General features: G+C 33.9%; 4 protein-coding genes across 5 annotated transcripts; all 4 read right to left on the bottom strand.

The window, feature by feature from the left end:
• Positions 1–6,022: 6,022 nt before the first annotated feature.
• On the bottom strand, positions 6,023–13,955 carry LOC149943414 (cytochrome P450 2J5-like). Its single transcript, XM_090174479.1, has 7 exons — positions 13,268–13,955; positions 12,094–12,218; positions 9,853–10,258; positions 7,367–7,473; positions 6,747–7,002; positions 6,482–6,671; positions 6,023–6,413 (listed from the first exon to the last, which is right to left on the bottom strand). The coding sequence occupies exons 1-7, from the start codon at positions 13,513–13,515 to the stop codon at positions 6,237–6,239; spliced, it is 1,509 nt and encodes a 502-aa protein (XP_090030605.1). The 5' UTR covers positions 13,516–13,955; the 3' UTR covers positions 6,023–6,236.
• Positions 13,956–15,401: 1,446 nt separating this feature from the next.
• LOC149943413 (cytochrome P450 2J6-like) lies at positions 15,402–25,915 on the bottom strand. Of its 2 annotated transcripts, XM_090174478.1 has the most exons (8): positions 25,598–25,684; positions 25,409–25,523; positions 24,600–24,724; positions 23,516–23,921; positions 18,656–18,762; positions 16,177–16,432; positions 15,911–16,101; positions 15,402–15,627 (listed from the first exon to the last, which is right to left on the bottom strand). In XM_090174478.1, the coding sequence occupies exons 3-8, from the start codon at positions 24,616–24,618 to the stop codon at positions 15,452–15,454; spliced, it is 1,155 nt and encodes a 384-aa protein (XP_090030604.1). In that variant the 5' UTR covers positions 24,619–24,724; positions 25,409–25,523; positions 25,598–25,684; the 3' UTR covers positions 15,402–15,451. The 2 variants fall into 2 exon arrangements, with proteins under 2 accessions (XP_090030604.1, XP_090030603.1); XM_090174477.1 differs by lacking the exon at positions 25,409–25,523 and having other exon boundaries at positions 25,598–25,915.
• Positions 25,916–30,108: 4,193 nt separating this feature from the next.
• Positions 30,109–36,594, bottom strand: LOC149943412 (cytochrome P450 2J5-like). Its single transcript, XM_090175007.1, has 7 exons — positions 36,313–36,594; positions 35,532–35,656; positions 34,382–34,787; positions 32,630–32,736; positions 31,158–31,413; positions 30,896–31,086; positions 30,109–30,827 (listed from the first exon to the last, which is right to left on the bottom strand). Exons 1-7 carry the CDS (start codon positions 36,558–36,560, stop codon positions 30,655–30,657), a joined length of 1,506 nt encoding a protein of 501 aa, XP_090031133.1. The 5' UTR covers positions 36,561–36,594; the 3' UTR covers positions 30,109–30,654.
• A 3,469-nt stretch (positions 36,595–40,063) lies between these two features.
• Positions 40,064–59,613, bottom strand: LOC149943411 (cytochrome P450 18a1-like). Its single transcript, XM_090174916.1, has 6 exons — positions 59,224–59,613; positions 47,816–47,940; positions 44,820–45,228; positions 44,161–44,267; positions 42,675–42,930; positions 40,064–41,818 (listed from the first exon to the last, which is right to left on the bottom strand). Exons 1-6 carry the CDS (start codon positions 59,448–59,450, stop codon positions 41,455–41,457), a joined length of 1,488 nt encoding a protein of 495 aa, XP_090031042.1. The 5' UTR covers positions 59,451–59,613; the 3' UTR covers positions 40,064–41,454.
• Between the last annotated feature and the right edge of the window lie 1,335 nt (positions 59,614–60,948).

Raw genomic sequence — 60,948 nt, 5'->3', positions numbered from 1 at the left:
TACATAAGCTTAGGAGGTGGGCGAAGTTTGCTCTAGCACTTCTAGTATTAATATGTACAATATTAATCATTAAGGCAATGTTTGGATAAACAACTGCAATTATAACATATAAAGATAAATTAAATTTTTATAACAGCGTCCTTAGCAAAGTCATATTTAAAAGTTTCGTTTAAAATTGTGATGGTGTTAACAAATACCCATTTGTATTTTTCGGGGAGTTTGAACCTGGCAAATTGCCTAAGTTTATAGCGGGCCAGTTGTTGATTAGACGTAAAATCATGTTCTACGAATATGTTCGTGCCTTTCAACATTGTATTTTTTGTGAGGATTGCCATTTTGGTGTCGTAATTTTCAGCTTTATATACTATCGATCTACTTTTTTCAGGGCGGAATGGGCCTTTACGGTAAACTAAGGATTGATTTAATGGAACGTTAACTTGTAATTTCTGAGTAAAAAGATCATGTACTTTTTTAACCAACCCTGGCCTGTCTTCCGTATCACTATCAGTAATACCTCTTATAACTAAATTATTGCGTTTTAACAAAACCTCTAAATTATCTATCTTCATCCTATTTTCCTCACTGCGATGTTTCGCTCGATCATCAACCAACACAATGTCTTGCTCAACATTTGTGACTATCTTCTAAAGTACCAATATCTTTCACAGCATCTTGTATGTCAAGGATCGACTTTTCCATATTTGACTGTCTAGCTTCTATGAGGGATACGGAATTTTTTGTGTCATTGAGACTAGTGGTAACTTGGTCTAATTTCTTGGAGATAAGTTTAAGTTCGTTTAATACGTCTGCCGTAATATTATCTTTCTCTTCATTGGGGTTTGAATTAGAGCGAGTTTTAGTCATACCTCTAATGTCGTTACGCTGGCGGAGCTCACAGTAGGCTTATAAAAAATAACAAAAGAGCAAGAAAAAACGATACAGTTACAAACCTATTTGAAGAAAAAAACAGAGTTAGTTGACATTAGCAGTGCGCTTCCCGTGAGCCTCGCCAGCGAAATGATCCAAGGACAGTAGATACAGGGACGAGAAAGTATATTGGCGGCCTCTGTTGGAATATATCACCTAAAACGACCTAAACCGTTGCCTATAATAACGTAGGCAACGCCTAAACGCAAGCGGTTCTTGACGAGGCTTAAGTGTTCAAAACAAATGGTCATTTTTTATTTACGCTCGTAGTTTTATTTTTAATTTAACATCAAATGGTAAAAACTAACTACAATAATACTGTACATGGTGAGCCACGTCTTAACAATGGCCGCGGTTTGTTTACATCTAACTCCCCGTGAATATGAAGACGTTTAAAATCTAAATTTTTTCCCTGCTTTCTCGTCCCTGTATCTACTGTCCTTGAATGATCGAACACCGAAGCGAATGCGTAGAAGTTACGTTGATAAAAAAACACACTAGGGTGATACTTTGATCTTGTAGAAGATACGGCACACTATCTCGGCGCGATAACGATGAAACCTTTTTTAATGCCCCTTTTTTTTTCCTTTTTTTTTTTACTTGGTTACGCTAATCGTTCACCACGCGACTAGCGTTGTTGACGAATGCAGGTTTTAGAGAGGAAAAAAAGCGATGGTGAACTTATGAGTTCCTACTGGCGGTTCTAGAGCATTAGTGTTCATCCAAGGTTGAACTGAGAAGACACCGATTTTTCCGCAATTGATTCACGATACACAGGCCTGGTGGACAGACATAAGGTTGAACACCATCCTATTTGAAGAAAAAATCAGAGTTAGTTGACATTAATTTTCATCGAAAGATTTGTTGAAATGAAAGTAAGAATAAAAACTAAACTAATTTGAATTTGGCAAAATTTCTAAATTACTACTATAATGAAATACGTCCTATAATCTGAAAATAAAAGTATGGGGCCCGGTTCGAAGACTTTACCTAGTGCCCGGATAACAGCGGACGCGGCCCTGGTTACCGAACTATTTACATCCGCGTGAGTGGGGGAAAGCAAAAGAAATTACAAATTACGAAAATTATAAATATTACACTTCTGTTTAAATTTATGAACTTCTGATAATAACCTTAAAAATACTTTATAGAAAATATGTGTTACAATGAGGTACGTGTTGATAAACCAATATGGCTGCCACTGTAATGTCAATCAAGTATTTATTGCGAAACATATTGGCGGGAAAATATAAATACTTATTAATTAGTTATCCTTAATCAATATAAGAAATGGCGGCCACTTAAATTTTTTCAATGTCAAATTTAATTATTGCTCATTAAAAAAACATATGTTGATAATGGTAGTCACGTACACGCCACCAGTTAAAGCGCGTGCGGGGGGAAGGCACACGAATCCACACTTCCTACCCCCCTTGCGGCGCCGATGCAGGAATTTTGCATATAACTACTTTATATTCTAATATGAATGTCAAGGTTGCAATTTTGTTATATCAGATAATTCTTGAGAAACACAACAATTAGGGACATTTATAAAAACTTGTACTTTGAAATTATTTATACCAAGAATGTATTTATTTATACCTAGGGAGAATGTCTATGTCGAGACGGTTTTTAGCCTTTCTCTGAATCCACCCGTTGGTCCCCCCAGTACGCTCCTCCACTTAAAATAAAACGAATAGTCCCGGTATTTCATTGGCTGCTTAAAATTTACGTCACCTAACGCGATGGTAATCAAATGCCGGTGACGTTTTGTCTTTCCCCCCACGCGAGAAGAGGGAAAGGCATTCAACGTGCCCGGCGATTGTTGCAACATAATCATTCTTCCTAAATATAAATAAATACATTCTTGTTTATACATAAGGTTTTTAGGTCAGCAATTCGTCGTTTCACTCTTTTAGCATTAATAATATACAGGATATACGAGGGGTCCGACATTTCAAATTTAGCGGACGGAATTTTGAATTTTAAAGTGATTTTCATTGGAACTGGTTTTCGTCCCGATTTCAGGATTTCCAAACTTGATTTTATGATTTCTAAAATATTTTTTTTTCTTGTGTGAACGGGACGTAATCGAATGTCGGACCCCTCGAGGCTATATCCTTTACAAAACATTTTGAGATATATTTTTGACAAATTTTAATCCGATAGAAAAATTTATATGGAATTTAAAGAAATGTAGGTAAATGTTCTGTACAATCTAAAAACGAATTGGCGAATGTTCAATAGAATTAATTAAAAAAATTGTAAATTTTCTAAAAATTCATAGAAATTTTATCAAATTTCTCTAGGATCTATAAAGATATTTCACGTCGTCTGCTTTCCCTAGCTTTGGCAGTGTAATGGTCGCCATTTTGAGCGGGTTTCTCAATACGAAAAAGCATTGGTGACGTAGACCCCTATACTAGTGAAATATCTCTATAGAAATTTGAATACGTTTTCTAGAGCACCTATAGAAATTTTTATGAATTTTCTATAGACTCTAAAGACATTTAAATAAAAAAGTATGCGTCTAAAACATCAACTTCGAAATAGTTCATTAAAATGAAATGAATGTTGAAATTGTTATGGGTAAAATTTAAACAATTTTTTTTTCAAATATTAAGAGCGTAAATAAAAAAATATTCTATCTCCATCCTAGTATAATATCTATTTAAGAAATTAAACGAAGATTTTTATCTTAGAACAGTTTTTCACAAAAATTTTAATCAAACCAAAAATCTGGAATGTATATTGTAGTTCGCCTTTCAAGAAACAAAACCATTCTATGCCAATTTAATTTAAATATATATTTATAATTTCTTCTGTAGTATTGCACAAACGCATTTTGGACCTGGTTGTACTAAAATAAAACTACATATTATAAAAAAAATGTAATTAATATTATTGCCAAGAAGGCACCAAATTACATTATACGCCTAGGGTCCCATAAAAGTCTTATTACGACCCTGCAAGGTACATTTTTTTCAATTCCCTGATACGGACATATAATGTTTCAAAATAGTAATAGATCCATACTCACCAGAAGAACACATTTATTTGTAGAATTGAAATATTAAAAAAAAAATTAGAGTAAAGATTGTAAACAATTGAAAACATGCGCCTTTTGATTTCCAAGTATAATGCAGCCGCCTTGAAAATCTGAAGCTTGCGGCCAATATGGTTATAATTTTTTTTATAGTTTGTACCTTGGGAGCCGTCTCACTATCGTGGTCACTGATTACGATGTCATCAAGGATATCTCATTCAATGACCACTTTTCAGGACGCATTCCAAATGGATTCGAAATCATACCTGGCCAGCCGAGTACGTTTGAATGTTGGCAGTGTTAAAGGCTCCAAAAATAATAAGGAAATTATATAGTATTCATTGCCGCCGTGTTGCGAAAGCGGGCTAGACTTCGGAAACTGGTCTATGTGTAAAATTACATATTGGCTATTGATATGATTAAAACAAGGGCAAAGAAGTAAGTTAACTTCTATTCAAGACAAGGCTTAATGTCGACTAGGTGCCGAGTCTAGCTAAACAAGTAGCGGTCGAAACTCTTCATGGTAAACCAAGCCCATTTCTTCTACCACCTTAACCTAAGTAATCAAGTAACTTTTTAGGTGGCCGGGTTACAATGCGTAGAAGGGTGGTGGAAAACCCTTCATGCCACGCGAGCCAACAGCTCCGTACACTAACAATTACCATTAACCTCAACAAGTTTTTATGGAAGGGGAAACCGAAGAGCTCGGGTAAAACCCCTTAAACCAGTGGGGAGATAACTTGCAAACTCAACGCAGAAGTACCGCAAGCTTGGATCGAACGCTCCATGGTAAACCACACCAGTTTCTTTGAGAATGATCAGGGACACCATAGTTGTCCAGAGCTTTCAGGCTTGTATACAAAATTACGTATTTGAGAGTAAGAAGATATATATCACGTGGAGATTATATTGCTACCCGCCCACAAGATCTCGCAATTCAGGGGCATAATAATAATAATTAGCTAGGCTAATACCCAAGGCACCACCTTAGGCCTATAAGTCATCAAGTGACTCTTAAAGCTATTAATTCAGGTGGCATACATCAGACGACCAAAATTTAAATTTGTTTAAGATAAATTGTCGTGACTTAAAAGCCAAGTGCGATAGTATGGCCAATAATGCCAAATACACGCATAGCACTATTCAAAATCAACTATTAACATTAGTGGAAATTTGGTTAGGAGAATGATAGTACAGGAGGTTAATGAATGGATGAACTTCGAAATATTACGGGAGTAGAGCAGTTGAGTGTTTGCCTTGGGGTAAAACGTATACTAGAAAAGGAATAGTCGTAGATGAAATTTTTTTTTTAGCTTACACAGATTTACATAAGTTCGACTCTGAAAGCATCAGCTTGGCCATAATCAACCTTTTGACGGAGAGTGGTTTTAAAAATGAAAATTGCGTTGCTCAGACTAGTCACTTATGTGTAATGAGTAAAAGGAGTGAGGGTCAAAATAGAAGAGACAGTAGATGGAAATTGCCCGTACGTCCATTGCTATGCCCATTGGTTCAATTTAGTTCTGGTTGAATATTGCTCCCATATGTTTGCGGTTATAGGGAATTATTCGGGTTGGTTCAAACCATCTACAATTTTCAAAGTTATTCAGTTATTAGAAGTGAATGTTTTGATAATTCTCAGAAAGAGCTGGTTAGGACGAAGTTCTTAAAATGCCTCAAAGCCGCGACACTAGGTGGTGCAGCTAAAAAAGGGCCTTTATTACTTTAGAAGCAGGTTCGATTCTGTTCTTCTAGCATTAGAGAACTACAAAACTTCCATAACTTGATTTTGATTGTTTCCTTAGATGAAGTATTAGGTGTTACAAATTCCTTGTCGGAATATTTAAAAAATTCGAGAGTCGTTTTCACAGAAGCTATTGCCATTTTCGTAGCTATACCGTAACTACCTTAGAAGAAGTTAGGAACTCCTAACGCTTTGACTCAATTTGGGACCAAACATATTACATTGTCTTCATGGTGAAGTAAAATTCATGTATTGTGGTAAATATCAGCCCAAAAGACAGCTGTGTTCAAATCAGAGTTAAGGCGATTTATTATCAAATATTATTGGCAAACAATTGGGTTGTAATTAAGCGTAATTCTTATATTTCACTATAGAATAAGCTATTATACAATCAATACTTAAATAAAATTAGAATTATGAAGTATAAAAATTGAGCAAAATAAGAAATGTTACGGAATTCATCAACTTAATCATTTTTGGTTATGTTACGGTAAGTTTATAGATTAGTCTTAAAACATTTTATTCTCTAAGTTTGAAAACGAATCTAGCATTTTCCAGCCTGATTGCGATTGTGGAGATGACTTGGGTGTTGAGTCCTTCTTTCGGAGGCAGTATTTGAAATTTCTGCGACACGGCGCTCATGTACAAGAAAATATTCATCCTGGCAATTCCTTCTCCGGGACAGCTCCTCTTCCCTGAAAAAGGCACAAAAGCAAAGATTTAGAAAATGGAATGAATCTTCTTTTGGCTAATAAATACGCAACCAAAGAGAAGGCGACGATATAGTCAACCATCTTGTTCAACCTTTTCCCGTCTTTGGACACGAATCTTTCGGGTCTGAAGACGTCGGGATCTCCCCAGATTTTCTTGTCAGCGTTGACGGACCAATATACCATTAGGAGAGCCGCTCCTTTTGGGGCGTCATATCCTCCAACCTTGTCGTCTTCCAGAATTCTAGAAACCAGTATATTGTATGTCAACTGGCTGATTTCCGCTTCAAATCTGTTCTCATCTTTTCAATTAACTCACAGTCTTTCTTCGTTAACGGGTATCAAGTTTTGGTGTCGGAGAACCTCCAGGAAGACGGCTTGTGTGTACGGCAGTTCCTGTCTGTCACTCCATTCCGGTAACCGGTCCTTGCCGACGATGGAAATAATCTCCTTGTGCATCTTTTCCTGGACTTCGGGGTAGAGAACCAAGTTTTGGAAAACCCATTCGAGGGCAAGCTGCATCGCTTCCGCTCCAGCCACGATCAGTAGCGTCGAGTTTGATACCAGATTTTGTTCTGTTTGGAAAATGTTGTAGTTTTTAGAAATGTACTCTCTATTTTACAGTATGAGAGTGTAGCAAAAGCTCTATTATTCAAATCGCCCGCTAGCACTCATACCGAGAAAATCGCAAAAGGCATATGGCACACGTGTTTAATATTTGTATCTAAATATTTCGGGTCCAGTATTTTATTTGTCCATGGCCGAATAGTGTTGTTGAGAACGATTTCATATTAATAGGATACTGGGGGTAGCGACTCATCTAAACGAGTCACCTCATGAGACAAAATTGCCCCTTTTATCATAAATCTTCCAAGTTCTTCACTAACATACAATCATCGCAACATAACCGGTTGTCGAATAGTTGGATTTAATACAAACTCGTGAAAGACTTGTCAGGATTTTGCATGATCTCCTGTAGGTAGAAGTCCATGAAATCTTTGTTGTAGCCCTCTTGGTATTCTGTCTCGTGTTTTTCCAATTGTTTCCTGCAAATCACGGGTGAAAATGTCTACAGTTACGAAATATTGTACCCTGTCTTGTAGAAAAGTAGGGAAGAGCTTTTAAATATCGTAAATGCAAGACTTAAACAAGTTTAACTATACAGGGTCTTTTTTTTTGCTCGGAAAAGTGTTTTTTTTTCAAAAACTATTTATAGTACCGATTTCAAATTTGGAAGGTCAATTCTCTATACCGGGGGACATCAGTTTGAGAAATTTGAGCGTTTTCGGTAATGTTTTTCACCAATTTTGAAAAATTATTTTTCGACCACTAGGTGCGAGATAAAAAATTTCTATTATAAAGTTGTAGGCCGTCATCGAAAACCCTTAAAAATTGTTCACTCGACGAAAAACAATTTATTTATCAGTGAAAATTCGAGCTTGAAAAATTTACAAGTTGGTGAAGCCAAATTACGATTGTTTGAAACGATAATTGAAAAGGGAACAAGTCTAATACACACGTAGTAGAGTTTTCACACTTGAAAAAATGTACACGTTTGGTTTTTAAATGCAGATATTTTATTCACATAAATTTTTACAAAACATTTTCAATAATATCACCATTGGCTGCAACACAGGTTTGTGCGCGGATAATTAAGTTCTCAAACACTTTCTCTACCATTTCTGGTGTGACGTCTCGGCAAGCACTGATTATTCGTCTAATGAGTTCCTCCCTAGTTTCAATGGGCGTGGCGTATACCTTTGCTTTAACGAATCCCCAGAGAAAATAATCCAGCGGTGTTAGGTCAGGTGACCTTGCTGGCCAATGCACTGGACCATTTCTCCCTATCCACCTTTCAGGAAACTCGTTGTTGAGGTGCTCAGTTACTTGCCGGGAAAAATGCGGAGGGGCGCCATCTTGCTGAAACCACAACTGACGTCTTTCAGCCAATGGAAGGTCGTCGATTGCGTCACTCAGTTCGTTCTGTAGAAAATGTAAATACCTTTGGCCGTTGAGGTTCGTCGGCAGGAAAAAGGGACCAATCAAACGGTTTCCAACAAGTCCAACCCAAACATTGACCCGTTCAAATTGAACCTGGTGATGATATTCAAAACCCCAATGTGGGTTGATGTCAGACCAAAGATGGCTGTTTTGATGATTAAAGGGCCCATCTCTAGAAAATGACGCTTCGTCGGAGAACAAAACATGGCGCAAAAATTGTCTATCTTCTTGGACAGCATTTAGTAACCAGTTGCTAAATTCATAACGTCTTTGATGGTCTCCGTCAATTAGTCCTTGGTGGAGCGTAGCTCTGTATGGGTGATAGCGATTCTTACGAAGAATTTTCCGCACACGATTTGCAGAACAACCCAAATCAGCAGCGGCGTTAGCGCAACTGTGACGAGGATATGCCACAAAGTACGCGAGTACATTGTTCTCGAAGTCTAAATCCGGTTGACCCAATCCGCGAAACCTAGGTTGCAAGTGACCAAATTGATTGAAATCGTGAATTGCTCGTCTTACTGTATTTACAGATGGTGCTCCATTTGGATGTCTTTCTGCGAAGATTTCAGTCACTCTTCTAAGGTTTTGCGCTGCTTCTCCATAGTAAATGGCAACTATCTCGGTACGCTCAGCTACTGAATAACGAGGCATTGTTCGAAATATTATCAAACACTGATAATAATCTCCCAAAGTTTTCCTTTAAATACCCAATGCATGTTTAGGATTGACCTATAGCCTCGTGTGTTTTAAATCCGGTCGTTTTTTTAACCAAAGTTTCAACTGGATTAGGTAATTCGGTTTCAATTATCGTTTCAAACAATCGTAATTTGGCTTCACCAACTTGTAAATTTTTCAAGCTCGAATTTTCACTGATAAATAAATTGTTTTTCGTCGAGTGAACAATTTTTAAGGGTTTTCGATGACGGCCTACATTTTTATAATAGAAATTTTTTATCTCGCACCTAGTGGTCGAAAAATAATTTTTCAAAATTGGTGAAAAACATTACCGAAAACGCTCAAATTTCTCAAACTGATGTCCCCCGGTATAGAGAATTGACCTTCCAAATTTGAAATCGGTACTATAAATAGTTTTTGAAAAAAAACACTTTTCCGAGCAAAAAAAAAGACCCTGTATATAAATTGATATTGAAACAATATATGAATGATAAACGGAATCAGGTTTCAATTAATACTCATTTATGTTTACGAAAATACGAACTACGAGCTTTACTCGCGATTTACAAATATTTAAGAAATACATGTATTGCGAGTTTAATAAGTAATATTATATCTATAATTTATTTATGAATATAAATATTTTATTAATCTATATTAACCGATGAAAATGTTTCGATAATTTTATAGCCATTTTATAGCTATTTATAATATCAAGAATTTCATAATTGAAGAAGGTGACTTACTCGACCTCCACTTTGAGGGCGGAGAGAGATCGAACGCCTTTTCTGATTTCCGAATTGAACAGTGAAAAGAATTTGCCGAGTAACGGATAGTAGTACTTCTTCTTATTTTCCAACATGTAACTTTGTATACTAGCCTGAAAGTTCTGGACGATGTTCGACATTTTCGAGTTCGGATCGAAGGTTGTGTTGGCCATCATTTGGAAGATGAGGTTGTTGGCCTCGTGCACCAGGACGTCTCTCAAGCGAACCGCGCTTCCTTCGTGGTCTCGCAAGGTCTTCATGAACCGGGCGACGTGGTCTTGAGCCGTGATGGCCCCGTGTGTTCGGCCCATTCCCAGTTCTCTGAAGGATTGCAACATGAAGCGACGCTGATCCTTCCAGTCGGGTCCGCTCATTTCAGCCATACCTTAAACAGTAATGGTCGACTCAATAAAAACATTTCCGACTGTCTCACCTTATGGAACAATGTAAGATTTAATCTAGGACGTGACTGTTGAACCCTAGCATTTCGTCCCTGTAGAAAAGCGCGTCCTTGTGTCAGAAGGGGTTGAAATAATTCAATCGTGACGCGTATCCGTTATGTAAACATATTTTAACAGATTCGGATATGCAATTTTTATGTCGTTATGTCCTTTATGAAATCTTTTATAAACCCAAGCTTTCTCCCCTGCTGCCAGAACTTAGAAGACTAAATCTTTCAGCTTTTGGCCATTGCAGACGATACCTTTGAAGCCAAACTCGTAAAATTTCCATATTTTTTATTTTGAGATTCCCAAAGTTTAGGTTAATTATGATTAATGACGCAATTTAAACAGTAAGAACTGTAAGTTAGAACAATGAGTAAAAACAACGATATTTAAAAGTGCACAAAAATTTGTTTATTGGAAGAATAAATTTAAAACCCGACTAGTTTCGGCTGCATTATCGCTCCGTCATCAGGGGTCTAGTCGGGTTTTAAATTTATTCTTCCAATAAACAAATTTTTGTGCACTTTTAAATATCGTTGTTTTTACTCATTGTTCTAACTTATAACTTGTGCAAGTCGCTAAATAATATTAAATATAGTAAGAACTGTTAAAAGTATTAATTGCTTTCAATAGTATGTATGTAATAAGAAACTATTTACATGCAGTTGGAAGATGATAAGTCTGTTTTATTTGTAGGTACTTTTTTTAAATGTTAAGCCAACCCTAACTTACCCAATTTAGGCACTTCAATAAATGCACTCTCATTTTCTTTCCTGCTCAACGCGCATGCTCACGAGTCACTGAATAAAATAGTCACGTGTTTATGTGCGAAATTGAACGAGCCCTTCTATATTGAAATATTAACCAACGTGTGCTTTAAAATATAACGCTTTTACAAGTATGTCCTGGCTCTCTGTATTACTACTTCTAGGCAAATCGCTGAAGAGGTTTTATTTAAACGCTCACTATGAAATATAAACAAAAATGGCGGCCGATCATAGTACAGTTTCTATAAATTTCGTAATTGAAACATTTATATTATTTTCGAGAGATGGCGCCAGCACAATTTGATAAAGTACTTGTTTCAGAACTCATTGTGCCACCAGACAGCAAGCGTGGTTTTAGCTCTCAAGTACACATTGGAACCAACTAGTTGTGCGCCTAATCACTGTATCACAAATTCTATATGGCGCTTTGACTGTAATGAGGTTCTTGAAAGGTGTTTAGATGAAAGGGGGGCTGAACAACATTAGGGGACTAAATCAGCCTTTGCTTATATATGCCACTCGCGCGGGTAATAAATAAAAAAATTAGCGCGTGATGCCTCGTGCGGCTTATACAAATTCGAAGGCAGAGTCGGTTCCCTAATTTATTGCGCAGCGCCCCCTTTTATCTAAAAACATTTCAAGAACCTCAGTTCATTGTGTAGAAAACTATATACACTTGGAATGTCAAAGTAAGACTATTGTGTTCCATATGATTATCGTAGAAACGGGCTTGGTTTACCATGAAGAGTTTCGACCGCGACTTGTTTAGCTAGACTCGGCTCCTAGTCGACATTAAGCCTTGTCTTGAATAGAAGTTAACTTACTTCTTTGCCCTTGTTTTAATCATATCAATAGCCAATAGGTGATTTTACACATAGACCAGTTTCCGACGTTTAGCCAGCTTTCGCAACACGGTGGCAATGAATACTTAGACATTCGAAGTGCTCACGCATATAATTTCCTAATTGCTCGTTGGAGCCCTTAACACTGCCAATATTGAAACGTACTCGGCTGGCCAGGTATGATTTGGAATCCATTTGGGATGCGTCCTGAAAAGTGATCGTTGAATGAGATATCCTTGATGACATCGTAATCAGTGACCACGATAGTGAGACGGCTCCCAAGGTACAAACTATAAAAAATGTTTTAAGCATATTGGACGTAAGCTTCAGTATTTCAAGATGGCGGCATTTTACTTGGAAATTCAAAAGTCACGTATTTTCAATTGTTTACAAACTTTACTCTAAAATGTATTTATTTTTAATTTCAATTCTACTAATAAATGTGTTCTTCTGGTAAGTAAGGATTTATTTGTTTTTGAAACTTTATTTGTTTGTATTAGGGAATTGAAAAAAATGTACCTTGCAGGGTCGTAATATGACTTTTGTGGGGCCCTGGGCGTAATATAATTCCTTACAGGCCTATCCTTTCTTGGGGACCGTTAACAGTAATTTTAATTTATGATTTTGTTTTACAATTTGTAGTCTCATTTTAGTACGGTTTGCGCAATACTACAGAAGAAAATATAAATATATATTTAAATCAAATTGGCTTGGAATTGTTTTGTTTTTCGAAAGGCGAACTACAATATACAAAAATTTTAAGGACAACATCTGTGAGAAACTGTTCTAAGATAAAATCCTAGGGTTTCGTTTATTTTCTTAAATAGATATTAGACTAGGATCAAGATATAATACAATTTTCATTTAACTACTTAATATTAAAAAAATATATATATATTTTCTCAACATTCATTTCATTTTATTTTTCTTGTTTTTCAATGGCGATAGGACTATTTCAAAGTTGATGTTTTAGACTCCTACAGTTTGACCTAAATTTTTATAGTCTATAGAAAATTAAATTTTATTTTATGGATTCTCTTGAACATTCACCCATTCGTTTTTAGATTCTTTAGTATACTTTTATAAATTCAATATACATTTTTCAATCTTATTAAAATTTGTGTAAAATATATCTCAAAATGCTTTGTAAGGGATATAGCCTGCGTATTATTCTTGCTAAAAAAGTGAAACGATGAATTGCTGACCTAAAAACCTTATGTATAAATAATTTCTTACTACAGCTTTTTATAAATGTCCCTAATTTCTATAGAAATTTAGGTAATTTTTCTCTAGGATTTCAATTATAATTCTATAAAATGTCGGTAGAAACCTTTCTTACCTGAAAACCTTTCCGTATTTTTCCGAGAGTTTGTGGTAGTAGAGGTGTTTAGTGTCTCCGAGGAAGGGCAGATGACCCACTATGGGCCAGCTGAAGGGTCCCGGTGGAAGGTTATACCTCAAATGTTTCAGTTGCCTCTGAATCAGCAACACGAGAAACAAGGTTGTGAGAAACACTAGAACCACTTTAATTTGAGTTTCGACGTCGCCATAGACGTACGACACCACCGATTCCATTATTCTAAACATCGTTGTTCACTACAAAACTGGACTGATTGCTTTAATGAAGATCTTCATAATGGTAACCCCTGATGGTATTTTGATTAAACCATGACTGTTGCGTTCTCAAGAATGGTCTGATAGGGCGATATTGCAATCTTGACATTCGCCGATAATATTAGATTAGGCGTTAAACTGTAGTTAATAGTTCGCAATTTTGAAGGTTGCCCCAAATACATGTGTGACGGTTTACTTGTGTCTCTTCCATGTACATTAAGTGTCGGATTGAAGACCTAGTTTGTTGAATGACAGATAAACACGTTTGGGAGAGGAGTTGAACTCAAAGCATCCGGAGAGCTAGAGAGAGTTCGCACGTGCCATTTCTAGATTAGCCGTAGTAACTTCCATTTGCTCGATAATACATATGGTGTGTGATATAAGCAGATAGTGCATATTTACAGGGTGGGTGAAATGGCTCTGACTGGATAGTTTCTCAGACCGTATACATTAGAATTACAAATTTTTCAGTGTATATGTTCATGAAGCCTTTAATAAATTTTCTTTATAAACAGTACATGAGGTCAAGCTGCAAATGAGGCTGGATTATAACTTTGTTTTCGAAAATACATGTTTCATATTGATAAAGTATGTCTGGAAATGAGCGCGGTTGGTAACGTCGGGCGTAATCATGATCGGGTTTTATGTGGTGGCACACCGTCATGTTGAAACCATTGTAGTATCAAGTTTGCCAGAGGAACGTCGTCCAATGCGTTTGGTACTTCTTTCTGCAACAACGCTAAGTAATTATGAAAAACTCGCCCTATAAGTTAAGGTGAATTGCATTTGATGGTGGTGAGCAGATCCCAATGAAGATTTACATTAGTCCACGTGTGGTTGTTCCGTCGGTTGAAAGGTACATCTCTTGAAAATGAGCACTTAGAGAAGCTTAAGAATATATAGGTTTTCGTCAGACAGGATGCGAGGCCAGTTATAAAAATCCTAACGACATTTCCTTCGTGAAGTATCAGGACTTAAGAAGGTGCAAGTACTACGAGGGTATGCATCCAAATAGACAAAATGCTAATAGAATATAAAGAGACAGAAGATATTAACCGCGAAAGCCAACTGAAAAAACGGCATTGTATATTACAATTTAAAAGTTAATTCATCTAACATTAGTAAAAAGAAGCTATGTATAGATTATGTATCAATAAAATTTACAATAGTTATAGATGGGCCCTTAAGAACAATATTTACATAAACATACATAGATAAAACAAGCTGTCTTTGACTGTCCGAGTTGAAAATTTGACAACGTTATATTCAAACACTTCAAGCATCTCTAAATCTGAATTTAAACATGCTATCGGGTTTAAAAACCTTATCTATTTTTAGAAACTGTAGTTAATGAATTCATCTAATTATGTCACTAAACCCAAATGTCCCAAATCAAATTATATTTATACAAATGAATTTCAGTCTTATTACGGCTGATTTGGTAAACGAATTCAACGTTATTAGAAATAACCAAATTTTGTTTTTAAACACGCTGAACATGTTATTTCGAATGCGTACACTAACACGTAACTATTATATTGGGCGATTTTATTTAGAAAAAATATTGATTTTTTTATAAAGAATAGACTAGAGTATTTGATTTTGTAGACGATTTCCAAAACTTTTACATAATTTGTTATACGATATTGAAAAGTAGGTTTTAAGAAACTCTAATTGAAAATTTAAATATCACAAAGATAAGAAGAAATCGTGCTAATTCGTGTTTTTTAGAGATCTCGTGAAAATGGAATTGGCTTCTAAAAATTCTATCAAGAGCTATTAGAAAATCAATCGAGTTTTCCCTTAAATAAAATTAAAATTTTCAAATCAAAATAATTATAAAAATAAGAAAGCTCCGATATTTTAAACTTAATTCTTTAATTCCTTTGTAGATTAATCTTAATAAATTTTATTCTCTAAGTTTAAAAACGAATCGAGCATTTTCCAGCCTGTCTCCCAATGATGAAATGACTTTCGTGTTGAGTCCTTCTTTCGGTGGAAGTATTTGAAATTTCTGCGACACGGCGCTCATGTACAAGAAAATATTCATCCTGGCAATTCCCTCTCCGGGACAGTTCCTCTTACCTGAAAATAGAATTGATTAGTTTTGATACATCTGTAGCAACCGTTCTTAGTTTTTCATTGCTCAAATCCCCCTCACAACTCAAAGTAAGTCTTCCAAGCAGAAATCCTTATATTATATTATCATAATATAAAATTTCACTTAAACTACACCCCTTACAACATAATCTTAACTAACCAAAACACTAGGCTTAGCAATCACGAACCACAGATACAACTCCATGACGGCACAACGAATTAAATTAGAAATCATTTACTAGGTTCAATCGCTTTTATTAATACGCACCTAAAGAGAAGGCCACGGTATAATCAACCATCTTGTTTAACCTTTTCCCGTCTTTGGACACGAATCTTTCGGGTCTGAAGACTTCGGGATCTCCCCAGATTTTCTTGTCGGCGTTGACGGACCAATAGACCATCAGGAGAGCCGCTCCTTTTGGGGCGTCATATCCACCAACCTGGTCGTCTTCCAGAATTCTAGAAACGCGTATATCGTATGTCAACTGGCTGATTTCCGCTTCAAATCTGTTCTCATCTTTTCAAATAACTCACAGCCTTTCTTCGTTAACGGCAATCGCGCTTTGGTGTCGGAGAACCTCCTGGAAGACGGCTTGGGTGTAAGGCAGCTCCTGTCTATCGCTCCATTCTGGTAACCTGTCCTTACCGACGGTGGAAATGATCTCTTTGTGCATCTTTTCCTGGACTTCGGGGTAGAGAACCAAGTTTTGGAAAACCCATTCGAGGGTAATCTGCGTCGCTTCCGCTCCAGCCGCGATCAGCAGAGTTGAATTGGCCACCAGGGATTTTTCTGTTTTGTAATTTCGTAGTTTTTAGAAATGCACTGGCCATTTGGCAATTCGCAACCGAAAACTATCGCTACGCCCCCTTTGGTTCGCCATTGAAAGCTAGAGAGGTCGCGGCTAAAGCTGACGCTATTAGTGTTTCCTCATCTTAAATCGTAAATTAATTATAATAATAAGAGAAGCCTCTATCTCGCCCAAAATCGTGAAACGTCTCGTTTTCGAACTAGGGGTATTCGGAGCGATACAGATTTGTTAAGGCGATATGTGGCCATAAAATATAGTCCTCTCGATATATTCATACCGAGGGACTTCAGGTGTACAAATCAGCCATGAAATCACTTTAAATCACGTAAATTTAGTAGTTTCAATAACTTTAATCAATTAAATATTGAAATCACTTGAAATCTGAAATCAGATGTACAAAATTTCTAACATTGGAATGATTGTTTAGCCCCTCGATTCATACGCGAGCAGTAGCGGATAAATTATTTGAAAAATGCAGACGATTCTTTTCATTTTAGCTCGTAGAATTCGCATAGGATTTTGCTGGGGATTTTAAATTTTGAGAGACTCGCCTCGTTTTGATTGAACTTTGTAATTTCTACATTATAAAGGTAATAAATATTTTGCTATAATAAATGTTAAAACTATAATTTGTTTTCATAAATATCCATACTAATGAACAATAATCGTGATTGTGAAGGCGATATCTCCGTATCATTTTCTCAATACGCTTTGTAAAACATTAAGCCTTGCCCGCCTTTCGCGTTTAAAGTGTGAAAGCAAGGATGATCTATACCTACGTAGGCTACGTTTCAGGTTTGCCAACCGACGGTTTGGAGAGCAAACTACTTTTTCGCTACAAAGACTAAATATAGCGCTCACTAGATTTGCTAGTCCTAGGCCGCGTTATTTTCTTCTTTGCTCCGTGTCGAAAACGAGATGTTTTAAAAGTTTTACCTATCCTCTTTGGTTTTACTTTGGCGGTATAGGGACTTAGAGGCTTCTTTTATTATAGGATTCTGGTAAATTTGACTTAATACTTGCATTTTAATATAATTTTTGCATCGTTTGCTTACATTTTGATAAATTTATTTAAGAAAAAACGTTCTTATGAATTTTTATTTTATCAGGCGCTAGGTAATAGCCACCTAGACTCGTTTCGGTCGTGAAAACTATAGCGTAATCTTGAACAAATAAACCCGAATAACAAGCAAATACAAGAGGGGGTAATCACTACGCGTAATCGGTGTACAGAGCCGTACCTTTGACTGTACTAATGGGATTACGCGTAATCTTTGAAGTACCTGCCTTTGGCAGTGCTAATCTAAGCGTAATCCGGTGTACAGACTTTCTAAGAGTGGTTAGCCCCTCGCAAATACCTTTTTCTTCAAATTGCATCGCACACCAGCACTCCTACCAAGAGAATCGCAAACATTTCCACCCAAAAACAAAGCGTGTGCGTAAAAACGTTTGATGACAAAGACGCTTGAAATAATTAAAAATATGCTCTTCTGCTGATACATGATCGGTGAAAAGCAGAATTCATACTTGGTTTTCAGTTTTCAAGCGGCTTTGGAAACCTTACTTTAGGCTTAACGTCGTTCTTGTCTCACCTTTACATTGTGAGGTATAGCAGGCTTATTTAAATGCTTTTATACCCTAACATGGCGGCGTATTTTCACGCGCAAAATGAATTTTAAGATCACCAATTACGCTCATTTTAAATAACGTCGTTCGTTTCTATTAAAAATGATTAATGTTTGGGTGAAACCGAGGGGTAGGTCACTCCGCGAACTCGGTGTACACTGTCGTACCTCTGACTGTGCTAATAAGAGTTCGTACTAAGCACTCGAACTCGGTGTACAAGTCATCCGAGAGTGTCTTACCCCCAGGCCCTTAGCCAGGGGGGAGGGGATCTCTTTCGCCCGACCTAGCCTTTTCTGCAACTCAACTCCGACGCCCCCTTTTGGGGCAATTCTCCCCTCCTAAAATATGGTTCGCCCGCTCTATATCGATGTCCTGGCTACGGCCCTGCTTACCCCTCGGATGAAACCTTTCCAATTTCAGACACAAGTGGTGCTGCTTTAAAAGATCGAAGCCAACCAACTAAATAAGGGTCCAGTCATCTATTTGTGTAATAGTGTTCTTGAAATGTTTTTGGGAAAAAAGGTCGCGACGCAAGAATGGGGTATGAAAAATGCGCTTTGGTAGGATTCGATACTTACTCGTGAAAGACTTGTCAGGATTTTGCATGATCTCCTGCAGGTAGAAGTCCATGAAATCTTTGTTGTAGCCCTCTTGGTATTCTTTTTCGTGTTTTTCCAATTCTTTTCTACAAATCACGCCAAAGAAAATGTGTTGTGTTTAGAAATAAGACCTGATAGTTATATCGCATTTTCAACTAACAAGGACACATTCTGAGGTGTTTTCCCCCGATTTTAAACTCGGGGATTAAGTAGACCTTTATGAACCTTGAAAGCTTCTAAATGGGAAAAGTTTCAATGGCCATTCGTTTTGCCATGCCAACCAAAAATGTTTTTCACAACTCAAGTTTAAACTTTATCTACGTAAAATAACATGGCAAAATCAGGGATTGTAATTTTAAAAAAATGAAAAATATTAAATTTTGGAAAAAAACAATTGGATAAAATTGGGTAAAATCGATAAAAATGGGTAAAATTAATAAAATTTCAGTAAGATAGTAGGGGTTTACAATCCGTGATTTTTCCATGCTATTTTACTTAGAGAATGTTAAAACTTGAGTTGTGAAAAACATTTTTTGAAACTTTTCCCTTTAGGAGCTTTCAAGGTAAATGAAGGTCTACTTAACCCTCGAGTTTGAAAAAAATCGGGGGAAACACCTCAGGATGTCTCCTTGTAAGTCATAGTATTATATGTATAATAGGTGTTTCCATAAAATAAAACAATAAAAAAATTAAAATCACTAATTCTTTTCCTCTGCGTCATGAGTTTAAGCTTTTTCAAATTTTATCACGTGCTCTCTACCTTCAATATCTATTAGCGACCGAAAACTATCGTTACGCCCCCTTTGGTTCGCCATTGAAACGTATATAGGTAGCGGCTAAAGCAGACGCTATTAGTTTTTCCTCATCGTTATTCGTAAATTGGATTTTACAAATAATGATATATTAATATAATTTTTACATCGTTTGCTTATATTTTGATAAGTTTATTCAAGTTCAAGTTCAAATTTATTAAGTTTTTCAAATTAATTACATATGTGCTGTAGGGCTAAGTCATTGTTTGACTTGTAAGAGAAAAAGTTCTTATGGCATTTTAATTTGACTGTAGCAGACGCTAGATCATAGGCGCTACCTCGGAGAAGCTAGCACCGCTACTCCACCTAGACTCTTTTCGATCGTGAATAGCTAGGGCATAGAAAAAGATTTACACGTGATCTCCTAAATAAACCCTTCATAAATATTTCATCTACCTATAAGCTTGCAGCTATTTATTGGCACCTAGGAGCAACAAACACAAAGAACCTTTAAACACGCTAACGCAGTGTTGTGTACAAATATCATTGGACGAGCCTTTATGCTGAACGTTTTACGGGCCGGGGGGGAAGACAATTTCCGAATTTTCCCCTTCCGACGGCAGCAGGAGATAATGCGTCAAACCAATGAAAACTGTACACAGGAAAATCCACGACTTTTGACGGGTTGCATTCTCCTTGTGTGGGGTGCTGTGTTTGTTGCTCCAAGTTGGATTTCTGCAGTGCTATTTATCGTGAATTTATCGCCAAAAAGTATGAAAATTTTAAAATAGCTGATGACCGCACTTCACTATTTATGCTCGAAATGTCCTACTTGATTTAAGGTCGGCCCGACATTATATTTCTACCGACTTTACAGTGGCGTAGCGAATTGACGTGGGGCCCAGGGCTGAACGCGAAAAAGGGGCCCCCACCCTACGTGTTTTTAAATCGCACCCATAAAGGTCAACTTAAACAAGTTCAGACTGTTACTAAATTCTGGCCCAAAATGGGTTAGAGTGTGCAATAACTGGTGTCTTTACCGGGGAGTCGGGGTCCGGCTCTTTTAACCCATAAGGGCGGGGGCGCACTGGGAGATGTTAGCTCTGATCAAATGGTCCTATGATCCTATCTCCACCTCCGACTTCGGTCAGGTTTGGGCTGGATACTGTGCTTCGGCGCAAGCTAACGGAGAGGGTCCGTGCAAACTGGCCGCCTCGGCGGATTGGGTAGCCTGCTGTGGGGCGGCGGGCCTCCATATGCGGGCACGGCGGTCCTGTTTCCCGGCCTTTTGGAACCACACCGGGATCTCCGGTGCCAGCTGTGCCGGGTTACTTGGACTGCTGTGTGCTCGTCGTTCCCCTTTAGGAGCTCTCTCCAAAGGGTTTGACTCTTTACCTTCATAGGTAGGGTGTCGGCTGGAGTTGCTACAGCATCCACTCTTACTCCCACTGCTGTGAGCGAAGTGGGGATTGGTCCACCCATTGCTGTACCTTCTGCTGGGTTGAGTGGCTTGCGTCAAAGGTGCGGACATCAGTAGTAGGGTTCTGCTACCCATGCTGGATTTGTCACCTGTCCGGGCTAGGGGGACGCTGGCGTAGGGCACTATGATGATAGGCCTCCGGTGGTATGGTTTCTGTTACTAGGTACACCGGGCTATAAATTCTGACACACTGTTACTAAATTCTAAACGGTTCAGATTTTAGGTACATGTAATTTGGTTAAAATTATGACTATACATTTACCAATTCATAAAATTATGACGCAAAGCCCATGAAACATCACTTGCATATCCCTTTAATAATTATATATGTTGCCGCACGAAAGATACAAAATGTAGTTTTCAAAAATCAATTATCACCCTCGACTTCACCTGATCAAGTGAGTTTCGTTCGGACATATTTTACATTTTAATGTACCCTGCTTTACCTAAAGCTTTAGTAATTTTTTCAAGATCAAACCTATGAATTTCAGGTAGGCCTAGAAACGTAAACACAATAACACATATGCCTAATTTAATTAAGGCAGCTGTTCTAGCTACGAATAGAGGTCGGGGATGGTTAACTTTTATTCAATAGATAAAGCTCCCAAAATTATTCGTAAAACGTTTTGATCAAATAATTTATATTTCTGTATTATCCGATTAATTTTTTTTTATAAATTTGTAAAATTAATCGGAGAAACGACGTTTTTTTCGATAAAAAGCTAAAATTTTCCGAATAATGTTTTTTAATCATTTTACGAAATATTAACCGGTAAATTTCTTTGTTTACATTGTTTTTTCGAAAAAAATCAATTTAAACATGGATAATGATTAATCGTCCCCGACCTCTAGCTACGAACTATAATTTGTACACTTATGAAATTCGTGTATCCCACTTTACTTTAAGTTTGAAGATATCTTATAAAACATAAAAACAATGACTGAAGTCTGAGGTGCAATAAGAAACAATTTTTGAAAACTACTTGTGCAGGAAAAGCAGAATATCGCATTGATTTCTATGGTTATAGCTTTCTACTGTAATAAAAATTAAATGTATAGAATAATTTATAAATTTAGACTTTCAAATATACTTAAATAACATCAATAATATAGTATAAGTTTAAAAGTTTACTAACAGTACAGTACCTGTGATAATTATTGAATTGAGGATTTGAGGCTAAATAAGCTAATATTTAGAAATTATTTAAAAAAATAATCTTATTGGCATTCAAGATTCACACCATCTTGAGCTCTCCGGCGCAATTTTTTTAATAGTAGTTGGGAAAAAAAGTACAATACAGTCCTCTAACCGCTATGCGATTAATCAGGGGTGAGATCAGTGGCGTAAATACGCCAATGCAGCCCATAAACCTTTAATTAGTCGACTGTCTCACGAAAGAACGCCGTTTACATGTATATTTTTATAGAGAGTATTACCGTGATGTCATTATCACGACATTGGAATCCAGTGACGTAAATAGGCCAACGCACCCAATCGCGTGCATTGGAACGCGCAAAAATTGACATGTCACAGGGGCCCATTTTCTTATCTTACATTGGGGCCCAATTTTCCTGGCTACGCCACTGAGTGAGAACCGTGAGATATGTGTAAAGGCCACGCCAACAGGGGGGATACCTGGGGATAGAAGTGGGACACCCGTGGTGGAAGCATTCCGTCCACCCGTTGGAGGATAGGTGGTCGTACTCAAACGGCCATCCACAAACTCTGCCTCCCAGACACTTGGGATTACAGGAGTACGCCACTTCTCCCGGCCTCGGGTGCAATTAACCTCGTTGAAATTTTCATTTAACTAGGTGGAGCAGTGGCGATGGAAATTTGACCTCAGATTTTTGTACTTCGCGAAACAAGTTTTGAAAAATACGAATGTGTCGTGAGTCTCGATCGTGACTGCCGTCTGCTCTAATATGACGAGAAAATTTTATCATTCTACCCGTGTGGCCATCTATCGCGTTTGTCGGCCAAGAGATTTAAGATCCCTACATTAAAAAGCGGATGGCGCCACGAGTCGAATTATAAAGTCTTCTCGTCAATTTAGGGCAGACAACACATTTGTAATTTACAAAACTGGTTTCGCGGTGAGCAGATTTGATTGGATCTCTAGATTAATATTCCCAACCCAATTGCTAAACTTACTGCTTTGAAGTTCATAGGCCGTTGAAGCCATTTATTTTTTAAATATAACCTTTAATTTAGATGAAATTATGGAATAGTTGAAATAATTATTTTAACCCTAATTTTTTTCCACCTGCAGTGATTCCCACCTCTTCTTGTTCGCGATCACGATGGGGCCCCCAAAAGGTCGGGGGGCCCAGGGAAAGCTGTCTGGCAAACCCCGTGTACGCTACGCCACTGCGACTTTACAAAGCCGACCCAACGATGTTTCGGAATACGTACGACGAGTCGGCAGAAATAGGATTTATGACGTCGGCCCGACTCCAATTTTCTACAGGAGTTTTTACTCCTATCCCTCTGTCGGGGAAAATACGCATACCAGTGCAAAGGTATGCTTAAAAAACTGCAGACGCAAATAAACATCTAATGCGAAACATTTATTTACACTTACGTCATAATTGAAATTGACTTACTCGACCTCCACTTTGAGGGCGGTGACAGCTCGAACACCTTTTCTGATTTCCGAATTGAACAGCGAAAAGAATTTGCCGAGTAACGGGTAGTAGTACTTCTTCTTTTGCTCAAACAAGAAATTTAACATACAAGCCTGAAAGTTCTGGACGATTTTCGACAGTTTCGAGTTCGGATCGAAGGTGGTGTTGGCCATCATTTGGAAGATCAGGTTGTTGGTCTCGTGCACCAGGACGTCTCTCAAGCGAACCGCGCTTCCTTCGTGGTCTCGCAAGGTCTTCATGAACCGGGCGACGTGGTCTTGAGCCGTGATGGCCCCGTGCGTTCGGCCCATTCCCAGTTCTCTGAATGAATGCAACATAAAGCGACGCTGATCCTTCCATTCGGGTCCATTCATTTCACCCATACCTTGAAAATATATATGCTTTAAAAACAATGAAATCAACTTCGAATGACTTGTCTAAAAGGGTTTCGGCCCTCTAAAATGTGTAACTGAATCGTGAAACGTTTTAGAAAATACTATATTGCAATTTCAATTAATTTTTTACCATTTTTCGAAAATTTCAATTGATTTCTTACTATTTTTCGAAATATTCAATTGATTTCCTACCATTTTTCGGAAATTTCAATTGATTTTCTACTATTTTTCGGAAATTTCAATTGATTTTCTACTATTTTTCGGAAATTTCAATTGATTTCCAACCATTTTTCGGAAATTTCAATTGATTTCCAACCATTTTTCGGAAAATTCAATTGATTTCCAACCATTTTTCGGAAATTTCAATTGATTTCCAACCATTTTTCGGAAATTACAATAGGTCTTTCTATTAAAAACGGGAGGTCACGTGTAAATGATTTTTCTACGTCATTATCTATTATCATTGGAATATTTTGGAATTTGATGTCAACGATCAAAACCCGCGTGCCAAAAAAGTTCTAAAGAGCTCAAACTCGCGGAAAAAAACATTTTATACTTTCTTTATTGTTTTATTTTATGGAAACACTTATTGATTTCAAACTATTTTTTTGCCAAATTTCAACACTTTGACAAAGATATTAATGAGATATCGTGGTGTTTTTACGTACTCGGCTGGCCAGGTATCATTTCGAATCCATTTGGTATGCGTCCCGAAAAGTTGTCGTTGAATGAGATTTCCTTGATGACATCGTAATCAGTGACCACGATAGTCAGACGGCTTCCAAGGTACAAGCTAAAAAATAAAACAATATTGAAGTAAAGTTTTCAAATTTCAAATTGTAATTTGTAACCTAAATACGGGTATTGTTCAAATGCTTACAAACGTTAAAATTCATTTTTGTTTAAATATTTATATTATATTCTATCCCACGCATGCTCAAAGAGTAATCTGCTTCCCTACGATAAAATCAAATCAGCCCAAAGGCTGTAGATAGCTGTAGAAATATTTCATTTGTCATACAAAATGTACCCAACTATATTCTATAGAAACGTTTCTATAGGATTCAGATAACTCTTCAAAAATTTAAATAAAAACATTTTTGTCTGGGATATTGCCAGCTATGAGCAACAAACACAACACCCCACACACAAGGATAACGTAACCCGTCAAAAGTCGTGGATTTTCTTGCGTACAATTTTTATTGGTTAGACGCTTTAGCACCTGCTGCCGTCGGGAGGGGAAAATTCGGAAATTGTCTTCCCCTTTCCGTAAAACGTTCAGCGTAAAGGCTCGTCCAATGAAATTTGTACACAACACTGCCTTAGCGTGTTTAAAGGCTAGCTGAGTTCTCCTTGTGTTTGTTGCTCCTGGTTGCCAGCATTATCGTAAGTTACTCGTGGGCGTAAACTATTTTCGTTGCTATAGTAACTGGTTTATATAAATAAGACGTGGTTTTCCACAGAGTACTTCTATTACCTCTTTCCATAGAAACTTGCAGTGGTTTTAAAGGAATAGTTAGTAGAGAGGCTAGTGTTTATTAATGGCTGGGCTAGCCACAACTCTTCCAAACGGTCTAAATTCCCCTCTATGTCTGTTAAAAGTGAATCAAACCTGTTGCAATGGAAGCCTAAAATTCTATAAAATGTCGGTAGAAACTTTTCTTACCTGAAAACCTTTCCGTATTTTTCGGAGAGTTTGTGAAAATAGAGGTGTTTAGTGTCTCCGAGGAAAGGCAGGTGACCGACTATGGGCCAGCTGAAGGGTCCCGGTGGCAGGTTATACCTCAAATGTTTCAGTTGCCTCTGAATCAGCAACACGAGGAACAAGGTTGTGAGAAACACTAGAACCACTTTAATTTGAATTTCGACGTCGCCATAGACGTACGACACCACCGATTCCATTGTCTTAAACATCGTTGCTCACCACAAAACTAGTCCAATGGCTTTAATGAAGATCTTCATAGAGGTAAACCCTGATGGTGTTTTGATTTTAACAAAGAGTGTTTCGTTTCTCATAAACTGATCTGATAGGGTCATATCTTGGCATTCACCGATAATATTAGATTAGGCGTTCAATTGTAGTCAATAGGCCTAGTTCTCGATTTTGAAGATCCTCCGAATCAATCTTTCCCGGTATAAAGCCTTTTTGAAGGCCATATGAAGATGTTTGGGAAACGAGCTTGAGAGAAATTGCACCTGTAATTGTTCCCGTTTGATAATCGATATAGCAGTGTAGATATAAAATAAAGCAAATTAATTGTAAGATTTTTGAAAAAGATGGACAACATTGTTTCTCAAAGTTTGGTTTATTTTAATACAAAAATTTGCCGCTGGAAATGCAACTTAAAAAAATAATAAATTGTAACAGAGAATTCGCTGTAGACGTTATTCGCCGAATTGTAATGGAACCAGCAGATACACTGATAAACTTAGTTCAACCAGCCAAATACGAAATTCCGAAAAGTGTTTAAGTGAAAACTCCTTAAATGCTTTTTCATATTACACCAAAAAAACACAGTAAAGTATCGCCCTCTATCGTAGCTGCAGCGGCGAATAATTAAATTTAACCGCCAAAGAAGAATACTTTTAAAAAAAACCCAATCTTCTTAAATCTGTTGATAAACACGATATAGTGTAGGTGTGTACCTTTCCATATGTTAAATAATTTTTTTAATCGGAAAGATGGTTATTTAATTTACGATAAGGATTTAACGCTAAGCCTCGTTTACGAGACGGTGAACGTGTGAAAATCGAGAGACTGGTACTTGAATAGCGACGCCGCACTCTCCGGAGTAAATATACGACACCTATTTAGTCTCACTTACAAGGAGACGACCCGAGGTGAAACACACCGATTTCGTTCAAACTCGGGGGATTGTAACTTGAAAAATCCTAAAGGGAATTTATTCAATGGGTAACGGTTTTGCCATGGCAACGAAAAATGTTTTTGAAAACATAAAATTGAAATTTTTCCTATTAAAGCCATATCGGTTCATTTTCACCCATTTGGTTCAAATTGATCAAAATGTGATCAATTTTGATTTTTTCGTAAATTTTTAATAATTTTGGTATTTTAAATTTTTCAATTTTTTAAACTCTTTCACAGGGGGGGGGGGGACCCTTGGAATCGGTCCAAATCCCATGTTATTTTCAATGGGAAAATTTACATTTTTCGTTGCCATAGTAAAACCGTTGCCCATTGAATTAATTTCCTTTAGGATTTTTCAAGTTACGTGAAGGTCTACCAATCCCCCGAGTTTTAACAAAATCGGTGTGTAACACCTCGGGTCGTCTCCTTGTTAGTAAGCTTTGTTAATCTCAACCAATCTAACCTAATACGCTTGGTTGGAGGTGAGGCTGCTATCGTAACTAGGAGGATATAAATACTGGAGGGGAAATATGGGATTCATAGGCCTGGCACTGTGGGGAATTCGGACATAAGATACTACGAACAACGTAGTCAAAATTTCGTCCGCGTGTTCGTTGGGACTTGGTTAGAAATGCGTGCCGGGTTTAAAATCGTGTTAAAGATTTATTTATTTTGTCTTCAAATTAAATAAACATCTCCGAAATTAGTTTCGTAGAATCCAGGTAGAATATTCGTGTTTCAACTTGTACAAAAAATCCTTGTGAATAGAATGAAAAGTAGGCAAAATTTATAGAGACAAAAAATTCCGCCTATTTTTACGATGGCGCTACGCTCGTATGTCCGAAATTGTATAGCTCTAGCGTTGCCGAAGCTAAAACAGCGAGTGCGTGATGGGGGAATACAAATTTCTGTTCCAGGTACGTAGTATTATATTCCTAGATCGTACCATCCAGTCTAGAGCCGCCACTTAGAAGGAAATATCTAGCCCTAAAATAATACGCGAGTTTCAATAACCGCACCTCCATCTATCGGCTTTAAAAATAGCTATTAGGAATGCACTTGTCACAAAAAAGTGAAGTCTAAGCTGATGTCATAGGGCACCGAGGTCAAGCTGAGGTATGACTTCAAAGTACCATCGTCGTCTACTATTTAGATTACGGGCGTACGTGTCAGTTATTATTGAAACTCACTTTTTAGATCGTCACGTTAAAAAATAAAGCTTCTAGAAATTCGATGTTAAAGTTTTTATGAGTTTAGACAAATAATTTTATCTAAATATTTCATCTAATCTTTTATAAGAAACCGCATTATGACCCCGATTAGCTTTTTTCTATTAAACATACCCCAAATGTCATAAGTGAAATTTATATATATGCAAATTGGTTTTAATTTTCTGACGGTGGCTTTTTAAAACAAATCCAACGGTACTAGAAATAGCGAAATTTGGTTTGAATGCGTACACAGGCACGCAGCTCAAGGTTCCTAGAAAAATCTCTTATATTGCTATGATATTTTCTGATTTCATTTAAAAATTATCATTGTTAGTGAAAAGAGTATTGCACTTTTGAGAATAGTTCAATATATTTGAGGTAGTGCCAGCTGCCATTATCTTACAGCACCATCAAGAAAATATATTCAAAATGTTGCAATTCTCTAACCATATACATTTAAACAGGGGATTCCCAAAAGGGCGATCTTTAGCAAATGTCTATAACGACCTTCAAAAATTTGTGGAACTTCGAAAAAATTTGCATGTATAAGTTTTAATATACCTAGTAAAACTAGGGGTCTGACATGTTTCGAACCGCCAAGTGGAAATAGGAGTTATTTTCTCTTGGAACCGCTTTGCAGATCATCATGAAAGACTAGGTATATTAAATCTTATACATGCAAATTTAACGAAGTTATTTCGTTATTTCACAAGAACTATACTTTCTTCAACGACCTTCCAAAAGGTAATCTCGACTTTCTAAATCTTTATTTCGAAAAATATTAAAGAATTAGAATACCTACTATAAACAGGGCGATCTAGACTCTTCAAAATGGGCATTTCGACATTCAATCTTTAGAATTGGAAATTTGGGCAGCCCTGATTTAAACGATTTGTAGGGACTACAGCGCTTTCCTAAACAGCATTTGATTATTCAGCATTTTCCAAAACAGAGTTTTTCAAAACAGCGTTTTGTCGAAATAGCGCTTTGTCATAACAGCGTTTCTTTACATAGCATTTCCCAAAATAACAAATTGTTCAAACGGCGCTTTGTCATAACGGCGGTTCTCTAAACCGCATTTTGTCGAAACAGCGTTTCCCAAAACCGCACTGCTTTCTTTAGCAAAACGGTGCCTACGCGCCTACGGCGCGCCCGACTAACCTAACCGTTGCGCGCTCCGCGCGCTAGCCTCGAGATAACTCCCTCTATATATCGAAAATTCCCCGTAGCCGAAATAACCCCGTTAAAAACTCGTGAACCGCTGGTCGCTCGAAGTCGAGGCTTGACCAAAACCGCTGTTTTAAGAAACCGCTGTCTTGACCAAAACCGCTGTTTCAAAATCGCTAATTTGAGAAACGCTATATTCAGAAACGCTGTTTATGGAAAAAGCTGTTTTGACAAACCGCTCTACTGAGAAACGCTTAACCAAAAAACGCTGACTAAACAAAACGCTCTTTCGACAAACCGCGGTATTGAGAAACGCTATTTCAAGTTTTCAACAACCGCTGTTTTAACAAAGCGCCGTTGCAACAAAATGCTGTTTTGAAACACGCGCTTTTGAAAACGCTATTTTAACATATGCTATTTTAGTTAAGCGCTCTATTCCCTACATACCGATTTGAACATAATTATTATCAGAGACTTGCAGTAGCTAGAATATTTGATTCGGAAGTCGATTTACAACACTTTGAATATTTTATATCTGATAATGAAATAACGGTAACTGAGAATATGAAGGCAGCAAACTGTTCCTCTGGTGATTTATCGTAGAAATACCACGCCTCTTATCTTTGTTGGTGAGCATAGCTCAAGGTTCCTAGCGCATAGCTTTCGACTTTTGTTGTCCAAACACGTTGCGTTTTCATTCTTACACTTGATCAAAAGTTGTAGATTTCGCGCATTAACCAGTAAAAGATAATTATTGGTAAACAGTGGTAATTATAATTCTGAACAAAATACCTCTATTACTGAAATATATGGCAATTTACATTTATTAAGATAATTAACATAATTATTATCATAAATTTTTGTATAATAAAAAGGATGTGTAACAAAATTATAAGATTCAAATATTGAACACTAAAGGCCTTTTCACACGAGCCAACTTTTCAAATCAAAATGCTGAGTCAGCAAAAATAGATCATTGATCCATTTTTTTCTCGCGTACTTTTTTGGTGGATCAACTCATCTAACTTTTATTCACACGAACCAACTAGTTGACTAAACTCAAGTTGACTCATCTAGTTGTATCAAAAAGTTGACTCGTGTGAAAAGGCCTTAAGCCTCGGTCAGAAAAACTGCCCGTTCTTCAACACTTGGGCAACAAAAGCGTGTGTGTGTCCATTCATGCGGGGAAACTCAGTTTGCGACCAAAATGTTTGGAAAAATGTTAACTAAAGCGAACTTTTATAATTGTATGGTTAAAGGTAATAAGTGATCTTAAGAGATTTTACAGTGTTGTGGCACTCATGTGTGACACTACCTTCATTGTCTCTCAGAATACGGAAGGCTTTAAGAGTGGGTTAAGGGCACGCTAGAAAACAGTTGGCGGAAAGTTACATTATTACGCAATGTCTACCCTATACTTTCCCCTACACGCGTTTTCTATCGTGGGCTTAACGCTATTTGCTTTAAGAGATTTAACTATCTAAGCTTAAAAAGGAATTTAGCATTTTCGAGCCTGACCCCGCTTGAGGAAATGACTTTGGTGTTGAGTCCTTCTTTCGGAGGAAGTATTTGAAATTTCTGCGACACGGCGCTCATGTACAAGAAAACATTCATCCTGGCAATTCCTTCTCCGGGACAGCTCCTCTTCCCTGAAAAAGGCACAAAAGCAAAGATTTAGAAAATTGAATTGAATCTTCTTTGGCTAATAAATACGCACCCAAAGAGAAGGCGACGATATAGTCAACCATCTCGTTCAACCTTTTCCCGTCTTTGGACACGAATCTTTCGGGTCTGAAGACTTCGGGATCTCCCCAGATTTTCTTGTCGGCGTTGACGGACCAATAGACCATCAGGAGAGCCGCTCCTTTTGGCGCGTCATATCCTCCAATCTTGTCGTCTTCCAGAATTCTAGAAACCCGTATATCGTATGTTAACTAACTGATTTCCGCTTGAATATGTTCTTGTCTTTTCGAACTCACAGCCTATCTTCGTTAACGGGCATCATGTTTTGGTGTCGGAGAACCTCCAGGAAGACGGCTTGGGTGTAAGGCAGTTCCTGTCTGTCGCTCCATTCCGGTAACCGGTCCTTGCCGACGATGGAAATGATCTCCTTGTGCATCTTTTCCTGGACTTCGGGGTAGAGAACTAAGTTTTGGAAAATCCATTCGAGGGTAATCTGCGTTGCTTCCGCTCCAGCCGCGATCAGTACAGTCGAATTGGCCACCAGAGATTTTTCTGTTTTGGAAATTTGTTGATTTTTTTAAATGCACTGTCCATTCCACAATATGAAAATGTAATTTTGACAAACAAACTTATGAACCCAAATCAAAACAAAAACCCTATCGAGATAATCGCGAAATATTTCCACCCAAACACGAAGATCTTAAGTAAAAGCGTTAGATGACGAGTTAAAGATATTAGACCCAACGTCATTCGTTTATATTAAACACGTGTGTAATATTTGATATAAATCTTTCCAAATTCGTACACCGTGGTGTTTCGACTCGCACTGCTCTAAAATAATGAAGCCCACCATCTAAATTCGCGTCCATTGGTTTTATTTGTCCAAGGCATGATGGGTTCTGAAAATGATTTTAGATAAAAGAGGTCGCGACATAACACTAGGGGATTAAAAAAGCGTTTTGGATCATTGAGTAGCCACCTGAGAGAAAGGGTGAATTATAGAACCACCTCGTTTCGCGTAGCGACCAATTTTATGAAAAACCTTAAAAGTATCTCACTGACAATTTGGTAGCATTTTTCGGAATTTGAAATGTCCCAATTATCATTTATCCGAACTCTAAAAACGTGGCTCAAAAATCCAAATTTGGTTTGATGTGTCCGAAAGGTTTTTAATACCCAACGTAAACTAACTTTACCTAACGCAACCCAACATAAAATAACCTAACCTAAAGCAACCCAACATAAAATAACCTAACCTAAAGCAACCCAACAAAAAATAACCTAACCTAAAGCAACCCAACAAAAAATAACCTAACCTAAAGCAACCCAACATAAAATAACCTAACCTAAAGCAACCCAACAAAAAATAACCTAACCTAACGCTACCCAACATAAAGTAACCGAAACTAACGCTACCCAACATAAACTAACCTAACGCAACTAACATAAACTTACCTAAACTAGCCGACCATAACATATCCAAAGCAAAGTGATTTTAGCCTCAACCTAATCCAACCTAGCCCAAACTGCCCAATACGAAAAGTATTAAATTACCCATTAGAAACAAAAATTAAAACTATGTTTTAGAAAGGTTATAGACATTGCTAAATGAACCACTTCAAATGCCATTTTCTTGTTTCTATGCATTTCAAACGTTTGCAAAACCATTCAAACATTTCGTAAAAATGAGATTATGCCCTCAATATCACATTTTACACTGTAACGTCATATATTAGAAGGTTTTAGAACGGTAGGATTCGATACTAACTCGTGAAAGACTTGTCGGGGTTTTGCATGATCTCCTGTAGGTAAAAGTCCATGAAATCTTTGTTGTAGCCCTCTTGGTATTCATTTTCGTGTTTTTCCAATTGTTTCCTACAAATCACGGGTGAAAATGTCTACAGTTACGAAATATTGTACACTCTGTTTGAAAAGTCTTCGACAGCTGAAATTTTTGCCCTCTTTTTAATTCTGCTAGAAAACTATAATAGATAGCTCAATGAAACCAATTGCAACTTTTATTTATTTTTCAATATCTTTCGTTATTTATCGGTTTCATCCGCCAAAAATTAATAGTTTGGTGGGAACCGTCAAAACTCATTTTTGACACCTTTTTAAATATTGGTTCTACGGCACTGACTCGCGCGTTTTTGAATTCACAGTGGTCGGTTCATATTTAGAAAGTGGAAAAATTATCCCTCTACAATCAACGGTTGAGAAGTTATCGCGTTTCCAAACTTTCGTCGAAACTAGGAAACACCTAAAATGCATCAAGCGATTATAAATAACGCAACTTCGACGAAAATATGGAAACGCGATAACTTCTCAACCGTTGGTTGTAGAGGGATAATTTTTCCACTTTCTAAATATGAACCGACCACTGTGAATTCAAAAACGCGCGAGTCAGTGCCGTAGAACCAATATTTATTAAGTTGTCAAAAATGAGTTTTGACGGTTCCCGCCAAACTATTAATTTTTGGCGGACGAAACCGATAAATAACGAAAGATATTAGAAAATAAATAAAAGTTGCAATTGGTTTCATCGAGCTATCTATTATAGTTTTCTAGCAGAATTAAAAAGAGGGCAAAAATTTCAGCTGTCGAAGACTTTTCAAACAGAGTGTACCCTGTCTGGTAGAAAAGTTGGGAATGGTTTTAAAAATCAAGTATTTGTAAGACTAATACAAGTTTAACTAATTCAAAATTGTCAACGTAACGATCTGGGGTTATCCAATCACTAACTATTCAGTTAGATTAGAGATATTAGCTGGATCACTGTTCAACTTGAATCTATACTCAAATCAAAACCAAATAACTAAGTTCACCATTCACTTTATATATATATATTCACCAGTTCTGCAAGAAGAAAATACGCGATTTGGAAAGCAGCTTTCGAGTCTGACGATTTTTTTAATGGCTTGTGTTTAGACAACTGGATAGAAATCGCTGCAGACGTAAGAACCAAAAATAAAACACCCTGGGTTTCTTATAGTTTTTCGCGCAACACAAGTTTTTCGCGAAACACACAGAAACCATCGCTCTGTGTTATAGGTTCCTTCCCAACCGCCCAAGAACTGGATCATCCAAGTTTTCCCATAAGACTGGTTATCATCATTTTAGAAGAGATAAAAACGAAGTGAAAGCGCTGGTTAACGCAAAAAATCTCAGTTAAATTTAGTTCCCATAATGTTATATTATCATACGCGTTAAAAAATTATTTGCATCCAAGCTGAGAAAAGCGCGCTAGCAGGCCCGTAGCCACGATTTTTCAGTTGAGGGGGCCCTACTCGCTGGATACGGGCCTGCGCGCTAGTGGAAACCAAGAATTAGACCAGCACCATTTTCTTGCGCTGACGCTCGTTCTCGCTACGATTTTGCTCTTTTGAATACCAGAAATTATTTCTGGCACTGCCTTAAGCCCAAGTGGCAAGGACGTTATAAAGAGTAGCTTGCACGTAAAGGCTCTGTGTAGTAAAACTTCCGAACGAATTGATGGATTGGTTTTAATGAAGTGACTTACTCGACCTCCACTTTGAGGGCGGTGACAGCTCGAACACCTTTTCTGATTTCCGAATTGAACAGCGAAAGGAATTTGCCGAGTAACGGGTAGTAGTATTTCTTCTTTTGCTCAAAAGTGTAAGATTGCATACTAGCTTGAAAGCCCTTGACAATTTTCGACATTTTAGAGTTCGGATCGAAGGTGGTGTTGGCCATCATTTGGAAAATCAAGTTGTTGGCCTCGTGCACCAGGACGTCTCTCAAGCGAACAGCTCTTCCTTCGTGGTCTCGCAAGGTCTTCATGAACCGGGCGACGTGGTCTTGAGCCGTGATGGCCCCGTGTGTTCGGCCCATTCCCAGTTCTCTGAATGAATGCAACATGAAACGACGCTGATCCTTCCAGTCTGGTCCGTTCATTTCAGCCATACCTTAAACAATAACGATCAATTCAGTAAAATCATCCCAGATGGACTTGCCTCATGGGTTAATAAAATATGTTGGACCTGACTGTCAAGCGCTTGCGGATATTAACGCTTTTTTTCTAGAATAACGCGTCCTTGTGTCAGATGAGGTGGAAAAAGAGGATAACCGGAAATCAGATCAACCTGGCGTCACTCTTTCCCTGTTGGGTGTACGGACATCTATTGGTAACTCTTAGTATGGGTCAAACTTATCTAAATCGTGACGAATTGAAATATAAAAACTTTACAGGTATTAATAGCCAGATTTCCCGCACGGTACTGACGAGTCCCAAATAGGACGAAACCGGTCTACCGTTGGAATTTCTGGCTATTTTATTTAATTTAATTTAATTTAGTTTTTAACTCGAAGATCTATTTGGTCCGAGTTTCGCGTTCTTTTTGTTTGCTCGAAGACCTATCGCTACAAGCTATTAGTAAGTTTTTAAATTTCTTCAAATTTGTTTAGGGTTTAGCTTTATTATCCCTTTTCATAATGGACTAATCTACTTATTCGCTAATTTTATCATCCTTAATAGTCGTTTATCTTGTTGGATATTATTTTTAGGTCTTCCTATAGACAAATCGGTTGTATGTCTAGTCACAGTATCACAAACTATATATTGCTTGAGGCGATTTTATTGAAGCGCCTAATGCTTTATAGGCGAGGGTAACTTGATATGCATAATGGACATTTCTCGTGTTTATACGTACTGGGCTGGCCCGGTATGATTTCGATGCCATGTGGTATACGTCCGGAAAAGCTGTCGTTGAATGAGATTTCCTTGATGACATCGTAATCAGTGACCACGATAGTCAGACGGCTTCCAAGGTACAAGCTTTAAAAACATATCAGAGCTGAGATTTCAAATTTCAAGCATTATACTTTGAAAAGTGTGATAACTTTCATATAATCACTTTTTAAAATGTTTTAATTCTATTTATAAATGTGTTCTACTGGTAAAGAATTTTGCAATTTTTGTTTATAAATAATATTTATAAACAATATTTTAAAAGAATTTATATCTTGAAATAGACAATTGTTTGCGTGCTATTTTATTGTGATTTTTGCATAATTTCAATACCAAAATGTTCCCCATATTTAATGTTTTGGTTAGGTTGTATAAAATTGAAATGAATCTTTAGTGATACAAAAATAAATCTAGTGACAACACAATTGTATACATCTATTTTGATTTATAAAATTATTTAACTTTAAACCTTTGATCAACCATTTATTTAGTTTTAAAGTCACGCTCTTGTTATAGACGTTTTCAAAATCTTTTTCCGAATTTCCCTTTAAAAAAACGATCTATAAATTTTCTATAAAACCTTATAGAAGTCTATAGAAAGCCTAGTTTTTAATTTATATTATAGAGTGCTATACATATTACTATACTACGGTCTTTAATAAATGGCCCTAATATCTAATTCTAATTTTTCTCTAGGATTTAGATTAAAATTGTATAAAAATATATTTAGAAAAATTTCGTACCTGAAAACCTTTCCGTATTTTTTGGAGAGTTTGTGAAAATAAAGGTGTCTAGTGTCTCCAAGGAAAGGCAGGTGACCCACTATGGGCCAACTGAAGGGTCCTGGTGGAAGGTTATACCTCAAATGTTTCAGTTGCCTCTGAATCAGCAACACGAGGAACAAGGTTGTGAGAAACACTAGAACCACTTTAATTTGAGTTTCGACGTCGCCATAGACGTACGACATCAGCCATTCCATTGTCTTGAACATCGTTGTTCACCACAAAACTAGTCCAATGGCTTTAATTAAGATCTTAAAGGTCAACGTGGATGATATTTTGTTTTAATATTAGCTGCTCCGTTTCTCATAAAGCGATCTGATAGTTTGATATCGCAATCTTAACAATCCCCGATAATATTAGATAAATCGTGAAACTGTAGCCACCAGTTCGTATATTTGAAGGCTCTCTAAATCAAAGTTCGCAACCCGCCTGTCTTTCATATACATTAAGTCCCGGTATGAAGACCTAGATAAACACGTCTGGGAGAGACGTTGAGCGATGTCAATTGAAAGCATCCGCGGCGCTAGAGATAAATTGGGCGATATAGCAGTACATATAGACTTTTTTCGCGTCAAATCGTGGGCGCCACCGTCGTCACTATTACTGCCCACAATTGTGAGAGAAGGTTTTGAATTTAGAATAAGTATTCCATTATCCTACTCAATTGTACTCAGTACTACCACCATAGCCCTTTCATTTGGCTCTTTTCAGTTCTCAATTTATTCAAATAGTCGATTTTTCTCGAAAAGTATATTACTTAAGCCGGCTACACACATGAGACGCGAAGCGAGCGATGCGACGCAAAATGAGAAAAAATCCTGGTTTGGCTTGCTCTTGCGTGAACTTGGTTTTGGAAACTACGCATGCGTGAGCGCTTAAAATTGGCTTGTGAGCTTTATGTGTGCAGCCGGCTTTAGAATTACGAAATTAAGTGATGGGCACTTCCGTTAGCGTACCGTTCAGCTCGCGCAGCACTCGCGGTCTCTCGGGTGTTAACCGCTCACGCTCTCAAAATTTTGGGAGCCGGAATAGGCGCTCATTAATTTCCGCTCATTTTTGAGAGACGAAGTAGGTGCTCATGAATTCCCGCTCAATTTTGAGAGCCGGAATAGGCGCTCGCGGATTTACGCTCAATTTTGAGAACTTGAATAGGCGCTCATGAATTCCCGCTCAATTTTGAGAGCTGAAAATTTATTTTACTGCTGAACTTCGCTAAAAGTTACAAAAACCTCTCAAATGAGATGAGCGGTGCCCATCACTGCGAAATATTCAGTTTTTACATACAATCCTAAGGATTTGTGTGTAATAGTTTCACGTACAGTGTAGCCGTTGCCGATGCCGATGCCGATGCTGATGCCGCCGATGCCGCCGTGTCGCGCTAATCTTTTCAACGGTTAGGGCTAGAATAGTCAATGATATCTCGTTCGAATGTACATACATCGCCATTGATAGCCTTTCATAAAGTTTCCAAATCGGAGCCCTAGAAGTCGGGCATTTGCCGAATTTCCTATTTTCGGTGGTTTCGCTTTATGTGGTAGATATTTTATTTAAAATTAAGTCCGATAACATTAAAAAATATTATTGGATAGGTTAGGATTCAGCGGACCTACAACTTCAGTTATATCAGTAAATATTACATTTAAGTATAGTTTTCAGGGTAATTTACGGGACCCCAATTTTTGTGGTTTTATATTTTCGCCTAAAAATCTACATACAGTTCCTTAATTTAAGTCCGATTTCCATGAAAGTTATATTTTTGAATAGCTGTGGTTTCCATATAACCCAGAGTTGCAAATACGTTCCTTAATTTTAATTCTAAGTAAGGTTTTTTGGGCAGCGTATACGGACCCCCGCAATTTACAACTTTGTAAATCCCCGTGTTTATAGAGGTCTACGCGCCCGTTTCCCTCTAGCGATTTTCAAGGCCGTTCAGAGTGCGCCGCGCTTTCAACGTATGACCAGAAGTAACAATTTTGTATGACTATGATCGACCTAGTTTTCGGCGTATGACCAGAAGTAATAAGTGTGACACTCAACGTAACAAATAAGTGTGGTCAGAAGTAACAAATAAGTATGAAACTGATCGAACTAGTCTTTGTCGTATAACCAGAAGAAATAAGTGTGACACCCAACGGCTGAGTAGTAGTAACAAATAAGTGTGATCAGAAGTAAAAAATAAGAGTGACACTGATCGAATGAATCTTCGATTCTTTCAAAGTATGACTAGAAGTAACAAATAAGGGTAAAATACAATTATGTGTGACCGTGGATATATATTGGTTGGATACCGACGTTGCAGGTTGCTGTGAATAGCTCAAACAAACTTAACACATTAGAAGGATTGTGTGTATTCTGACCGTCGTACGTCTTGTTATTTATATTTTTTCAATAGGGAACTCTCTAATTTGGAAAATTTCAGATAAATTCCAAACATTTCACCGTTTCGTATTTTTATTTCACATTTAGGTACTAGACAACATTTTTCAGCGAGAAAGTCATATGGAATACCGAAAAATGTTATGAGATCATGAAACAAACAAGTTCGTACTAGGTGGAAATACCTTTTTAAGAGATTTTCGAGAAAACCTTCCAAATATCTGCTTTTTTCAATATTAACTCACACATTTTATTATTACAAAGCTTCAATTATTTGATTTTATCTAACTTTTAAATAAATGTATTTTTTCTCTAACACACGACAAAGAGTTTGGCGTAAAAGTTTTCGGTCAAATAGACCTTAAATAATTAAAGGTTCTTAAAAATATTTTTAAATTGTACTAGACGGAATGGCGACTTTTAAAATGCTGAAAACGTCGATCCGAGGTTTCGTAGACAAGAACCACCACCTGAATTAATGGCTTTTTAAGTCGCCTAAGTTGGTGCCCTGGATATCAACCGACCTGATTATTATTTATTTATTTATTTAACATCGACAATAAAGGAACTGTCATCGACTATTTTGTGGCACATTCTCGATCAAGCCTTAGAACGGCAAGTGATGACCTAGGTTTATCTAAGGCTTTTTTTTGAGTAGACGGGACAATACAGTCCACTAACCGCTATGCGATTAATCAGGGTTGAGACAAGGCCACTGGCCAACGGGGGGATACTTGGGGACACCCGTGGCGGAAGTATTCCGACCACCCGTTGGGGGATCCATGGATTAAACACTAAAGGATGTTCCACGCACGAAAAAACATACAAATGCCCTGTCAAGTCGCCACCTAGCGGCGCGAGTCCGAAAAACCGGAAATTTATTTTTCTCTCCGCTCTATCCAGGGGCAAACAAACCCACGTGCTTTTAAATAAATAATGGTATCGAAAAAATAGCAGACGAATTCTAAAAATCACGGTATAAAAGTTTCAAAAAATAACAGATGGCGCTACAAACTCATATCCGGTGCCCCTGGATAGAAGAAAAACAAAAAATTACACCTAGCTAACGAGGACTTTGCCTTAGGAAGTTAGCCCGTGGAACATCCTTTAGTATTTAATCCGTGGGGGATCGGTGGTCGTCCTCAAACGGCCATCCACAAACTCTGCCTCCCGGACGCCTGGGATTACAGGAGTGAGCCACTACTCCCGGCGTTTATCTAAGGCTTATGTCTGGAAAGGCATAAATTTTCATCCCTTCCACACTGCATTTCCAAAATACCTATGATAGCAGTGTATTCAAAATCATTCGTTTTTTAGTGTTCCTCAAATTTCGATATTTCATGTTTTTGATGATAATAAAAAACATTTTTTATTTAACTTTCTATACAAAGTGTTTACAGTCGCAATGCGCCAGTACATAACGTTTTTAAGAGAACAGTACAAGCAGTAATTATATTAAAATTCATAAGAGTCTCCAGTAATATTAAGAAAAAGTTTCAAAAATATCTCTTAAGAGAGAAGTATCAAACTAGACCATGAAATTGAAACCTTTTATTACTACACCTGGCGTTGTAAGAATAATTTAAGATCTGTACTTTACTTATTTATTAACCTCATTTTGTTCTAGGTAATAGTTTTAAAAGGCCACAGTATAATGTATTTATCTCCTCACAATTTTTTTAATTTGGAACGTATTTGAAAAATCAGCTACATGTTTCAAGTGAATAGAATTCAAAACATACCCGAATTAATTGCTTTAAAAGTCGCATGATAACTTAGGCTTAAAGGGGTGCCTTGGGTATTTGCCTAGCTGATTATAATTATTACTATTATTAATTATTATTATTATTATTATGGGTACTTCTCTTGTAAGATATATAAATATTCTTCTTCTGGTCATAAGTTTTAAGCATTTTTTATATGAACTCAACAATACATGTATATCGAATCTGAAAGTTAGTGGTTAATATTTCGTTCCCCCCTACATCATAACGTCGTCTTCCCTTAAAGGGAGCATGCCCAAGCTTAAAGGTAGTATAAGTTCAATATTTATGGTGGATCAAGGGATTTCGCATTTCTTCCACCACGTTGTTACAGAAACTAAGAGTGATTGGGGGCTAGTTACGTTAAAGCAAGTGTCGGCTCGACGTTAATCAGCTCTTTTTTTAACAGATGTCGCTAGTGTTGAAATCAAAACAAGAAGCTTAAGCTACATTTTGACCCAAAAGGCGGGACATAAAAGTACCCCTCGCGTTGATTGGCTCGTTTGCAAATTTGACAATTACTTATAGTAAATTTTTAACAATATATTTTATATGGGATATATAATTTAGGTTAAAACTCATGAAGTAGACTATAAGTTGTCTAATTATAATACTCTACAATGATTCTCTGACGACGTTATTGTTAACTATTTTGAATTTTAGCTTTCTTTGCCATTAATAGATGGCACCACGCTCTCCAGTAAAGTCGTTTTTTCGATGAATCGGATAGATTCATGGCCATCTCTAATAACAAATGGCTTTTGATAATACAGGTGGCAATGATAGAGCCGACAGTTGCTATAAAGACAAATCGTAGGGGGCGCTCGCAGACGATTTGTCTTTAAGGGAAGATGATGGAACAGACGAGGCTATAACTTAAGGAAGTGAGTATTCCTAACATAGGGGGAAGGGAAATTTAACCCCTGACTTTTTGAATAATTCTATACTTGAACCTCCTCGGTCTCTATCGCGTTTCAAATGCTAGAATTGGGTTTTGAATAGTGCTGATTATAGTCTTCTTGACCGCTTTATCGAGTCCGTCTTTGGGTGGCAGAATTCGGAAGCGCTGCAGGACAGCCGCGAAGTACAGAAAGACGTTGACCCTGCCCAATGTCTCTCCAGGACAACTTCGTTTGCCGATCGAAAACATTAGGACGTATTCCGTTTTGTTGTTCAGCTTGCGTCCATCAGGGCTCAGAAATCTCTCAGGACGGAAGTTTTCCGGGTCTCCCCAAATTTCCTTACTGAAATGGACGTTCCAAAAGAGCATCAGGACGGTAGTTCCCTTCGGGATATCATATTGACCGATTTTATCATCAGCAGTTGTCCTGTGGAATACAAATGCCAAGAAGGACAATTGTATTAACACTGACACCTTAAGGCTTTTCTCGGTAATTAATTGTGTTTATACTCCTCAATTGGCTTGTGTATTACCTACTACAGAGTTGCCCAAATTTCCAATTAAAAAATGGCCATTTTTAATGTCGAGATCGCCCAGTTTTGAATAGCTTTTTTTACGATAATATTTTTTTATATTTTTGAGATAAGCATTTTGAAGGATGACCGCATAAATAAACTCCTCTCTGACTGTCTTGCCCCCCTGTTGAAAAATGCTGCCAGATCTATGCATAGAAAATTCTCAGCTTTGGCAGTATAAAGATAAACCAGAGACAAACCAGTTATATGTCCAGTCGCAGCAGCACAAACTCTATAATCGGGTATGCATGATCTTTTATTTAAAGGACTATTACCCCAAGTTTTACTAGATGGCGCTAACAGCTTGAAACAAAATTTTTAAATCATCTAAATCAGCGGTTCCAGCAAATTCTGGCGGAACCCCAACTAATTTTTTTACAAATCTTAAAAGACTCTTGATACAAACAAAGATGGCCGCGCTGCGAATTCTCGGAACCCCTGTGACCCTTCAGCGGAACACCTTTTGGGAAACGCTGATCTAAATACACCAAAAATATAAATTTTTTCCTTTGAATTTTAATAGTTTTGACATAAATTAGTATTAGAAATTGTTACGGTCTTCCTACAAAAAAATATACGAGTCATCTATTAAAAAATAAAAACATTAAAATTGATACTCTATAAAGGTTTTGCTCTAAATATTTATTTGTGAATCGGTCTGTTAGTTATAATATTCAAGTACTGTTTAAATATGTAAATTTTGATTACCATCTTGGATCGTTAACGGTAAAGAAATGGTTGAAACGGAAAATCTCAGTGAGAACGGCCATAGTGTAAGGCAGATCGTTTCTGTCGCTCCAGGAAGGAAGGCGATGTATCCCTACGACGTTGACTATTTCCTTGTGAGCTTTCTCTTGAGCTTCGGGAAAAGTGGCCATGTACGTGAAACACCATTCGAGCGTAGTTTTAATGGTTTCTGCACCGATCAGCATCAAAATCCCGGAATTCCCAATAAGCGTTTCTCCTTCAATATAACCAGGAAATTACATATCTATACACTCGGATTTATAGTAGCCATGTTGATTCTTTTAGAAATGGGCGTGGTTTACTGCCCAGACTTTCGCTCGCGTCGTCTTTCGTTAAAACTAAGTCTTGTTTAAAAATACCCGATTTGCACTTTTTTGAAGCATCTAAATTCGGTTTTTTACTAGTCAAATTTCACGAATAACACTATAAATTATCAAAGACGGTGTGATAACTTTTCGGAGTTTGTTAAAACTACTTTGTAGTAAGTTTATTTAACGAGTGAATCTTCTATTAAGGCGATAACAACCATCCTATGAAATTAAAAATACTCGCAACCTTAAAAGACTTTAATGGGAGGTGTAAGGGGTCATTAGTTGATTCAAAAAACGTCACTGAAACGTCATCAGAGTGTAACTTTGTAATTGCGACGAACGGTGACCGAAGGACGTATTTTAAATGGACTTCAACCCCCCACAGCTATCCCTTGAAAGTCGCTTTAAGCTCGAGTGGTTCAACATTCGTACAAATCCCGTACACTCTAAACAAAAATGATTTTAGAAATCTTGAAAACCTCTCAAAAATCCCGAAATCTGGGCGAAAGTTAGTTCCAATATCTCAAAATCGGCCTAAGAAACCAGAAATTGTGCTTTGAAATCTCAAAATCAATTTATGATTTATAAATTACTTTGAGATTCAAAAACCTGTCCACAAAATTTGCAAATCTCAGACCCTTCGTTTAAGCCCCACCTGTTTATCCAGGTGCATTGGTCATGAAGCCTTAGTGTTAAGAGGGAAGAATACAGTAAAAGCTTATTTTTCGTTCAAGGTGAACGTTTCTGTTTTAACTATTACATAATTGAATTATATTTTTCTTATTAGGCTGAACCTTCCTCTAGTGCTTAAAATAATTTTGATAATTATAATATAAATAGTTAACGAGATATAAGGTCCTAACTAAAGGGTAGTTTGGGCGCATGCCCAACTTGTTTAGCTCCGGGGGTCCGAATTAAAACGTAATAACTTAATTACTTTTAAATTTAAAATTGTCAAAATTATTTTAAGCACTAAACAAGAGGCTGTTCTAAACTTAAATAATAATTTTATAAGTTAACATACAAAATTAAAAGCGTTCAGCTTGAAATAGCGCGAAAGTAAACAATGGCCACTGTAGTCCTCCCCCTTAAGATATACAATTTCCCGAATAGACTAAAATAGGTCAAAATCGTACTTGTGAATGTCTTAAGTTCTTTTTTCTTAATCTCCTCCAAGTAATAGTCGATGAAATCTCTTTTGCAACCCTGCTCGTACGACTCTTCGTGAAGGTCAATTTCTTTTCTGCAAACAAATGATGAATAACGCTTAAAACCGTGGCCTACGTTACTATAAAGGCCAGATTTCTTCAATTTATTTCTAGCATTTAAGCGATTAGCGACTGAAACGAGTCTAGGTGGCGTAACGGCGCTAGCTTTTCCGAGATTTAGCGTCTGCTACAGACAAAATAAAAAGTCATAATAACGTTTTTTGTTAAATAAAATTATCTAAATATAAGCAAACGACACAAAAAAAATTATAAAAATGCCAGTATCATTATTTAAAAGGTCCAATTTAATGATGAGGAAAAACTAAGAGCGTATTTTTCCACTAGCTATCTAGGTTTCAATGGCGAACTAAAGGGGGCGTAGCGATAGTTTTGGGTCGCGAATTCTGGACTCTAGGTTGTCTCGTATCTAGGCCACGTTGTCTAGGCAACGGCAAGGTTTCAAGAGTCAAAACTCCCCAAAAATATATCGATTATGTATTTTAGCTTCTTTTAGTTTAAGAAAAATATATCTCCTATAGTTGGGCTTTTATAATAACATGGGCAATGGTTAAAATTTATATACTTACTCAAGTTGGTTTTCGAATTTCGAAATGACCTCTTCTCCGTGCTTAATTTTGCGATTACAAAAACCAAGTAGTCCTCTCAAAAAAGGGTAGTAGAATTGCTTCATTCGCAATTCGAAAAATTCCATAGCTTCAGACTGGAAACCGTTCACGATTTCAGACATTTTGTCTTCCAAATTGAATTGTTTGTCGGCGATCATGGAGAAGATAATGTTATTCGTGACGGGCATTAGTGCTTCACGAATGTTAATATCCTTCCCGTTGGACTCCGACGATAAGGTGTTCAAGAAATTGGACACTTGATTGGTGATGGCATTCTCGCCAACTGTTTTTCCCATTCCCAACTCTTTCAACGAAAACATCATGAACCTCCTTTGCTCTTTCCAGTCACTGCCTGACATTTCACCGAAATCTGGACAAATCAATCATAGACTAAGAAATCTGTTTACCAATCTGGTTCAAAATCGTGAACAATAGAGTTTCACGATAAACTATAAAATTAGGGCTCTGAAAATAAGATTAGGGAAAAATAATAATAATAACAATAGACTAAAAAAAGGCACCACCTCAGGCCTAAGTCGTCAAGCAACTTTTAAAGCCCTTAATTCAGGTGACCGGGTTACAATGCGTTCACACTTTACCTTAAGAGCCACGTTCACACGTACCCTTGGAAACGTTTTGGACATTCGTAGTATAGCCACGTAACTAGCAGTTCGTCTGCTCACGCAGTTGAGTCACGTTTTAAAACCATCTAATTAAAAACGAATGCACATAGTAGAATTTTTTGTACTTAAATATGCAAAAAGCTGTAAAATTATTTTCTTGTAAAATATTCATAAAACGTTTTTCAAACCGTTTTCTAATTTCTATCGCTTTACGTGTGAACGTAGCTATAGTTGTTGGAAAATCAGTGCGACATCTCGCGATACGCATTGTAGTCAGTTCGGAATTAACTATTAAGGAAAATAAGCACGTGCTTAGGGCATCAAGGGAAGGGAACACCACAGATATGTTCCATTGGCAAAATATTCAGGTAAAAAAATGTCTACATGTTAAGCAGCTAAAAGACGAGTTGAAGATATGTAAAGCCACCAAATTTTTAAGTGCTTGGGGTCTCTTAAAGTTTTGATTGGTACCGGTTTGATGGAACATTTATTTTTATAGAATAAAACATTTTAACTAGAGTTGACTAATTTTCATACTCCCCCGAAGAGGTTTTATTATAGACTTCTGACATGGAAACCGTAGTCACTCTTCGCTATTTTGAGAATAGTAGGTAACTGTAGGAGCTATGGAAGGTTTGCATTTTTAATAATTTTCAGGCAATCCTACTTGCATCTTGTATTCATTTGATATTTTCTACTTTTTGAGCAATTAGCTTGATTTCTATTATCTAACCAAAGCAAATATAAACCCCGTACCCTAGATTTGAAATAACTGCCTCGCCCGTAGTCAATAGCGTTTACCCACTTCCTGCCTTTTTGAGCAATTAGCTTGATTTCTATTATCTAACCAAAGCAAATATAAACCCCGTACCCTAGATTTGAAATAACTGCCTCGCCCGTAGTCAATAGCGTTTACCCACTTCCTGCCGAAAAAATTACATCGCAGCAGGGAGTCAGGTATACTAGTTCTTATTTTGTTGGGATAAATCACTGTCAACGGATTCTAACTTATAGGGAGCTAGTATATTATAAACTTATGCTTGGACGATAGATAAATGAAATAACATATATACCTTACGCTGCATACGGGCCCGTGGGAAGAACACGGAAGAGATAGCTAGAAGCAGACCCATATTTTCTGCATACGTTACGTAATAGTGCCATCCAGTGAGATAAATAAGGCACTATCACAGGCCGATTGCCAGTTTAAAAATTAAAGGCTTGGGGTGTTAGTGGCCCTGGTGACTACTTAAATAATTTAAAGTTTTTCCCTTCAAGATTTTAGTTCATTAAAACATGCTATATTAATCCCTAAAATTGTTTGGTATTTGCTTCTATGCTGTGTGCTTGGCCTTACAATGTGATCCATTTGTGATAGTAGTGATTTTTTTAATTTAACATTGCTCAATAAAGTTGTTTCTACATATTGCTTAAGCAGATTTATAGTTCATTATTGAACACTCCAAAATTTTGAAATACCCATAATAACTAACCTACTAAGTCTATGCCCTAGCACATATTATCAAGAATAGATAATTTGACCATAAATGATGAAAGCCCGATTTTGAAAGTTAAAAATGGTAGGTGGCCAGTGGCCAGTTTTTTAATTAAAGTAACTAGGCTGTACTGGCCACAGGTCCAGTTTAAAAAATTCCTTATTTCTCAGCCTGGTGCCATCTATTGGTGATCAAATTTAGTATTTGGAAAATATTTTCTGGATGCGCTACGTAATAGTGCCATCTACCGGTGACCAAAATTAGTATTTGAAAAATACTTTCTGGATGCGCTACGCAATAGCGCCATCTATCGTTGTTCAAAATTAGTATATGGAAAATGTTTTCTGGATGCGCTACATAATAGTGCCATATATTGCTGACCAAAATTAATATTTGAAAAATGTTTTCTAGATGCGATACGTAATCGCGCCATCTATCGGTGTTCAAAATTAGTATTTGGAAAAAGAACGCGGTGGATTAGGCCTAATAATGTTGATAGCCCTATAGTAACGTAGAGTTGAAGTCACGTGTCATTTTTTTGCTTTTGATGGAAAGATGGCGCTATAACGTAGCGCATCCAGAAAACACACGTTGTCTGCTAGTTGTCACTTGCGTATCCGTCCCTCGTAGAATTGTGGATCTATACTTTTTCATATATCTATGGCTTAGACAAACACTTCACTAGAATCACTATTAAGATGAATATTAAAAATTTATGTCATTAGTGAGCAATTTTAAAGAAAAATAGATAATTTACAACATAATTCATGATTTAAAATAATTTTTTCTACAATTTTTTATGTTATCTATCATGAAAGTACGAAAGATGTGGTCTTACGTGGATTTTTCTTATTGAATTCGAAAATATTGGGTGGTCGTCCAGTGAAAGTGTCTTTGTAGGCGATGTCTTTGATAGACTGAAAATCGCACACCACCACTGTAAAACGAGTACCCAAGTATAAACTGAAACGTATAGTAAAGTGTATTTATTAATAAACTGATGCATATAATAAAGTGTATTTATTAATAAACTGATACATATAATAAAGTGTATTTATTAATAAACTGAAACGTATAATAAAGTGTATTTATAAATAAACCGAAACGTATAATAAAGTGTATTTATTAATAAACTGAAACGTATAATAAAGTGTATTTATTAATAAACAGAAACGTATAATAAAGTGTTTTTATAAATAAACCGAAACGTATAATAAAGTGTATTTATTAATAAACTGATGCATATAATAAAGTGTATTTATTAATAAACTGATACATATAATAAAGTGTATTTATTAATAAACTGAAACGTATAATAAAGTGTATTTATAAATAAACCGAAACGTATAATAAAGTGTATTTATTAATAAACTGAAACGTATAATAAAGTGTATTTATTAATAAACAGAAACGTATAATAAAGTGTTTTTATAAATAAACCGAAACGTATAATAAAGTGTATTTATTAATAAACTGAAACGTATAATAAAGTGTATTTATTAATAAACAGAAACGCATAATAAAGTGTATTTATAAATAAACCGAAACGTATAATAAAGTGTATTTATTAATAAACTGAAACATATAATAAAGTGTATTTATTAATAAACAGAAACGTATAATAAAGTGTATTTATAAATAAACCGAAACGTATAATAAAGTGTATTTATTAATAAACTGAAACATATAATAAAGTGTATTTATTAAAAGACTGAAAAATATAATAAAGAGTATTTATTAATAAACTGAAACATATAATAAAGAGTATTTATTAATAAACTGAAACGTATAATAAAGAGTATTTATTAATAAACAGAAACGTATAATAAAGTGTATTTATTAATAAACTGAAACATACAATGAAGTGTATTTATTAATAAACAGAAACGTATAATAAAGTGTATTTATAAATAAACCGAAACGTATAATAAAGTGTATTTATAAATAAACTGAAACGTATAATAAAGTGTATTTATTAATAAACAGAAACGTATAATAAAGTGTATTTATAAATAAACCGAAACGTATAATAAAGTGTATTTATTAATAAACTGAAACATATAATAAAGTGTATTTATTAATAAACAGAAACGTATAATAAAGTGTATTTATAAATAAACCGAAACGTATAATAAAGTGTATTTATTAATAAACATAAACGTATAATAAAGTGTTTTTATAAATAAACCGAAACGTATAATAAAGTGTATTTATTAATAAACTGAAACGTATAATAAAGTGTTTTTATTAATAAACAGAAACGCATAATAAAGTGTATTTATAAATAAACCGAAACGTATAATAAAGTGTATTTATTAATAAACAGAAACGTATAATAAAGTGTATTTATTAATAGACTGAAAAATATAATAAAGAGTATTTATTAATAAACTGAAACATATAATAAAGAGTATTTATTAATAAACAGAAACGTATAATAAAGTGTATTTATTAATAAACCGAAACGTATAATAAAGTGTATTTATTAATAAACTGAAACATACAATAAAGTGTATTTATTAATAAACAGAAACGTATAATAAAGTGTATTTATAAATAAACCGAAACGTATAATAAAGTGTATTTATTAATAGACTGAAAAATATAATAAAGTGTATTTATTAAAAGACTGAAAATATAATAAAGAGTATTTATTAATAAACTGAAACATATAATAAAGAGTATTTATTAATAAACTGAAACGTATAATAAAGAGTATTTATTAATAAACTGAAACATATAATAAAGTGTATTTATTAATAAACTGAAACATATAATAAAGTGTATTTATTAATAAACTGAAACGTATAATAAAGTGTATTTATTAATAAACTGAAACGTATAATAAAGTGTATTTATTAATAGACTGAAAAATATAATAAAGTGTATTTATTAATAGACTGAAAAATATAATAAAGAGTATTTATTAATAAACTGAAAAATATAATAAAGAGTATTTATTAATAAACTGAAACATATAATAAAGAGTATTTATTAATAAACTGAAACGTATAATAAAGAGTATTTATTAATAAACTGAAACATATAATAAAGTGTATTTATTAATAAACTGAAACATATAATAAAGTGTATTTATTAATAAACTAAAACATATAATAATGTGTATTTATTAATAAACTGAAATGTATAATAAAGTGTATTTATAAATAAACCGAAACGTATAATAAAGTGTATTTATTAATAAACTGAAACGTATAATAAAGTGTATTTATTAATAAACAGAAACGTATAATAAAGTGTATTTATAAATAAACCAAAACGTATAATAAAGTGTATTTATTAATAAACTGAAACGTATAATAAAGTGTATTTATTAATAGACTGAAAAATATAATAAAAAGTAATTATTAATAAACTGAAACATATAATAAAGAGTATTTATTAATAAACAGAAACGTATAATAAAGTGTATTTATTAATAAACCGAAACGTATAATAAAGTGTATTTATTAATAAACTGAAACATACAATGAAGTGTATTTATTAATAAACAGAAACGTATAATAAAGTGTATTTATAAATAAACCGAAACGTATAATAAAGTGTATTTATTAATAAACAGAAACGTATAATAAAGTGTATTTATTAATAAACAGAAACGTTTAATAAAGTGTATTTATAAATAAACCGAAACGTATAATTAAGTGTATTTATTAATAAACTGAAACATATAATAAAGTGTATTTATTAATAGACTGAAAAATATAATAAAGAGTATTTATTAATAAACTGAAACATATAATAAAGAGTATTTATTAATAAACTGAAAGGTATAATAAAGAGTATTTATTAATAAACTGAAACATATAATAAAGTGTATTTATTAATAAACTGAAACATATAATAAAGTGTATTTATTAATAAACTGAAACATATAATAAAGTGTATTTATTAATAAACTGAAACATATAATAATGTGTATTTATTAATAAACTGAAACATATAATAAAGTGTATTTATAAATAAACCGAAACGTATAATAAAGTGTATTTATTAATAAACTGAAACGTATAATAAAGTGTATTTATTAATAAACAGAAACGTGTAATAAAGTGTATTTATAAATAAACCGAAACGTATAATAAAGTGTATTTATTAATAAACTGAAACGTATAATAAAGTGTATTTATTAATAGACTGAAAAATATAATAAAGAGTATTTATTAATAAACTGAAACATATAATAAAGAGTATTTATTAATAAACAGAAACGTATAATAAAGTGTATTTATTAATAAACCAAAACGTATAATAAAGTGTATTTATTAATACACTGAAACATACAATGAAGTGTATTTATTAATAAACAGAAACGTATAATAAAGTGAATTTATAAATAAACCGAAACGTATAATAAAGTGTATTTATTAATAAACTGAAACGTATAATAAAGTGTATTTATTAATAAACAGAAACGTATAATAAAGTGTATTTATAAATAAACCGAAACGTATAATAAAGTCTATTTATTAATAAACAGAAACGTATAATAAAGTGTATTTATTAATAAACTGAAACGTATAATAAAGTGTATTTATTAATAGACTGAAAAATATAATAAAGAGTATTTATTAATAAACTGAAACATATAATAAAGAGTATTTATAAATAAACTGAAACGTATAATAAAGAGTATTTATTAATAAACTGAAACATATAATAAAGTGTATTTATTAATAAACTGAAACATATAATAAAGTGTATTTATTAATAAACTAAAACATATAATAATGTGTATTTATTAAGAAACTGAAATGTATAATAAAGTGTATTTATAAATAAACCGAAACGTATAATAAAGTGTATTTATTAATAAACTGAAACGTATAATAAAGTGTATTTATTAATAAACAGAAACGTATAATAAAGTGTATTTATAAATAAACCAAAACGTATAATAAAGTGTATTTATTAATAAACTGAAACGTATAATAAAGTGTATTTATTAATAGACTGAAAAATATAATAAAGTGTATTTATTAATAGACTGAAAAATATAATAAAGAGTATTTATTAATAAACTGAAAAATATAATAAAGAGTATTTATTAATAAACTGAAACATATAATAAAGAGTATTTATTAATAAACTGAAACGTATAATAAAGAGTATTTATTAATAAACTGAAACATATAATAAAGTGTATTTATTAATAAACTGAAACATATAATAAAGTGTATTTATTAATAAACTAAAACATATAATAATGTGTATTTATTAATAAACTGAAATGTATAATAAAGTGTATTTATAAATAAACCGAAACGTATAATAAAGTGTATTTATTAATAAACTGAAACGTATAATAAAGTGTATTTATTAATAAACAGAAACGTATAATAAAGTGTATTTATAAATAAACCAAAACGTATAATAAAGTGTATTTATTAATAAACTGAAACGTATAATAAAGTGTATTTATTAATAGACTGAAAAATATAATAAAAAGTAATTATTAATAAACTGAAACATATAATAAAGAGTATTTATTAATAAACAGAAACGTATAATAAAGTGTATTTATTAATAAACCGAAACGTATAATAAAGTGTATTTATTAATAAACTGAAACATACAATGAAGTGTATTTATTAATAAACAGAAACGTATAATAAAGTGTATTTATAAATAAACCGAAACGTATAATAAAGTGTATTTATTAATAAACAGAAACGTATAATAAAGTGTATTTATTAATAAACAGAAACGTTTAATAAAGTGTATTTATAAATAAACCGAAACGTATAATTAAGTGTATTTATTAATAAACTGAAACATATAATAAAGTGTATTTATTAATAGACTGAAAAATATAATAAAGAGTATTTATTAATAAACTGAAACATATAATAAAGAGTATTTATTAATAAACTGAAAGGTATAATAAAGAGTATTTATTAATAAACTGAAACATATAATAAAGTGTATTTATTAATAAACTGAAACATATAATAAAGTGTATTTATTAATAAACTGAAACATATAATAAATTGTATTTATTAATAAACTGAAACATATAATAATGTGTATTTATTAATAAACTGAAACATATAATAAAGTGTATCTATAAATAAACCGAAACGTATAATAAAGTGTATTTATTAATAAACTGAAACGTATAATAAAGTGTATTTATTAATAAACAGAAACGTGTAATAAAGTGTATTTATAAATAAACCGAAACGTATAATAAAGTGTATTTATTAATAAACTGAAACGTATAATAAAGTGTATTTATTAATAGACTGAAAAATATAATAAAGAGTATTTATTAATACACTGAAACATATAATAAAGTGTATTTATTAATAAACAGAAACGTGTAATAAAGTGTATTTATAAATAAACCGAAACGTATAATAAAGTGTATTTATTAATAAACTGAAACGTATAATAAAGTGTATTTATTAATAGACTGAAAAATATAATAAAGAGTATTTATTAATACACTGAAACATATAATAAAGAGTATTTATTAATAAACAGAAACGTATAATAAAGTGTATTTATTAATAAACCGAAACGTATAATAAAGTGTATTTATTAATAAACTGAAACATACAATGAAGTGTATTTATTAATAAACAGAAACGTATAATAAAGTGTATTTATAAATAAACCGAAACGTATAATAAAGTGTATTTATTAATAAACAGAAACGTATAATAAAGTGTATTTATAAATAAACCGAAACGTATAATAAAGTGTATTTATTAATAAACAGAAACGTATAATAAAGTGTATTTATTAATAAATAGAAACGTATAATAAAGTGTATTTATAAATAAACCGAAACGTATAATAAAGTGTATTTATTAATAAACTGAAACGTATAATAAAGTGTATTTATTAATAGACTGAAAAATATAATAAAGAGTATTTATTAATAAACTGAAACATATAATAAAGAGTATTTATTAATAAACTGAAACGTATAATAAAGAGTATTTATTAATAAACTGAAACATATAATAAAGTGTATTTATTAATAAACTGAAACATATAATAAAGTGTATTTATTAATAAACTGAAACATATAATAATGTGTATTTATTAATAAATTGAAATGTATAATAATGTCTATTTATTATTAAACTGAAATGTATAATAATGTGTATTTATTAATAAACTGAAATGTATAATAAAGTGTATTTATAAATAAACCGAAACGTATAATAAAGTGTATTTATTAATAAACTGAAACGTATAATAAAGTGTATTTATTAATAAACAGAAACGTATAATAAAGTGTTTTTATAAATAAACCGAAACGTATAATAAAGTGTATTTATTAATAAACTGAAACGTATAATAAAGTGTATTTATTAATAAACTGAAACGTATAATAAAGTGTATTTATTAATAGACTGAAAAATATAATAAAGAGTATTTATTAATAAACTGAAACATATAATTAAAAGTATTTATTAATAAACAGAAACGTATAATAAAGTGTATTTATTAATAAACCGAAACGTATAATAAAGTGTATTTATTAATAAACTGAAACATACAATGAAGTGTATTTATTAATAAACAGAAACGTATAATAAAGTGTATTTATAAATAAACCGAAACGTATAATAAAGTGTATTTATTAATAAACAGAAACGTATAATAAAGTGTATTTATTAATAAACAGAAACGTATAATAAAGTGTATTTATAAATAAACCGAAACGTATAATAAAGTGTATTTATTAATAAACTGAAACATATAATAAAGTGTATTTATTAATAGACTGAAAAATATAATAAAGGGTATTTATTAATAAACTGAAACATACAATGAAGTGTATTTATTAATAAACAGAAACGTATAATAAAGTGTATTTATAAATAAACCGAAACGTATAATAAAGTGTATTTATTAATAAACAGAAACGTATAATAAAGTGTATTTATTAATAAACAGAAACGTATAATAAAGTGTATTTATAAATAAACCGAAACGTATAATAAAGTGTATTTATTAATAGACTGAAAAATATAATAAAGAGTATTTATTAATAAACTGAAAAATATAATAAAGAGTATTTATTAATAAACTGAAACATATAATAAAGAGTATTTATTAATAAACTGAAACGTATAATAAAGAGTATTTATTAATAAACTGAAACATATAATAAAGTGTATTTATTAATAAACTGAAACATATAATAAAGTGTATTTATTAATAAACTAAAACATATAATAATGTGTATTTATTAATAAACTGAAATGTATAATAAAGTGTATTTATAAATAAACCGAAACGTATAATAAAGTGTATTTATTAATAAACTGAAACGTATAATAAAGTGTATTTATTAATAAACAGAAACGTATAATAAAGTGTATTTATAAATAAACCAAAACGTATAATAAAGTGTATTTATTAATAAACTGAAACGTATAATAAAGTGTATTTATTAATAGACTGAAAAATATAATAAAAAGTAATTATTAATAAACTGAAACATATAATAAAGAGTATTTATTAATAAACAGAAACGTATAATAAAGTGTATTTATTAATAAACCGAAACGTATAATAAAGTGTATTTATTAATAAACTGAAACATACAATGAAGTGTATTTATTAATAAACAGAAACGTATAATAAAGTGTATTTATAAATAAACCGAAACGTATAATAAAGTGTATTTATTAATAAACAGAAACGTATAATAAAGTGTATTTATTAATAAACAGAAACGTTTAATAAAGTGTATTTATAAATAAACCGAAACGTATAATTAAGTGTATTTATTAATAAACTGAAACATATAATAAAGTGTATTTATTAATAGACTGAAAAATATAATAAAGAGTATTTATTAATAAACTGAAACATATAATAAAGAGTATTTATTAATAAACTGAAAGGTATAATAAAGAGTATTTATTAATAAACTGAAACATATAATAAAGTGTATTTATTAATAAACTGAAACATATAATAAAGTGTATTTATTAATAAACTGAAACATATAATAAATTGTATTTATTAATAAACTGAAACATATAATAATGTGTATTTATTAATAAACTGAAACATATAATAAAGTGTATCTATAAATAAACCGAAACGTATAATAAAGTGTATTTATTAATAAACTGAAACGTATAATAAAGTGTATTTATTAATAAACAGAAACGTGTAATAAAGTGTATTTATAAATAAACCGAAACGTATAATAAAGTGTATTTATTAATAAACTGAAACGTATAATAAAGTGTATTTATTAATAGACTGAAAAATATAATAAAGAGTATTTATTAATACACTGAAACATATAATAAAGTGTATTTATTAATAAACAGAAACGTGTAATAAAGTGTATTTATAAATAAACCGAAACGTATAATAAAGTGTATTTATTAATAAACTGAAACGTATAATAAAGTGTATTTATTAATAGACTGAAAAATATAATAAAGAGTATTTATTAATACACTGAAACATATAATAAAGAGTATTTATTAATAAACAGAAACGTATAATAAAGTGTATTTATTAATAAACCGAAACGTATAATAAAGTGTATTTATTAATAAACTGAAACATACAATGAAGTGTATTTATTAATAAACAGAAACGTATAATAAAGTGTATTTATAAATAAACCGAAACGTATAATAAAGTGTATTTATTAATAAACAGAAACGTATAATAAAGTGTATTTATAAATAAACCGAAACGTATAATAAAGTGTATTTATTAATAAACAGAAACGTATAATAAAGTGTATTTATTAATAAATAGAAACGTATAATAAAGTGTATTTATAAATAAACCGAAACGTATAATAAAGTGTATTTATTAATAAACTGAAACGTATAATAAAGTGTATTTATTAATAGACTGAAAAATATAATAAAGAGTATTTATTAATAAACTGAAACATATAATAAAGAGTATTTATTAATAAACTGAAACGTATAATAAAGAGTATTTATTAATAAACTGAAACATATAATAAAGTGTATTTATTAATAAACTGAAACATATAATAAAGTGTATTTATTAATAAACTGAAACATATAATAATGTGTATTTATTAATAAATTGAAATGTATAATAATGTCTATTTATTATTAAACTGAAATGTATAATAATGTGTATTTATTAATAAACTGAAATGTATAATAAAGTGTATTTATAAATAAACCGAAACGTATAATAAAGTGTATTTATTAATAAACTGAAACGTATAATAAAGTGTATTTATTAATAAACAGAAACGTATAATAAAGTGTTTTTATAAATAAACCGAAACGTATAATAAAGTGTATTTATTAATAAACTGAAACGTATAATAAAGTGTATTTATTAATAAACTGAAACGTATAATAAAGTGTATTTATTAATAGACTGAAAAATATAATAAAGAGTATTTATTAATAAACTGAAACATATAATTAAAAGTATTTATTAATAAACAGAAACGTATAATAAAGTGTATTTATTAATAAACCGAAACGTATAATAAAGTGTATTTATTAATAAACTGAAACATACAATGAAGTGTATTTATTAATAAACAGAAACGTATAATAAAGTGTATTTATAAATAAACCGAAACGTATAATAAAGTGTATTTATTAATAAACAGAAACGTATAATAAAGTGTATTTATTAATAAACAGAAACGTATAATAAAGTGTATTTATAAATAAACCGAAACGTATAATAAAGTGTATTTATTAATAAACTGAAACATATAATAAAGTGTATTTATTAATAGACTGAAAAATATAATAAAGGGTATTTATTAATAAACTGAAACATATAATAAAGAGTATTTATTAATAAACTGAAACGTATAATAAAGAGTATTTATTAATAAACTGAAACATATAATAAAGTGTATTTATTGACTCATTGATTTGATAGTATTATTTTTGTTCATACTATGACGTCACTAGGAGTGTGACGTCACTCACGGACCATACTTACCAGACCATAGAGATCATAAATTTTGGCTTGTAACTTCCGAACCTTTCTGACTATTCACTAAATCGAGAGGCAAAATCATTCCGTTGATTATTTAGATTAAATTTTGATTAAATTTGATTAAAATCCAATCTGTAGCTTTGCTGTAGAAAGATTAAAAATGATTAAATTTTTAACCTTGAAAATTAGAACACGCTGTAACCGAAGGATCTGCCTTCGCACTTAATAATAGTATAGTTGTAGGTACAATACTAGCAGTCTTAGTATTAATTATCAACAGTTGTACTTGTAGTGACAGAATCCATATTTGTTTGCTCAAAACAAAATTGTGTTCTATATTTTCTATATTGTTTGTTGTGCTGTTTGTGTGCTTTTTTGTGCTTTATTAACAATCTTTGACAAAAAAATACTGAATGGGAAGTGTTGTAAACGGTGGATACCTACCAAGGTTCGTAAAGAAAAATATACTATTGCATACCTACCACCAGATTCAGACATGAACAGGACGCGAAACTATAGTCGTCGCCTTTTTAAATAAATGGTTTTATTACACAAAAAGGTGGTTTTATTGTTCGTTTTAAGTAAAATCGTGTCTACAAACAAGAATTTAATTAAATAAACGAATGGCAATAACGAGGAGAAGACAGTTAACCATTTCAAAGAGAAAAACCCACCGCAACACCCTAGTTACATAATTGTGTATGTTAAATTATTAAACGTCATATAATAGGTAGGTGTAGAGTTCAAAATACATTCAGAAATACGTCCAACAATTTAATAATAGTTTACTAATAATGATTAGCTAGGTTGATATCCAAAGCAGCACCTTAGGCCCAAGTCATCTAGCGATTTTTATTGACTGTAAGTCATACATTTTCGAGAATTAATTAAATAGGCGCTTAAATAAAATATCTTCAAGGTAATCGCCAAGAAGTAGTATTTCCAAGAGTCAGGACCTGCAATTTACTGTTTATATAGTGCTTGTGGAAATAATGGAAACTTTTCACCTGTAAACAGAACGTCGTGTTTTTGCTAAGCCTTAATATGTCAAAAAATTACCTTGTTAAAAAGTAACACTTGTTGCATACCCCACAGGTTAAAAGTTTCCATTATTTCAACAAGCACTATATAAACAGTAACTTGCAGGTCCTGACTCTTGGAAATACTACTTCTTGGCGATTACCTTGAAGATATTTTATTTAGGCGCCTATTGACGTACTTGACATCCCTATCAATTATTTAACTTATCGGTAAACCTTCACAGAAATATTAAAAATTTAATACCTGAAAACATTTCCATATTTTTGGCGAAGCGCATTGAAGTACAGGTGTCGATCGGGACCCAAAAATGGCAAGTGACCAACGAGAGGTAAACTCAATGGTCCTGGAGGTAACCGGTACCGAAACCGAAATACAATGTGATTCAGCGCCAGAATCGTCAGAATTGTGCCTACCGTAATTAGCAGAATCGCGCTTTTAATTTCCAACGAATCCAGCATTCCTCTAATCATTTTGGTACGTTACTGAGGCCGTATCGCGTTTGAAATTCGTGGGCGTTGGAGCATCAAGAAGCTGTAGCCTCGATCGTTCGTTTATTGCCTTTAGCGGCGGGAGAAAGCATTTCGGGTGAAGAGGGACATTTCGTCTAAGAGCTTTTCACTCTTCAGTCCGTCACTCAATACGAATCAAGGTCGTATAAATCTTCTCCTTAACTTGTTTCTCAACGGCTGCATTTATCGATACTATCTGGGGTGTATTTTTAGGCCTCTTCAACTCTCCTCGATTCGTCTACAATTCCGCGTTAAAGGCTAGTTCCCACTGGGCGAATTTTCGAGACGAATAAAATTTTCGCGCAATGAAAAAAGACGCGTTTTTTCGGTCGCTGGGGAAGCGGTTCTCACTTTAGCGCGAAAATTTAAAAACGCTGAAAACAACTCGTGCGGGTTTTTAGTAATGCTTTAGGCCTAAGGGGCTGTTCACAAATTACGTAACGTGGTAGGGGGGAAGGGGGGGTTTTGGCAAGCGTTACGAATTGTTACGTGGGTGGGAGGGAGGGTCCACTAAAATGTTACGTAACACATCTTATTTTTAATATCGTAGAATAAAATTTTCATCACTTTCAGAAACAGTCGCAATTATTAAAAACATAAGCATTTTCATTGGTTTACATAAAAATACAGTTGTAATTTCAAATGTAAATTACAAACAACAAAATTTAGTACCTGATCTTATAGTACTTTATTACCAGCATATTAGTTGTTACGTACTATAATAATTTAAGGGGGGGGGTTCGATATTTGTTACGTAATTTAAGAAGAGGGTCTTTCCATTTGTTACTCTTTGTTACGAGGGGGAGGGGGGTAGTCGAAAAAGTGGTTTTTCTGCGTTACGTAATTTGTGAACAGCCCCTAACATAAAACATCAGTTCAAAATGAACCAAATGGATGTTCCTGTTGATAATTTCAATAAATAAACGATTCTATTCGTGAAATAATTACCTTTACTTCAGTATCTTGGTCAAGTTGGCTGAGCCGCTTTTCTAAAGACCTAGGCTTAATAAGTGACGGACGGAGCGGAAGAGATCGAGGGAACGCGTTTTCTGATTGGCTGAAGCTTTTTATCACCAAGGTGTGGACGTCAAAAAATAGAACATTCGCTAGATACCGCGGAGACGCGACTTTAGCGGCGAATTTGAAAAAAATCGCAAATTTTATTCGTGAGCGTCAATTTTCAGTGCGAAAATTGTTTGTTTCGCTAAGTGGGAACTAGGATTTATAGTGGAAGAGTCATGTAATAACAAAACGAGTTGGCACGATTTGTGGCTTAAAGGAAGTATGAACTATTATATTTATGGTGGATCTACGAATATAATATTTCTGCCACCAGGTTTAAAAGAAGCTAGAGATGAAACACTAGCCGTAGCGCGTTTTAGGAGACAATTTTTCGATTACATTTCTACTCTCTATTATACAGAATTTTTGAAATTGATCGATAGAAGCGTTTTTCGAA

Source organism: Leiobunum rupestre, chromosome 5, assembly GCF_980474605.1.
Source record: "Leiobunum rupestre chromosome 5, qqLeiRupe1.1.hap1, whole genome shotgun sequence".
Classification (NCBI taxonomy): Eukaryota; Metazoa; Arthropoda; class Arachnida; order Opiliones; family Sclerosomatidae; genus Leiobunum; species Leiobunum rupestre.
This window is presented reverse-complemented; position numbering and strand designations above follow the sequence as displayed.

Coding starts and splice junctions, on each gene's coding strand:
- LOC149943414 (XM_090174479.1), bottom strand. CDS start 13,515: ATGTTTAGAATAATGGAATCGGTGGTGTCGTACGTCTATGGCGACGTC. Junction 7,474..9,852: donor GCCCTCAAAGTGGAGGTCGA/GTAAGTCACCTT, acceptor CGTGATTTGCAG/GAAACAATTGGAAAAACACG. Junction 6,414..6,481: donor ATATCGTCGCCTTCTCTTTG/GTTGCGTATTTA, acceptor GTGCCTTTTTCA/GGGAAGAGGAGCTGTCCCGG.
- LOC149943413 (XM_090174477.1), bottom strand. CDS start 25,845: ATGTTTAAGACAATGGAATCGGTGGTGTCGTACGTCTATGGCGACGTC. Junction 24,725..25,597: donor AAATACGGAAAGGTTTTCAG/GTAAGAAAAGTT, acceptor TTTATTTTTTAG/CTTGTACCTTGGAAGCCGTC. Junction 23,922..24,599: donor AATGATACCTGGCCAGCCGA/GTACGTAAAAAC, acceptor TATATTTTCAAG/GTATGGGTGAAATGAATGGA.
- LOC149943412 (XM_090175007.1), bottom strand. CDS start 36,560: ATGTTCAAGACAATGGAATGGCTGATGTCGTACGTCTATGGCGACGTC. Junction 32,737..34,381: donor GCCCTCAAAGTGGAGGTCGA/GTAAGTCACTTC, acceptor CGTGATTTGTAG/GAAACAATTGGAAAAACACG. Junction 31,087..31,157: donor CCCGTTAACGAAGATAGGCT/GTGAGTTCGAAA, acceptor ACGGGTTTCTAG/AATTCTGGAAGACGACAAGA.
- LOC149943411 (XM_090174916.1), bottom strand. CDS start 59,450: ATGATTAGAGGAATGCTGGATTCGTTGGAAATTAAAAGCGCGATTCTG. Junction 45,229..47,815: donor ATTCAATAAGAAAAATCCAC/GTAAGACCACAT, acceptor TGATTTGTCCAG/ATTTCGGTGAAATGTCAGGC. Junction 42,931..44,160: donor AGAACTTAAGACATTCACAA/GTACGATTTTGA, acceptor GTTATATTGAAG/GAGAAACGCTTATTGGGAAT.